This window comes from Podarcis cretensis (genome assembly GCF_951804945.1).
Source record: "Podarcis cretensis genome assembly, chromosome: 1".
In the NCBI taxonomy this organism is placed as follows: domain Eukaryota; kingdom Metazoa; phylum Chordata; class Lepidosauria; order Squamata; family Lacertidae; genus Podarcis; species Podarcis cretensis.
In genome coordinates, this window is record NC_137170.1 from 77,066,796 (window position 1) to 77,127,743 (window position 60,948).

At 43.6% G+C, this 60,948-nt stretch overlaps 2 protein-coding genes across 7 annotated transcripts; both read left to right on the forward strand.

The window, feature by feature from the left end:
- The first annotated feature begins 1,047 nt into the window (after nt 1–1,047).
- CTSD (cathepsin D) lies at nt 1,048–28,602 on the forward strand. 2 transcript variants are annotated; one of them, XM_079987444.1, is made up of 10 exons: nt 1,048–1,261; nt 4,850–5,006; nt 17,376–17,499; nt 19,931–20,049; nt 21,833–22,032; nt 22,974–23,096; nt 23,408–23,552; nt 24,780–24,878; nt 25,483–27,502; nt 27,641–28,602. In XM_079987444.1, exons 1-9 carry the CDS (start codon nt 1,200–1,202, stop codon nt 25,651–25,653), a joined length of 1,200 nt encoding a protein of 399 aa, XP_079843570.1. In that variant the 5' UTR covers nt 1,048–1,199; the 3' UTR covers nt 25,654–27,502; nt 27,641–28,602. The 2 variants fall into 2 exon arrangements, with proteins under 2 accessions (XP_079843570.1, XP_079843571.1); XM_079987445.1 differs by having other exon boundaries at nt 25,483–27,489.
- Nucleotides 28,603–33,068: 4,466 nt separating this feature from the next.
- IFITM10 (interferon induced transmembrane protein 10) lies at nt 33,069–60,073 on the forward strand. 5 transcript variants are annotated; one of them, XM_079988036.1, is made up of 3 exons: nt 33,069–33,537; nt 35,304–35,736; nt 58,981–60,073. In XM_079988036.1, the coding sequence occupies exons 2-3, from the start codon at nt 35,524–35,526 to the stop codon at nt 59,128–59,130; spliced, it is 363 nt and encodes a 120-aa protein (XP_079844162.1). In that variant the 5' UTR covers nt 33,069–33,537; nt 35,304–35,523; the 3' UTR covers nt 59,131–60,073. The 5 variants fall into 5 exon arrangements, with proteins under 5 accessions (XP_079844162.1, XP_079844161.1, XP_079844163.1 ...); XM_079988035.1 differs by lacking the exon at nt 33,069–33,537 and adding an exon at nt 33,726–33,962; XM_079988037.1 differs by lacking the exon at nt 33,069–33,537 and adding an exon at nt 34,004–34,251.
- The last annotated feature ends 875 nt before the right edge of the window (nt 60,074–60,948 follow it).

The following is a 60,948-nucleotide window of genomic DNA, read 5'->3' on the forward strand; positions in this document are numbered from 1 at the left end:
TGTGAATCGCCCTGGGATCTTTGGAAGAAGAGCGGTATACAAATTTAATAATAGTAATAATAAACAATAATGTTCCCTCACACCTCAGGACTGTTGTCACTTGTTACAAGGACTTACAATAAGGAGTGCCTCCTCCCACAACAGCCTGCCTGTGCATTAAAATCTTCAGATGTTGCTCTGCTCATAATACTGTCCATTTGTTAATTTTATATATGAATTTCTAGCATGCCCTGATCAATATGATCTCAGGGTAGGTTTAAGTACAGTAAAAGAACATTGCAATGAAACCAAATCTGAAAAGCTTACACAAGCAGAGCATATTCCTGAAAGCATTTCCGGTGTCACTTGAGTTTCTGAAGTGTGTTATGTATGTGAAAAGAAGGGGGCTTCCTGAAGGAAGTCAGACTGGAACTGGCACCACAATCTTTTCTGTGTCAGGTCAAGACTTTTCCTTAATTGCTGGCTTTATGGCCTCTGTCTACTTTTTAGTTTTCTTAATTTGGGCCTCTCCATTTCTGCTTGAAGGATATGGTTGTTTTTATTCTAACACCACTTTGGAATCAGGACAAAGGGTGATTTAGCTTTCCTTTTTTTAAAAAAATGAACAAGTTCTTTCTCTTCCCTGACATGCAGCAGTGCTGATGTCCAACAAGAATGAAAAAAACAAAAACAAAAAAGCAACCAAAAGTGCGGATCATCGTTTACTTTAGAACAAAATGCTAAGTTGTGAATCAGGTGCGTGACAAAAACAGGAACCCAACATTTGCTAATGTTAAGCAAAGCCGTGTGACTTTTGGGGGTGTCCGGGTGCAGCAGCACCAGCGCTTAACGCGGACTTCCTCCTCTGCAGCCAACCAACTCTCGCGGAAATCGCATGTGCGTAAACAGGCATGTGCTTTTTTTGGCTCAGCTTTTGCTGTAATGAGATCGGAGCATTTCTCCTGGTAGCTGACGGCACTTACAGGGTTAAAGACCTTCCCCTCCTCCTCCTCCGGGGACCACGTGACTCCGAGAGGTGCACATTTTGAGCGGTCAGCTGACCAAGCAGTCACGGGGTTGTATTGCTCAGTCATTCCCCTTAATAGCGGGAGGGCTGCGGGTGTGCAAAACAGACCGGACTCGGAGCAGCACAAGAAGCGCATCTGCTCCCCGTCGGTACCTGAGAGTTGCTACGATCCAGCCCAGCCGCCGCCGTCGTCATGGGCCTCCGCTCTTTAATCCTGCTCGCGTCCCTGGTGGTCGCTAGCTCGGCGCTCATCAGGTGAGGGTCGCCTTCCTCTCGCACAGTCGCCAAGCGCTCGGGGTTCCTTGGCTGGCGGAGGAGACTGGAAAGAAGAGGGGGCGGCGGAGGGAGATAAGGAAAGCTTTCTTTGCAACCTGGAGGAAACTGCAGGGTTGTTGTGTTTGGAGTAAAATGGAGCCCCGTGTCTGCTGATCAACGGCTTAGCTTCTCCCCCGGGAGGGCGTGTCCGGAAAGAGCGGACATCTCGAGGGCTCCGTCAAGTTCAGCTCGTGGCGTGCTGCCCTCGATTGCCTGGCGGGGCGGGGCGGCTCTGCTGTCATCTGCCCGGTTGCACGGGCTCTCAGACGAGCGAGCAGGATCCTTTCCTTGAAGGGGGGAGTGTTGAGAGTTCATTTAAAAGGAAGGTTGGGGCAGCCCCAAAGGAGGGTTAATGTGTGCTTCAGGGAGCTTGGATCCGTGTGTACATCTGCCCAAATATACTGGTAGGCCTCTCCCCTCCAAGGATGTTTTATCTTTTAAGAAAATATCACCAAATTGACTTCCTTGTAAGGGGTTAAGGTTGTAGGCTGATGTAGCAAAGAATGCAGGCTTTTGCTGTCGGGGTATAATTTCTGCCACCCCCTTGGTACCCAATTTTGTGATACTCCTGGCTCTCATTGTGCCAATTCCGTATAAAATGTAATGAAGGGGGGCCATCAAGATTTGAGGATAGGTAGAGGGAGGATTTTAGAGATCAAGCTGCTGTGCAAACCAAGATTTAGTTGATGTGTGGCAGGAAGTTAGTTATTGGAAGAAGTAACACCCTCAGGAGGTATTATGCTCTGTAGGCAAGTTGTCTTTGACAAGACGATTCTATGCAGGTTTACTGAGAGACCCAGTTAGTTTAGTGAGGGTTACTTCCATGTTAGTGTACCTAGGGTTGCAACTTGAGCATGAGAAGTAGTACTGAGTGGCCTGTGAATCTTCTCCTTTCTCAGATACTTATTAACAGGACTTATTTATTTCATACAGTTTATATACTGCTTGACTGTAAAAACAGCAACCTCAGAGTGGTTTACAAAAAGAATAAAGCAATAGAATTGGTTAAGAACAATAGATGTTACCAAATAACCCAGCCTGCTTAGTTTATTATACGTACTTTCAGAAAAACTGCAAGCACCAAGTGCTTGAGGTAAGGAGCTTTGAACATTGAGACAGTGCCCCACTGATGGATCACATAAGAAAAAGAGCTCCAAGAGTAGATTTTTATAGGCACAGGCATTGTAAAACTCTGCTCACTTGGTTTCTCACACCCAACCCACCCCTGCTTTCACACACACATGAGACAACACCTGTTTGAAGGGATGGCACTCGGATAAAGACTAACGCCATCACATGTTCATAGTAAGCAAACGAGTTTGATGGCTGATGTTCTGACATGTAGAAAGTGCCTCCTACGTGGTTGGCAGTGCTTTAAAACTTGGGTCTAGCTTGACCAAAGTTATAGCTTTCCCAGTCTTTGCTTTCTGTTAGTACTAAATGTTCCAGTCATGTTGAAACAGCTAAAAACCTGAGCCATAACCAGTTGCAGAGAAGACTGAATTATTTCAGAAAGGGCCATACCCATAGAAAGGGAGCGTTCCGAGAACCAGCCATAATTGAAATAGGTCACTTCATCTCCTGAGATCCACAAAAGTGTTTCAGCAGTGGTGACAAGTAACTCTTGTCCACCTGTCTCTAAATACCCAGCAGAATAAGACATGCTTACCTTCTCTGCCTCTGTTTTCCATGCATTGCAGAGAATCTGCAGTGGGAGTAGTCTCTTGCCTTTGTGCTGGGTTGGCCAACCTGCTGGTCAGTTATTGTTAGTAGACCATTGTTTCAAATATTCCACAAAACCAAGAATGCCAGGTGGTAGCTTATCTTTTTGCAAAAAGTTATAGTTAGTTTCTTTTGTATATAAGTGATTGTTAGCTATGAACCAGTGACATAAAACTAATATGCCATTAGCAATGTATCAAATCTTGCTGATTAGCATATATTTGTCCTAATCAAGTCAATACTCAGGTCAAGTGTATTTCACGCAGCTGATCAAAACTTTTTTTAAAAAACCCATTTCAAATGCCCATTATAATTTCCAGGGTGGGAAAGATAACTCCACTCCACCCCTTTCCCTTGTGTGTGCGTATGGAGATCTTGCTACTTCTTCCCTGGCATGGTGAGAAGCTGCCTGCTGACTCCCTCCCTCTCTATACATGCTCGAAGATGGTGGCAAAAGAAGAAGAAGAAAAGTTGGCCACTCCAGCCAGCCAAAAATTGTGTAGCTCTGCTTCTATGGCTACTGTAATCTGAAGGGATCATAAACTTGCAGATAGTTCCACTGACTCTTGGTAGTATCTAACACTGTGTATACCATACACACTTGACTGCAAATATATCCCATTGAACTCAAACCCCTAGGATATACCGGAAAACACCTAACCTAGATTTTCTGCAAATACCAGTTTGGGTTGAACTGCTTTGCTGGAATTGTGCATGTCTGTTACTTTATTAAAGTGTGAGTGACTCCTAGCCGAAAAGAAACTCTTGCTCTGATGTCTGTTCAGCATCTTGTGGCTTTGGGGTGATGCTGCTGTTCCAAAGCCTTTTCCCAGGCTGCTCAAGCAAACTGTCAGACAAGAAGCACTGATTCATTGGAGCTGGTGCTTTTATCCTCCTCAGCCATGAGCTTGCCAGGAGGCTGCATCTTGTTACACAAAGGCAAACCAGCTAAAAGTTGTGAAGTGTTAGGCAGGTTGTTGTTAATGCATTTGTTATTACTAAGAGCACCAGGTTATGGATGCATGACATGGAATAATAATTATAAGAGGAAGTATAGTTGTTGCTATACTCTGTTGGGGCACATACCGTATATGGCTCTTTGGGTGATAAAAGTGATCAGGCACAGGATGTGTTCAGTTGTTAATCTGCTATCTTTTGGTACTTTCGTTTGTCAGCTTTAAAAGCTGCTTGGTATCTGCAGATGAAAGGTGCCATTTAAGAGAATTGTAATCAAAAGCTAGTTGGCAAATTTCCCTGAGGATAGCCTCCCAGCATAATCTAACATATAAAAAAATGAAATCAAGTTTCAAAACTGGATCCAGAAGGGAGGTTCCCATAAATGCTGCCAAATTCCCTGTAGGGGTAGACTAGCAAGGATCCATGAACTTCACAGGAGCCATGTCAGTAAGCAAACCCCAATGGAGAACCTGGCTGCTTGTTCTTTTGATATGAAGACAAAAGAGAAAGTTGCTGTATTAGCTGCAAAGAGAGATGTATTTCTTTTGAACTTCTCTGAGATAATCTTTGGCTGTATACAGTGGCACCTCAGGTTACATATGCTTCAGGTTACATACGGTTCAGGTTACAGACTCCACTAACCGAGAAATAGTGCTTCAGGTTAAGAACTTTGCTTCAGGATGAGAACAGAAATCATGCTTCAGCGGCAGCAGGAGGCCCCATTAGCTAAAGTGGTGCTTCAAGTTAAGAACAGACCTCCGGAACGAATTAAGTACTTAACCAGAGGTACCACTGTAATTGAAACTAGATAATATTGATAATGGTCCCCAAATTGTTTCTGCTTGACAGAATTCCATTGAAGAAGTTCCCCTCCATGCGCAGCATCTACACAGAATATGGGACCAATGTCCAAGACCTGAATGAGTTGGGGGAAATGCTGAAATACAAATTTGGGGGCGCTGATGTGGGCGCACCAACCCCAGAAGCTTTGAAGAACTACATGGATGTAAGTATAGTAGTTGTAGTAGTTGATTGTCACTCCTCCTAATGCTTTGACTGTTTCTTCCTTCTTGGTGACTGGGATCTGTGTGGTAGAGCAATATCCTGGAACCCTGCTATTGTCCTTGCCTGTCTCAGTGAATAAAACCATTAGGGAGAAGGTCACATTTAAAACAGACCTTGAAAATTATCCATAGTGGTATCTGTAAACACCCAGCACTCAATGTTTCAGGGTCACAACTGCACATCCTCCTCTTCATTGGGCAGGCTTGGCATGCAGAGAACTTGTGCTGTCATCCCAGAAGCATTTCAGTGTATCAGCACCATGTGAATTCTCCTCCCACTGAAGCGCTGCACTCCTTGGGGCATGGACTCCTTTTCTAGAGAAGCCGTGTGTTTGTGGGAGATAGGGCAGGCTGATAATGACTGTTTGCCTTGTGCAAAGGTAATTGTTGAAGCAAATGGGAATGTGTAGGAGGGGTATGAGGAAATCAAGGAAGCTTAAGACTGGATAAGATATGGAGGATGCTCCTGAGGGCTTGACGTGTAGGATCATAGCCATTATGACTCGGATGATCTTGACATTGAAGAAAGAACGCTCGCAAATGAGCAAGCGAAGACTTGCTGTTCTTGGCATCCATTTGTTTCAAGAGACAGTGGAGAGCGCCTCCAGGGGTGATGTCAAACTGCTGCATTAGCATCACCAAAGTGACATCCCCCAGGGCCCAAGCCTGGGAAATGTGTATGGAAAAACCTGAAGGCAAGACCCCCACCCCGCCCCCCCGTCTCGGCCTCGCTGATGTGGTCCAAAGGAAACCAATATGTCTGGCACCAGCTTCACTGTAGGAGTTGCTGGAAGGAGGTGTTTAATGCCCCATCCAGCCGTCTTGGGGTCTCCACTCCAGATTTGCATGGTGTTTACTCCTTAGCCATATCTTCTCCCGAAGATATCTCACAAGGCAGCGGAGGTTTAGAATCTTCTCCTAGATGGGCTACCTTCCCAGGTTTATGAGCTCCACCTGCCCCTCACTCCCATCTACAGCACATGCAGAAGCACCTTCTTGACCATTGGATCCACTCTTGGTCTTGCCTGCTGAATCCACCACAGCCTGTCTTCACATGCAGGGGAAGTCCGAGCGTAGACTTAACCGTGTGATAACCATGGGCTACAGGACCAAGTATAAGGCTAGAACTAGAAGCTTCTGAGCAGAACTTAGTTTTCTGGCAATCCCACTGGCTTCACTTGCATTCCTCTTGGAAAACCCTTCTGCTCCCCACGTCACTTCCTGCACACTTTAAAAGGATGACTCATACCTGAACAGGCTGAAACTTAATCCAGTTAACAAAGATTCACAGTAGCTGTTGGTCCAGTCTTCTTCCCTAATAGGATTTTGATGCAGACCACCCATCAGTGCTAGGATGTCATAACTTGTCGCTGAATTCTTCTTGCCATTTTATAAATCGCAGAGAAAGTGCCACCATTGAACTCTGAAAAGAGGCCACTGTAGCTTGAAATGAAATTTGCTACAGTCTCTGCAAACCGTTTCCCTCTCTGAACTTTTTTTTTAAAGTGCTGTAACAGCCATCTCTCCTCTTTCCTGCTGATTTAATGATGCCATAATGTAATACTGGCTTGCAAGCCAAGGGATAAGTAAACAGGATACATTCAGAATCTGAATTGGTGAGATAATAGTGCTTTTTTGGAGCAGGGAAGTGTGTAAGGCCAACTTGCACTTCTCAGCAGATTTTCATGATTAGGTTGGTCTAGGTGATGTGCTATGATGCCATGTTGCATCAATAGAGAAGTAACAGAAAAGATTCCATATAAAAATGTGACGCTCAATCTTTTATTGGAATTTACATGTAAATATTTTGAGTAGTTCTTAGAACTACAGTTATACCTCATGTTGTGTCTGCTTCCTGTTGCATCTTTTCGTGTTACATCCCACAGCAACCTGGAAGTACCGGAACTGGTACTGGTGCATAGAAGGGCCAAATCACGCCTGCGCAGATGCAGTACTTCAAGTTACGGGCATTTCACGTTATGGATGGGCCTCCAGAATGGATCCCATCCATAACATGAGGTACCACTGTACAGGTGGTGAACCGTTGGGTCATTTTGGCAAATGTGAGAATAAGCCCAAATGGTGCTTGGCATGGATGGCTCTACTGAATGATCATCAGGTAGAATCTTAAAGTTGGAGGAAGGGGTCTTGTAGACCATCTAGTCCAGTTTTAACACCATGTTAAAAAAGCCTGACTGGCCTCGACTAGAAGTTGAGCACTTAGTGTCACTGGTCTCTTGTTGCGAAACCATTTCGGCAAGCATCCTCACTTCTGACTTTCAAGCATCTCTTGAAGACTTTTTAATGCCAGCAGGCATTAAATTCATGACCAGAAATATTTGATTTCTGATCATGCAGTCACCTTACTGATTATCTGTATTTTCAAAAGTTAATTTATTAAAATGACATTTTATATTTTCACAAGACGTGCTGTTAAAATTTTATGACAAGGTGGTATAAAAAGTTTTTATGATATGATGGCATAGAATTGCTTCTGTAAATAACTGTATTCTAATAACCCATCTGAATGTTGACTTCATAGTTCAAAGCTTCTGGTTGTCTTTGGGCAGAAAGGAGTGTACCTCCAATACCAACACACCCAGCATTTCTCCTTAAACCACAGAGCTTTGAAGTAGAAGCCCAGGATGTTTGCATGTTGCATTTGAAGGCATCTTCCCGTTCTCCCATCAGCTGATGGATGGGTAGGAGCACACCTTGCTTGACTGAAGGAACAACCTGGTTCCTCCTTTGAAGTGCTGCCTGGTACGAGGCTGTTTATAAAGGGCTGCTTGAAAGCCCTGTGATTTGCTTGCTTTGAAGTCCTGAGAATCAGGGCTTCGGGGGAAGCATCACCTGATGGCAGGTGATTGGCAGGTGAGCTGTCTCACATGCCTGTCGACTGGCCTGCTGGGCTGGGTGAGATGAAGATCTGCCCATCCTATCAGAAAAGCTTCCCTATCCTTGTCTTTGAAAGTGGGCCGCTGCTGACATGGGAAGGTAGTTGTATTGTGGCCTCTTTATTTAAAACCACAATACAATATACAGTAAAACCGATAAGCAGTAGGATCCAATTGTCTTATTAAAATCGTCAAATAAAAATCACAAGACCGTAAAGATCTTTCCATATGGTCTCTTGACTTTCCCTGTCCTCGTACACATTTTCCTGAATTGAAATTAACTACATAACTTCTGCCCATCACTCCACGCTTGCTACTCCCTTTCTCGTAATTCTTGCATTCACAGTTGGCCACAGTCAGTCACTTCCTTGACCCACTCATTGAGGCCTGTAGTAGGGTGGGGCATCGGTGTTCTGTTCATGATAGGCATTCTGAATATGGGAGGATGGCTTTTGTTTTTCCTTCAGAAGTACCAAACACCTTCAGTTAGACTTGCGGAGGGTTTTTGCCACAGTACCTGCAGAAATCCAGGCTGAACATCCTAAAGGGACATGCTTGTGTCTGGAGAGAGTTGTGACAGATGGGGAAGTTATGTGAGTGGCCAGTATAGCAGCTGAAGCCTGAGAGTTTGGGGGCTGCTTCTCCAGCTTGAGGTGCAGCCTGGGCTTGCTGTGCTCTGAATTGTGTGTGCCTTGTCTCTTGGGAAAGCAAGTATCTTGGCTTCTCTCCCCCCCCCCACTCCCTGCCCCAGGCTCTTGTCAGCCATCCAGTTTTCTCCTGTGACTTGTCCTCTTTGTTTGCCAATCCCAAGGGAGTTCTACAAGCAGGGGGACAGAAGTGTTTAATCAAGCTCTACCTCTGATGTTGAAATGTGCAAGGTGAAGGTTGTGCAATACGTGGCTGCTCCGAAACCATTTTTCCCCTTTTTGAAGAAAGCTTTGTCTCATGCCATTTTTTAAAAAAAACTGAATTTCCACATTTGGAGTTAATACAAATAGAACCTATCAGATTGCATCTATTTGCAGCAGACCAGAGAGAAACATAGACTGGAATCTTTTCCCATGACATACTTGACTTCAAGTGGCAGATGGTGCTGTTTAAACACTTGAGCCCATACCTGTGTCCTGAAATACTTGCAGTCTTAAGAGCACTGGATCATGTGCTTCTCTGAATGTGTAGATCAGCCCTTCAAACTAATGAGAGCTGAAGGCCATCTAGAATGTTTTTACCGGTTATTAGAAAAAGAAGAAAACAGTGCTGGACTGCATTGCCATTTTATTCTTGCCAGGTTGCAAATGGTAAACACATGCCCTGTGTTGTGTGTGGCAGCCCCTGTGTACTCCTTTTGTCAGGCTACTACTGCACTGACCTAGAGCAGGGTCAGTATTCTCTCTCAGCTGCTACAAGGCCACACTAAAACCTTCCATAACCCAGGGTACTAAAAGAAATTACCAAATATATGCCTTTCTTCCCCCCATCCTATAATTAACAGTTTACATAAAGCTTGTATCAGCATGCAGCTTGTAGTAATATACTTTTAATGTCGAGTTTTGTGCATGGAAATGGAACTGGCTGCTCTTCAGGGGTGTGAAACTACTTGAGACCCTCAAGCAGTCATACCTTTCCTCATTTCCATTGCCTGCCATGTAGAAATAACACATGGGTTTGGGGCAATGGTAGTGCATCACTATATGCCTCTATGCCTCAAGAGTAGGATCTGTAACTTCCTCCTGACTGCAGGTCACTGGAGCAGTTGAAGATATTGGAGGATGGACCAGAGAGGAGAGCAGGCATCACAAACCTGATTGTCCTTATTTCCCTTGGAGAAAGGCAATCGCAGATATTCTGCTTGCTTTGCTTCCTTTATACTTCACCCTTCCAAGAACATATACCAGGGACTTTCTCTGCTAAATTTCTCCCTGTATATTCAGAAAATGATAATTATCTAGAAACTTTCAAGGAATGTCCCAAGTTTTTTTTTAATGCTAGGCTTTTTGGTTTGTTACCATGCATGAGAAATGTATATTTTTTGCAGGAAATTACAAATGCCTTTATTAAAGTGTTTGTTACCAGAAGCACCCGAAATCTGTAGCAGCTGTAATTGGCAACCAATCATCAAACAATTCTATTTATATCCCCGCAACAGTAAGTGTTGCTGAATTTAACGGGTAGATGGTAGGCATTTTCCCAAACACTGGGTCTAAACTGCAAGCTTCAAAACCTAGTGGCTTGGAGAAAAGTGATGGGAGAGAATAGATTGCTCCCAGATATATCCCTTTCACTTTTGGGACAAGCAGAATATATTCAATGGTTCTTTTTTTTTTTTTTTGCCTTATCTCCTGTTTTGTGAAGAATGGCAAATGAGATCGTAAGCACTGTAAAAGTTTGATTGCGCTACCAGTGATTTTTTTTTTGTTACTTTTTTAAATGAACAAAAAGTGACAAGGCTTCACCCTCCTGCCTCTGATGTGTTCTGGGTATTTTGCATAGGCTGGATTGGGGCTAGCTTTGGAATAGTGCTACATCTAAGACTTGCTCCCCGCCCCCTTCCTACCACCCTGCAATGCTCCCCATTTGTCTTGTTCCATGAGGAGATAAGACTACGGGGGTTCATGGTTGTGGTACAAAAACCCAGCTAGTTTCAGTTAGCTTTATCTACAAAAGGGCTGTGTATCTATTTTGAAGTCTAGTCATGAGACAGATAAACTGTAACAGAGCTCCTGACATGATAATTGTGCAAATAATAGCTTACTGATGAGCTCTTTCTTGCGACACACACACATAGTCCAGAAGCTTATAAATCCTTTTGCCATGCGGCAATGTTTTCCCCATGTATACAACTGGATTTGCTAACTCATTTGCCCGGTTAAGTAGCCTTCCAATGGAACTGCAGACCTGAACAACTCTTTTTATCAAGAGAATCCCATGGAGGGACCCCAGAAAAATGCTTTGATGAAGCTTGAGCATGCTCAGTGGGCATGGAATGCTGACTGCCTGTTGGGAGGGGAAACAGGGTGGTTGGAATCCTGAACGGAATCGTTCTACACCACATTTTCTTGCAGGTCCCACTTGTGTTCTTAGGGAAAGCTTTAATTCTTCTGGGCACATTTCAGATCCTGTTGGAGCATACAGTTTTGGGTGTTGCTCTGCTAGAATTATGTATCTGGAAGATTCTCTCTCTCCTCCTCCCCCTTTTTTAAAATGAATGTTGCAAGCAAGGGGATTGTTTGCATAGGTTGATATTTGAGGTTAATATGGGAAGCAGTGTTGACTTCTCATTTGGGTACTGTAAAAGACTTCTTCAAAATTACAGCCCAGTCCTAATTTAGATTGCATTTAGCCTCTAGGGTGGGGCACACCCGTGGCTATGCTGATCCACCATTACAAAGTGAGGCTGCTTTCGACTAGTTGGCTGCTACACCAGAACAAGGCAGCACACTAATCCAATGTGGGACCTGCCAGATGTTTTGAACTACAACTCCCATCAGCCCTCGCACATTTGGAGTAGTCTAAAACATGTGGAAGGCAGCAGGTTGGGGAAGTCTGGTGGATAGAGATCTGGATGAATTCGACAAGTCCAATATAGAAGTGGTTGGCTTCAGCTAGTTCTTCTTTCTTTCTTCTACAACCCCCCCCCCAAACCTCAGCTTGATGCTGTTGTTTCCAACATCAGCTGGTCAGTCTTGTCCCTCTTTCACTGCATTGAATCTTTGTTATATCCTCCTATTTTGCAACACCTTTCCTTCTGAAAATGGCAAAAGTGGAAGGAAAAGTTGCTTCATGTCTGTTGTAAGCTTGTTACTGTCAGTTGTTTTTTTAAAAACTACTGCTGCTGTTGGCAAATAGCAAACTTGGGCAATCTTCTCGAAGTGGACTGGAAGCTCTCTGAAACACCCAGACCACTCCGCACTCATCCACACAGGCAAAAATATGTATTCCCGGTGCTTTTATAGCTATGCCTAGTCAAGCTTCTCACAATGGAGCATCCTGTAAAGGAAGCTGCTTTCCCTTGCACCAAACCATTGTCCATCTGCCTCACTATTGTCTGTACTGGCTAGTAGAGGCTCTCCAGAGTTTTCAGACCTACTACTTGGCTACATTGGAGCCTGAATCTGGATGCGCTCCCTTTATAAAACGTAAAGGTGCAAGGTTTTGCCTGGGATGTGAACCCAGCACCTCTTGCACACAAAGCAAAAGGAACCCAACACCACTAGACACATTCCGTGGATACAAAAAATGGCAGGTCCATGGGTGCTACTGTTGTTTACGGCCGATAGGATGTTCGCCCTTCCTTCCCTAAGGCTGCAAAGGTGGTCAGGGTTGTAATTGTGACAGCATTCTAAAGTGGTCAAAATTAAAGTTGGAAAAAGTGTAGGTGGAGATCATTCTTCTGTATATTTCCAAGAGGAACTCCCTGTTAGCCTAAGGCCTAGCCCTCCTAGCCAGGTTGCTGCCACTCCTCTAAACACCACCTCATTTGCAATTTGCAAGAACAAGACACTTCTGAGTCAGCTTTCCAATTAATATCACTTAGAGTAAGGCTGCCCCCCACCAACCCAATCTGTTTAGGTGTTGTAACAGCTTCATACCTGTCTTGGCTTTATTCCATCTTTCTTTAGAAGCAGTCCCGATGGTGGCTGTTACACAATGGCCTGTCTATATTAGGAAGGGAGAAGTGAAGTGAATTTCTTATCTTTAATTGCCAAACTCAAGTGAGCCACCCAAATATGAAATCCTTCACTTGATGTATGTCTTAACTCTTGCCCTTGCTGGCAAAGGGATAGCTCAGGCGGTAGAGCATGAGACTCTAAATCTCAGGGTTGTGGACACTGGACAAAAGAGAAGGTTGGGCTAGATGAGTCTTATGGTCCCTTCCAACTCTACAATTCTAGTTGTATAATGCATGGATGACCACACACACAAGCCTCGCAGGTGCAACTATTAAGGGTTGCAGTGCAGAACAGAGGCAGGATGGACTAGGTGCATATGTGGTGGTGGCATCAGGTAAATGCTCAGTAGAGACACCAATGCTAGGGAATTATATATAGCAGGTATGGTGTTTCTCTGTGCTTTTTATATATAGTGGCAGCCCTATGTCTGCAGCAGACAGCTTAGAAACGGCCTTAACAGACTGTGATCAATGCAGCTCATGGTCCCCTTTTTATAGTTTGCTTTCAAAAGTGGTAGAGAGAAGAGAAACTATGTTTTTGCCAGCCTTCAGTCAATTATTGCTCATCCCAGATTGAAGATCCCAATCCATATATTGCTGTGGATTGCAGCAGTCTCCTGGCAGGTATACCTGAAGAGGGGTATAAGCAACCAGTAGCTCCACATCAGCAGTTTTCAACACATTCAAATGTAAATGAAAATGCTTGTGGTTCTCAAGATGAAAAAATAAGTGCACTGTTCCTACTCATGCCAGGAAAACACTTGGCAAAGTTCACAAACCTGTTCTGGAGCCAAATATATATATATGTCATGTGTGTTGGGTTGCCACCCTTTCTTCTTTCTCCAGGCAGAACTTCTGTAATAGCTGTTGGATCAGCAAAAATGGGAAGAGGCGCAGCTTTCCCCACTGCTGAGGTGCAGCAATTGCCAGCGGATGGGAACAGCAAGCTGTACCTAAGCAGTTTAGCAGGAATCCTGCTCCAATAAGTTTTAATGTTTTTTTTTTAAAGTGAGGTTTGTTGTCTGTTGCATACTATGGCCGTGACAGCTGAGGAGGGAGGAAACATCCAAAGCATTCTTCCATTAAGTGCAAATTTCAGCAGGCTACAGGATATTGATTGTGGTAGATGAAGAGCTCTTTGCAACTGGAAAGTCCTCTCCTCCCCTCCCTTTCACCCCCTTTCTATGGTCAGTACATGTACTGGAAGCAAAAGGCGTAAAGACCTACTTAATCCTTGTTGGTTCAGCATGTACGCTACTTTTGCACTCACTGGTGCTTATGCTGGAGCAGAAAGGGAACATGTTTATGTCTCATTGAGCAACTGAGTCAAATGCTGACTTCATGGTTTGCTAGGATGTCTTTGGAAGCCTAAGAGAGTCTCCCTCCCTCCCTCTTGTTTAAAAGTTGGAGGAGTCTGGAATATATTCCCTGCCATAGTAGCTGCAGCCCTAGAGAGGGATGAGGAGCAAGTAACCTCCATTTACTCAGTGTGTTGGAGGAGAAAGGCTTAGCTAAGGCGGTGTGTGTGGACCTTTGTTACAAGTGTTCTCCCTTTAACACATCGCAAAAATGGGTGTGGGGAAACCTTGGGGAGGGGTAGTGTGCAAGTTCTGTGCCCTCTCATAGGATAGGTGCTATTTCATTTTTAGTTCTGCCCTGCCACTTGTTGGACTGTGTTAAACAGCAGGACCCATCTGGCTGCTGTTAGCACAAACCCATTGTGTCATTGCTCTAGTTGCTGCTTGCAGAATTCCCACTCATTGTTTCAGGGTAGGGAGGGAGGGAGCTACTGCTTGTCTTCTGGAGGCAGTGTCTCACTTCCAGAGTCCTTCCTGTGTCTCCCCCAAAAAGAGGTTTGTGTGTTTCACAACAGTGTAGGTCCTAATGGAGGAATCTGCAAAATGATGCTAGTAAATGGATATGTAGCAATTCCTTCCCATCACGTTCATGTCCTGGTAAGTGACCATCCTAAGCATGAGCAGCTTCACATGCTCCTTAGGCAGGATGGGGAATCTTTCTTGAGATGCTGGTGGACTTACACATTGCATCATCCTTGGCTAGGGCTGATGGGAGTTGGAGCCCAGCAGTGTCTCGAGGGTTGCAGGTTCCCCATGCCTGGATGGAATGCAATTCAGTTTTACTCAGAGTAAAACCATTGAAGTTAATTAAATGTGGCAAGTTAGGTCCATTAATTTCAATAGGTCTACTCTGACCAAAACTTAGTTGAACTCCGCTCCCTCTTTCTAGATGGCTTAATTCCTCCCATCTGGAATGTGAGCCTCTTCCTGGTTCAAACACTTAAACTACCCTTCTGATTTGAGTGCAAAGGCTGCCAGGCTCCTGCCTGAATGGTGGTTCATAGTATAGCAACTATTCCAGGAAGTGCAGGTGAGCAATACATAGGATTTATTGCATTGCAGCAAAGATTCTGCATACTTAAAAAAATATGTGTAGAGACCATGTGGCACCTCAACTTTAGCTTTAGGAGCATGGACAAGAATGGATTATAATGATTTCTAAAAACTGACCCAGGACTTTATTCCTCCGTGTGTGTGAGAGAGAATTCATACAGATAAATGTTGCATAAAACACTGGCCTTTGTGAACAAAAGTTGCTTAAGTACAAAATGAATATCAAGGCAGCAGTCCTGGTTAATTACAAGGTGATTTACAGCCTCTAATTCTCCACTATGCTTTAAGAGTAATAGCCAATATCTTTGGCTTATATGACGTGCTATATAGGTACTAGGTTAGAAAACACACCCTGCCCTAATACAATAATGGTTTTAATGTGAGATGCCAGGGAGGAGATGGCAGTATAATTTCCTTTAATCTCCATAGGCTGTAGGCACAGAATGCAGGTAACATTTTTGTACCCAAGTAGCTTGACCAGAGGAATGAAAAGCATCTCCCACGCTGAGTGGTGGAGCTGTTGGCCGTGTCATTAGCTGTTGCCTTGGGAGCTCCTCTCATCCACCAGTTTTTGCGCACTTGTGCCCAAGGAACTCTGAATAGGCAAGCACATGTGCTGGTAAGCAATATGAAGTTACTGGCTGAGCCAAGTGAAGTTTAAATATTGTCACCAAAACATGGACATTTGAATCTACCTTTGTAAGGCGGTAACCCCCAAACATTGAGGATGAAATTGGGTACACCTTCTGTCATTCTTATCCACCCACCCACACTAAAGGAAGTTAGACATTCTATTGCAATATATGACTGGAAGTTTTGCTGAGAGATTTGCATATACGTTTTGGGAATGTTTGGGATACAATACTCTGTTTTAAATTCAAGCACACTTTCCCAAGGGAACCAAGGAAGAGGAATGATGACATCCTGTTGTATCCATCACGGAGCCATTGCATATGAGCATTTGCTAGATTTTTGGATGTTGGGAATGAACTTGCAGTAAAGAGCTGGCTTAGCCCTTGTTCAAATAGAGCATTTTAGTACTTCCACATAAGTGAATGGTAGCAATTCATTCTTAGGGTTGGAGTGAAATCTCTTGGCTCTGAGTGGCTAAGGCCTTACTCTTGGGAATAATCGAGAGGCATAATGCATCTCTGTGCTCCGAACACACTGGCAATTAAACATTGCCATGTTTAAGCCAAGGATGAGCAGTCTGTGGCTCTCTTTATTCTGCTGGACTCTAACTCTTCCATCCAGCATGGCCAATGGTTGGGTATGATGGTGGAAATTGTAATCCAACAACCTCTGGAGGGCCACAGGTTCCTCATCTAAGCCCCACATGTGATATCAATCATAATGACAAAGTGTAGGCAAAGTGTAGTTTATAATAACTACAGTGGTACTTTGGTTCTCAAACTTAATCAGTTGCGGAAGTCTGTTCCAAAACCAAAGCATTCCAAAACCAAGGTGCGCTTTACCACAGAAAGGAATGCAAAATGGATTAATTTGTTCCAGACTTTTAAAAACAACCCCCAAAACAGCAATTTAACATGAATTTTACTATCTAATGAGACAACTGATCCATAAAATGAAAACAATAAACAATGTACTGCAGTCACACAATCCATCAATCAGTAGCTGAACTGGGTTCCACACAGTCACGGAAACGAAACAAAACAAAAAAGCCACGAAAACGCAAAAAATATACAGCAAAAACATGCAAGCTGGTGACCCTTGCAACATCTTTTGGAAGCAAATGAGACTTGCATCTAGAGTCTCCTCATCTTGATACAGCCAACTCCCCCTTCTTTTTATTTATTTACTTTGCATCTTCTTCCTTTCCTCTAAGGGTCTAAACGCAACCTTCATTGCCTCCATCCCTCCTGCCCCATTTTTTTCCTCACAAGAAAACCTGTAAGGTAGTTCAGGCTGAGAGAGAATGACTCGCTCACAAGACACCCAAGGAAGCTTCATATCTTAGTGGGAATTTGTACCTGGGTCTCCTTACTCCTGGTCTGACACTCTGATCATTATTCCTCCCTGGTGCACACTCTTGCTCCCTCTCTCTATATGCAGTTTGATATGGGCGTGGGGTAGTTACGTAAGTTTGTTGGCTTCTTTTGCAGTAGCCACTGACTTCTCTCAATCCTATAAATAACACTGTGGTAAGAATGATCCCTTAGTAGTAATCCTCCGTACTGTGGGGTAATGAGCGTTGTATTTGGCAATCCAGTACCATGAAAGTGATGCTTATTTTATTTCTTTGCAAACCTGGTGTTAGCCTGGAATGATCAGCTTCTTATCTTTTGTCTTCTCATCTCAACTTTCATTTTACAGGCTCAGTATTATGGAGAGATTGGCATTGGGACACCCCCACAGAAGTTTACTGTGGTCTTCGACACTGGCTCTTCCAACCTCTGGGTGCCTTCTGTCAAGTGCCACTTAATGGACATTGCTTGCTGTAAGTATCTCTTCAGTTGACTGACTTAAGTAGCACCATCCATTAATCCTCTAGAGTGTATTTATGTGATAAAGCCTAAGCCAAGCTCTTACTTTGCATGAAAATGACTAACTTTTAAAAAAGAATTTTATTTGACATATCACTGATTGTGTCCTGTGCTTCATTTTGAGAAGCCTGGTACTTCCTGTCCACTATTTTTTAATATTGCTTCCAACTTGACTCCCCACTCCTTGCTGCTTTTTATGAATACTTTGATTCAACTGACCATTGCTTGAGAGGCAAAGAAGTGTACCTCTCTCTCCTGGGATGCATGCTCCTCAGCACACTGGAAACTGGTCAGCCAGTTCTATCTGTCACTGTTCTTATATTATTGAGGCATATAACCTTGCACAAGGAATATGAAGCAATTTGAAATTTAAATATAACCTTTAGTTCTGAATAACATTTTGCCATTTAGAACAGGAGTGGATAACCTGCTCCTGGGCTCCAGCTCCCGTTGGCCCCAGCCAACTTGGACCCTGTGGTCAGGGACAATGGGACTTGTAGTCCAGCAGCATCTGGAGAGCCAGCACTGATTTACAACTTATGCTGTCAACTGTGTTTCACTCTCTTTCCCAGAGGATCTGTCAGAGCACTTAAACTAGCGGTTCTCAACCTGTGGTTCCCAGATGTTGTTGGACTACAACTCCCATCATCCCTGAGCTCTGGCCTTTCTAGCTAGGGGTGATGGGAGTTGTAGTTCAACAACATCTGGGGACCCACAGGTTGAGAAAGGCTGACTTAAACAGAGTTGGTGGCTGATCATTCCACCTTTTTTACCTCTGAGCGCCTAAAGTGATGATAAAATATACTCCATCTTTTAACTAATTTAAAGAGTCTCCCCTGACTATTGAATTAAATGCAGCTGTTTCTGCTTGTGATGAGACCCTTGTGCACATTGGTAGAGATCACGGGGACCACATCTTCTGAACGTACCTGTGCGCAGCAACTCCGCTGGCTGAAACTGATGGGAGTTTTAAAGCATCCCTGACCACTGGCCATGCTGGTGAGGGCTGGTGGGAGTTTTATTCCAGCAGTAGTTGCAGGGCTGCTTGTTAGCCACCCTTGCTTTAGGTGGAAAACGGATAATGACTTTATTAAAGGTGGTTTGAAAGAGGGTGTTCTACTCTTGTTATGTACACCCAGCTGGTTTTGCAAGCTTTTATTCTGTAAAGCCTGTTTGACTAGAAATGCATAGGACAAAAAAAGAAGAAGCCTGCCTCATAGGAAATGAAGCCCCTCAAACTACTTTCAGCCCTCTTGAAAAGTGTGTGAGCTCAGCACGTGTACCCGGGTTTTTCATGTCTTGGGAATCCTCAAGAAATAAACCTGCCAGGTATACTTGAATCCCAAAATATACTTTCCAAATCCAATTTAGCAGCCAGATTGGATCTCTCCACTTAATTCTCCATGTGTTCGAAGAGCTTTAGAAAGCACTTTGTGCTAATGCTTTCAGGTAAAGAGATGCATGTTGGCAGTCGTTCTACCCTATTCTGGAAGTCCCTTTAGTTCAAGAGGAATGAAAAAGTATTCTCTCCAGCAGATGGGACTTGAAACAGGCAGAGTTAGTTGTGCTACAACCATGCCAGATCTAGCTAAGATTTGGTAAAGACCACCTTTCTCCGGAAGCCCCGGTGGACTACAATTTAACTGTAGTTGCTTTCCTAAACATCCCTGATACCATTGTGGGCATGGCATAAAAAGTTCAATTTATAGAGGAAGACTAGGTTCATATGCCATCTAGATGTCTTCACTGCTTCTCCACTTAAGATGTTCAGGAGGCGATATAGCTGTGATTATTAAGTAACCATGGCCTCCATTTATAAAATGAGTCCAGTCCATCAGTCCCTAAGCTTGCACATAATCAGGGTTAGCAGTAACCTTGCTATTTGCTATTATTCAGTATTTCACTCTAGCCCTTCAGAACAATTTGGCTGGCTTAGAAATTTGTTGTTTTGAAATGAAACCTATAATTGTCCATATTATGGGTTGTTGGCTGATAAGTGACGCTACAGGGTGGGTACTGTCCATGTCTGTCCTGGTTTTTTTTTTCTTCCAGAATAAATACTACATCAAGTGCATCTCTTAGGTCAGGTCTGCATCAAAGCACATTTGCCTTTTGCTTGTTTCTTGAGTGTATTTACATACAGGAATCAAGAAAACTGAACATAATGAAAAAAAATTGTTGTTTTCTCTCCATTTAATTAAATGCTGCAAAACTGGTTCCTAACACTAATTAAAAAGCTGTGAGAAAGGAGTTATGGATTGGCTTATAGTTTCTGTTTGATCTGGAACACGGGGTTGGTGTCTCCTCAAATATTTGTCAAGTGTTCCAAGTTGGTAGACTGTGTGTGGATTTATGTGTGTGTGTTGTGTTATTTCCCCCCTGCAGTGCTGCATCACAAATACGATTCTTCCAAGTCCAGCTCGTATGTGAAAAATGGTACAGACTTTGCCATCCATTATGGTACTGGGAGCCTGTCAGGATTTCTCAGCCAAGATCATGTAACGGTAAGTACATCACCAATAATTCACTTCTCCAAGCTGTTAAAGCTTTGAGACTTTAGCAAAACAACAACAGCCTACCACCACTACCACCATATGAGAGTACTAAAATATTGTAGTGTGATAGGAACTCCTGGGGATAGTACCAAAAGTTTGTGAGGCATATGGGATGTGCTTTTCGCAAAACATAGATTGCCTAGCCAGTGATCAGCTTTGATGTAGAGCACTGTGGGTTTGTTTTGCTGCTTAGAAAGTAAATGACAGCATTGTGGTAATTTATTATTATTATTATTTTTTAAAAGACAAGGTAGGAGAAGTTAGTTTCAAATTTATTGTCCTGTGGCTGCACATTAAAACAGCTTTTCTCGTGGTGTGCCTTGAAAGGCCCCAGAAGCTCTCTTTGCCAGTCCTTTCTATGAGCCTGCCATCTTCAGTGGCCAGTTTTAAAGCCACATGTGTATGGAAAGAATTGCCATGGTTTGTTCGTAATCCTCCTCAAATAAACTACAGCTACTGTGGCCTTAAGGGAGCCTGTACTTGTCCAGGTTAAGTTGATGGAAGTTGCTAGACTAGGGTGATACAATTATTTTAAGCAGCATTTAGCACCAAGCACTGAAACTTAGTTTCTGAAAAAGCTTCAGCCATTGTGTCTCGTTGTAAGGAAAGGGGAGCAAGGGAGACTTAACTATGATATGCATGTAATCACTGGCTGATGAAGCAACTTTTACAGGGCAAAGTTGTCTTGTCCCTTTTTATTCTTAGGAGCGTTTGCTAACAGAGCAGAAAAAATCAGAATAATCATATACTAAGTTTTTGTCCTGCCCTGCCCCCCAAAGACAATTAGGGTGGCAAACCATAAAGCAATATAACAGCACAATTAAAAAATAAAGCAAGGAAAAACTTCGAAAGCATCTAAAACCATATTAAAATAGCCACATGTTCTCACATCTAATAATTTCAAGGTTGCTAGGAACAGTATCTTTCAACCATCAAATGCCTGGGTGAGCAGGGATGTTTTTAAAATACCTCCTGAATGTAAATAGTGAGGAAGACAAGCAAGAGATTAGAAAGAACAATTCTGACATACCAAACAAAATCTTTGCCAAGTCTCACAATTTCATCATATCTGGTCATAAATTGAGTGGCGAAGAAACAGTCTAGATGAATTCATGTGAAGCCCTGGATGGTATTTCTTTCTCCTTCCCACACCCTGTGCCGCCTTTGGTCAGATTCACCTGGCATTGCTCACTTTTGTGGCTCTGCAGCAAGGAAGGGCAGGAGCAGAAAAAAGCAGAGCTGTTGCCACAGTGACTCCCAAGGTTTGAAAATTGTTGCCTGGGGGAAGTTCAGAGCTTAACATCTCTGCGATTTCAGAGAGGTGATAAAACTTCCTCTTTTCAGCAAGCATTTGGTTCTGTGTCTAGTTCCTGTATTCTTTGTTTGAGGGTTTTTGTTACACTCGCCTTTGTTGTTGCTCACAGCCTTGAGCTTTAGAAAAGCAGTTTAATCGCTTAAAAATTACAAAATGAATACAATAGCAAGATGATAATGGAAGTTGCATGGCTTCTAAGAAGGCAACTGCATGCTCCTTATCAGCTTTTATGTTTTTCAAGATTTCTCTGTTTGTTCCATGTGCCTTTATATGGCATGTATTGAGAAGGGAGGGATCCTGGCACCACTTGAGCATGTTTTTATCTTACTACCAGAAGAATGATACCATATTTGTTCCAATAATGGTGTAAATGTGTATGTTTTGGGTTCTCCCAACCTTCTTTTCTCTTTCTCCCAGATTGGTGACCTGATTGTCCAGAATCAGTTGTTTGGTGAAGCTGTCAAGCAGCCTGGTATCACTTTCATTGCTGCAAAGTTTGATGGCATCCTTGGCCTGGCATACCCTAAGATCTCCGTGGATAAAGTGTTGCCTTTCTTTGACAATGCAATGCAACAGGCACTAATGGAGAAGAACCTGTTTTCCTTTTATCTGAACAGGTGAGAATGTCACCTTGCTTTAACTTGTGTGCCAAGGACCAAAGGGAAAGGCATTTCCATCCCCAAAGGAAACGTCTTAATTATTTCATATGTGTGGTGGTGGTGCCTATATTTGCTGCGTAAAGATAAAGCCCTTTTAAGAAGATGGAAAGATTATGTGTGGCATCCATTAGGAGAAGAGGGAATAGCAGGTTGTGATGGACAGGGGAAGAAGTTCCTGTTTGTCATTTAGAAATGTCCTGATATCCTTTGACTCATTTCTGTCTTGTGACACACCCAATTCTTTATTCTTTTTTTTAAAAAACACAATACAATATATGCACAAAAAAATCAGTGCATAACATTGATTACTATATGGTGCAAATCACCTGATCATGAATAAAGAGTCCTGCAGCATCATATATGAAATGCCCCATTGTTACTGGGTATGGGCCAAGGGTTTCCCCAGCAGAGTATGCCCACAACTGTGAAAGGGCTCAGGGAACCAGCAAATGAGCACGACACAGGTGCAGGCTCAGAATGGTCTGAAGGCTTGCAGTGCAGCCCTATGGGAAACCATACACAGACCAGTCTTGAGCTCTTTAGATAGACCACCATGGTGTGCATGATAAAGGATTGCCACCCAATCTGGTGCACATGTTACTTGGGAAGATATCTGTTGAGTTCGGTTTGGGCTTTCTCACTGGTAGGACTGCTTAGGGTAGCAGAGCTGTTGAAAGCCAGACTTAAAGAAATATGCCAAGTACACAAAGGATGGCATTGCTTCCCTTGGATTCTGGGGGCCTTTTCCCTGCCCTGCATCACTTCTGTATCCTTGTCCTTACGTGTTTTTTCCACTTTACATTTCCACAGTTCATTGAGTGTATTGCTCTGAAGCTATGGATCTCCCTCCGTTTTTGTACTAACATTTCCCTTCTCCACTTGTGTGCTGCCTCTTCTAGGGATCCGAAAGCAGCCACTGGAGGTGAATTGCTTTTCGGTGGGGTGGACCCACAATATTATACTGGGGACTTCACCTGGGTGAACGTCACTCGCAAAGCTTACTGGCAGATCCACATGGACAAGTGAGTTGCTTCTCTCATTTGTTTCACAGGTGCACAAGGGGGTCCATAGTTTATTAGCATATAGATTACCTGCAATAAAGCATTGTTCTATATCCCCAATGGGAGCTGTGTAACACCATGTAGGGCTTGCAGTAAGCAAAGACTCCGGGGGGGAAACCCCACTCTCCTAAAATCTTCCATGCTGTGCCATGTAGCACAGAAGGAGTTCAGTCCCCAATGCTGAGGATATTGCTACACCCAACTGCACAAAGGTGGGTAAAATTGAATTCTTTAAAAAAAAAAAAAATCATCTGGGAATTGTCTTCTTCCAGGGTTGACGTTGGCAATGGCCTGACTGTGTGCAAAGATGGCTGTGAAGCTATTGTAGACACAGGGACCTCCCTCATTACAGGCCCAACAGATGAAATTAAGCAACTGCAGAAAGCCATTGGAGCTAAGCCAATCATTAAAGGACAGGTAATGTGGGAATGGGGTGAGGTGGTGGGTCTAATGTTGGGACATCCATATGTGCAGCCTGACTGTTTCTCTCAGGGCTGGCTAGCCTGGGACCCTGCAGATGTTGTTAGGCTCCAGCTCTACTCTACTCCACACATTGAGCACACTGGCTGGGGCTGATGAGATTTGGGAATCCAACATCTGAAGGGTCACAGGTTCTCTAGCACTGCTTTCTATATATTGGTTTTGGTCTCAACTGGGTTCAGATACAGCCAATAGCTTGGATTGCTACCTCAAAAGCAGCTTGGTTACTAGTTCAAAGCGGTTCAAATGTTGGGTAACCTTTATGTTACAGTACTGCAGCTTTCCCCCCACAACCAGACCTGCTTAGGAAGAATTGGCCATAATAAGTTCTATACACCCTTCCTTCCACCTCAGAGGATTTTCAGGTCCATACTCCAGTCTGGCTTATACAGCATGCAGGACTTCTTACAGTGTCAACATCCCACATGTTGCGCTTCGCATTGGCGCTTGTGCGTAATGTTAGCATGCCTGTGATCAGCAGCCTCTGCAGGTGTGCCATCGACATCCTGTCATTACATGCAAACAGACCAGTGGCTGAGGGAAGAATGCTTAAAATGTGGCTCAATTGAGGGCTGAACCTCTTACACTCAAAGGGCCTATTTGTAGCCTGCATGCTGTGTAAGCTGGGTCTAAGAGAACTCCTTCAGCCAATAGTATAGGAGGAGAAATTCTGCTACGTTCAGCTTCAGCTGCTGCTTCAGCACTTTGAGAATTGCTGTATAATGATAAATTTCCTGTCTGTGTAGTTCTTAAAAGGTACAGCAAGGGAGGTCCACTCAAGATATGGATCTTCCATCTCTTTAACTGCCCAGATATATGGCTTTTTTGTGGGAAAGGCATCAGAATGTGGCACTAATGAAGTGTAAGAGGTAGTAGTAGTAGTAATGTTTGGGATTTTTATAGAGAACTTAATGTTCACTGTAATCCTAGCAATGAGCAGTGGCTCAGTGCTGCCCCTGTACTGCAGCTGAGGACAAGATGTTTGTTGCCAGCAGGAAAAATCCAAGGGGTTCCCCTGTTCCAGGAAGAAGAATAGCCTAAACAAGTCCCTTTTAGGGAGAAGGGTGGAGTCACTAGCTAGTTCTTGTCTACACACCTTCAGGAGTCAAAATTCATAGCTCTACAACAAGGTTCTTATACTTCCAATTTATTTTTATTTTTCAGTACATGCTTCCGTGTGATAAGCTGTCTTCCCTTCCCACTGTGAACTTGGTTCTGGGAGGGAAATCCTATGCCCTCACTCCAGATCTATATGCCTTGAAGGTAAGTTCAAAACTATTTATGAGATCATCCTAAGAATGCTCACCAACCTATCCTAGAAGCAGCAGTTTTGGGTCCCCCGGATGCTTTTATTGATGTTCATCCAGCATCTAGTAATAGATTTGTTATATCTGCACTGGATCCTGTGCACTTCAGGGAAATAGCTAGGACTCTTAAAAGCACAATGGACTCTGCCTTTGTGTCTTTTTACATGATAGTTAAACCTTAAGACTGAGTTCTCTCATTGCATACCAATTACTTAAGTGAAGGATTAGTGAGCAAATTCTTTTGGGGGAGGAGCAGGAAGAGGACTGAAAACTAATAAATATTGTGGGGGCCAATAAATGCTGCTTAAGTGGTCAATGCACATCTATAAAACATTGTTTGACCACGGTTTTTCTACAAGGATATGTTTGGGCTTATATATATATATATTGAAGAGGGATTGTATGCATGATCTTCAACAACTGGTGGCTCTTTAGGTGCTCCTGAACACTAAACTGCAAAAGGAAGCAAACAAGGTGCAACTATAGAGAAGACTAATATGCTCTCGCTCGTTCACTCTCTTGTTTTTAAAAAACCCACACCTTCTTTTCTCTCCCTGTAGGTTACTGTTCAAGGAGAAACTCTTTGCTTGAGTGGATTTTCAGCCTTGGATGTCCCACCACCTGGTGGACCTCTTTGGATCCTGGGTGATGTCTTCATCGGTGGTTATTACACCGTGTTTGATCGAGATAATGATGCCGTTGGTTTTGCAAAAAGCACTGGCAGTGTGTAAATGCAACTGACAACCACCTCCCACTCTCTCTCCAAATTCACCCACAAACACACTGGAGTTTTCTACTGTGTCTTGTAGGCATTAGGAACAAAATCAGGAAAGTTAAAAGGAAAAAAAATATGACACTTTAAAATTTAAATAAGAAGGAGCAGAGATCTTTTAAAAAAAAAAAATCTGAAAAGCTACTAGTGACCATTGAACAAACACTTGTCCTTCCTCGAATGATACAGGCCATAGAAAAGTTATAATAAAAACATACCTAAGGAGCCCCAGCATTGTATGAGCTCTTCAAACATCTGGTTACTTGACATGCTATTCCTTTTTAAGCATAAGAACTATAAATGCCATATTTAAATTAACACAATTGCAGGGGGTTGGACTAGATGAACCCTTTGGTGTTCCTTCCAATCCTACAATTTTATTATTTATCCGCTCCAAAAAAGAACCCTTTATACATGCTTTTAGATTCACTTGCCTAGCTGTTCCCCATTTTTAATTTATTGATATATATATAAAGGCAACATAGAGAACAGAATCTTTCACAGTTGTTTATGGGGGAAGTGCTAGGTAGTTGGGAAGTTACCACGGAATTTGCATTGGGCTAATGATCCCCGTAGTATTTCTTGCATTGTGGGGATGTGGGAATATAGCAAAATTGTCCTGATTTGCATTTTTAAAAGAAACATAGCAGGTCCACATCACTTTGGGTTAGATGGGCTCCAATGAGTAGAGAGTCCTTGGGAAGTTATAACTGTGGAAATGGGTATTTCTATAAGGTATGATTGGGTTCTCCATCTCATATTTTATAAACGGCCACAGTTTTGATTTTGGTCTGAGCAACCCCATTCAGGTACTGTAGTTTCGCGATACATTGTTACAAGTTCTTTCTCTTGGTTTCCCACACCTTACATAATTCCCAGCTTCTTTTGCGGGTGTAAGGAAAGTGACCATGATATTTGTGAGATCTTTCCTGCTCAAGGTTGCTTTGGAGATTCAACAACTTGTCAAATATGGCCTCTCCCCACACCCCACTATTAAATCAAGTCACAGCTACTCTGACTCTCGTTTCTCAGTACAGAAAAATCCTGTAGATCTCTTGATAAAACAGGGAACCTTGGGTGTGGGGCAAGTTCAACCTGCCCTTGCAGAAAGCACAACTGATCTTCCTGCTCAACAGCTGACAGGCAGGGGTTTGAATCCTGCTTGGTCACTCTCTCCCTCCAACCCCATGGGCCAACTTTGGCAGGTGGCCAGGATCATCCACCTGTCAAGAGTTGACCTGTGGGTTGTGGGGAGATCTGGCATGCCGAGCCAAAAAGGTTCCCCACTATTGTTACGAAACTTACTCTGCTACGAGAAGCTTGGTCTCTGCACAGATTGATTCTGGTTACCTAGACTTTTATGGAAAGTGTTTTATAAAAAGAGCTGCCTCTGCATTGGCGTCTATTTTGGCCTGGCAAGCAGAAGTCTGGGAGCAGCCCTTCGGGACAGGAAGGTGGAGGTAAGCTAGGTAGATGTTAGTTAAACAAACTGGAACGTCATTGTTTAGTTGGTAAATGAAGTCTTCCAGTATCTTTTTAGATAAATCTGAAATGTTCCATTGATATTTTGGAGCCCAGCCCTAAGGTTGCGAGACAGCACGGATAACACAGAACACAACTTTTAGATTAAACAAAGAGCTGTTCTGATGCAGAGCCAAGCACACTTCGCTGAAGATGCTTTATTTTAAACTAGATGAAATCTGGTTCATGAAGAGCAACACAATAGAAAAGCTGGTGAACACGGGGGAGTAAAAGGCACCAGGAATTTGAACATACATTTGTGGATAGGCTGCATGTCCTAGACCAGTGTTTCCCAACCTTGGGTCTTCAACTGTTTCTGGACTACAATTCCCATCACCCCTGACCACTGATTTTGCTAGCTAGGGATGATGGGAGTTGGAGTCCAGAAATAGGTGGAGACCCAAGGTTGGGAAACACTGTCCTAGACTACAACCCCACCCCCAACCCCACCCTCCTGGTTGGGTTGAATACTTTGGAATGCAGATAAGCATCAGGATATCTAGAGAAGGCTACACCTGCTTGGGATTGCTAACAAGATGCTGCCATTCAAAAACCATGGTGTGTCTGTAAGCTTGTGAAAGATACAGAAGTATATTGGAGATGTCATTAAAACTGTAGCATCCTTCCCCAACCTGGTGCCCACCATGTTGACTGGGGCTGGTTGGAGTTGCAGTCCAAAACATCTAAAACTACCAGGTTGGGGAAGGGAGTTGTAGCATGTCCTGAGTTACGATGGGTATATTGAAATACACTTCTTTAAAATCCTTGCTTAGTTCCTCCTAACAGTCTTCAACCCTGAACTAGTAATTCAAGGTCACTGAATAGCTTCTCACTGAGTAATATCAAGTACAAATACTCTAGGAACTTTCATTTCAAACTTAAGTGCCCAAAGCTCTTCTTAAGAGAAGCTGTATAGAAAGTGTCTTAAATTTTCTTTAGGTGGTCATTCAAATCAGGATAAGATTGAACACAAGTCTTTTGTCTTGAAGAGATTTTATCATGAATGCCGTATATTATATATCAAAAAGTATCTCTCGCTCATTAGCACTGAGTGGACTGGTAATGGTATATGTTTCAGTCTCTTGGAGGCAACTGCTAACAGCAGCCTAACCACCACCACCACCACCCCTTTAAAAGGCATGTGGCATAGTCTATAAAGGAGGAGAGCGTTCTCTGCAGACCTTTGGAAGGTTCAGTAGAGGAATCCGCTTGTTTGGAATACATTTAGAGCTGCTTGCCACTCCCCCCCTTGTTTTTTGCTTGCTTTTTCTAAATGTGTAAGATGCTCTTGTGGCTCTCCTGTTGGGCAGATGCAAGTTGTAGCTGATCTCTCCACTCAATTTGTCATAGAAAAATTGTAATGAAAAAATAAATTTTGTCTCCTCTACATTCCATCTTGCGTCATCATTTGAGTGGTTTGGGTGGTATTTTCCAAGGAACCAGAGGATCCATTCAGTACAAGCAATGTCCAAACTGGCTGAGAAACCAAGGCTAATCCAGAATGGAAAAGAAGGCACAGATCATTATGTTTACAGCACAATCCTATGCATCTTTACTTTGAAAAAAGCTCAAGGGTGATTGCATCCCCATCCCCCTCTTAATGGAATGTCCCTGTAGTTTCCAGAGCTGCTCTACCAATAGGTTTTTCAATAGAATTGTTGGGTTTCATGTAATTCTGTTTAGGCAACAAACTAATCTTTTCCAGGCCCTCAATGCTACTGCTGGCAACACACTATGCAATGGCTGTACATCCCAGGAATTGGCATATCCTTTTAAAAGAACACGATTGACATTGCAGTTGGTTTTACATTTTGTTTATTGAAACTACACCTTCCTTGAGAAGTGCATTGCTTCTTGAAAGCTGAGGTTGCTGCTGCTGCTGTGCTAGGGTCTGCAAAATGTTCCTAGTTGCTTCTTAAGATGGGGAGAGCTAGCAGCAAAAGACACTGACTGGAGAAGACTGAGGGAGGGGCGTGGGCAGAGGTGCTTTCTGCTCTGAGTAATTTGATTTACGATGCCTAATTCCCATATGGAGCAAGCAAATCAATTGCCTTTCCAAATACACTCTTGGTTCTTAATCTAAATTTCATTAAGCCACACACGTATAGCGCCACCACAGGCCCCAAACAGAATTGTTGCTTATGTCTGTGCTACAGAAGCAACTTCAAAGTTTTGCTAATGATAGGCTATATCTGACTTAAGTCAGATCTGTGAACTAGACAAACTTTCAAATTCATTGATTTCAGTGGGTCTACCCTGACGTAATTGAATACAACCCGGTCATTTGCTAAATATATGCAAGATACAAATGTTTAATTGTTACACAGAGGCTATGCTTGTCTTTAAAAAACACAGGTCTCCCTACCAGAATGCAGTCACATGACCTATTTCTTCTGTGCCATGCATGGCTTTTTGTGCCTGTCTGAAATAAATAAACATTTGACAGCCTCAGCAGGAGTACTGCTTGCTGCCATATATGCTATATCAAATCAGTGCAGTGAAATGGATTCTATTATTATTTTCTTTCTTACTTTGAATACCTTGTTGACAAATTTGCTGAACATTAGCATATGTGATAGGCACACAAAAGAAAGTAGGCAAGCAATTCTCAGTATGGAAAGAGCAATTCCAAGGAGCGTTGCAAAATACAGAAGAGAGCAGACCCTATGCATTTAATTGCTGTAGAGAATAGTTATGCTGTCGTTGCTTAAAAGTCTACTACTTGCCATATGATGAACTTAAAAGTAAATAGGTGAACTTGGTGAGAAGTGGAGTAACCTGAGGTTATTGACTTGCTCTACATAAGACAAGGATGGGTATCATGTGGAACTCCAGATGTTGGACTAAAATGTCAATCCTTGTTCATTGCCGAGGCTGATGGGAGCTGTATTTTGGCACTGACTAGAGCACGGGCAAGGAACTCTTTCAGCCTTCTAGAGGACACATGCCAGTGGTGAATGGGGCCAGAAGCAAACGTGGGTGTAGCAACGAGTTAATTTTACCTTTTGTACAAAAACCTCTTTCTACACACAGTCGCACATCCCTCTCCCAGGCAAGGAAAGGCAAAAAAACACGAGGGTATAAAACAGAGCTGCTGGTGAGGGTTGTGACCTAGCGAGAGTGGGTATGGCTTGGGAGAGTCCTGAGGATCCAAGAATGAGGACCTCATTTGGCCTCCAAGCCTTAAGTTCACTATCCTTGCTAAGCAAGAGGACCACCAGTTCCCCCACCTCTGATAAAAGCAATGGCAACAGCCTCAAACTGAATGTTTCACCTCCTAGTAAAGACATTTTATTGTTTGGGAAACTATTTTTACTTGCAAAACTTCCGTAAGTGCTTTCCGTTTCTTCTACTCCTTTGGTTTATTTATTATCAGTTTCCTTTGGGATGGGAAACAAAAATGAAGTGTAGTTTAAAAGGCTCTATCTAGAGAGGAGGGGTGGGGCAACACAGAGATACTTCATGGAGGCAGCAGGCACAAGCATACCCACCTACTGATGCACAGTACAGCATTTTGAGGAGGTGGCAGAAAGGAGAGATGGATTGCTGCTGTTCTGTATTGCTTACCTCTCCGTATCTGAAGGTTCTTTGAAGCTGCCCTCGCGATCCCATCCTGTGACTTCTTAGAAGACAGCTGGATACTTCATATCAACCAGCATCTTTCAATATTTCATCCTGCCTTTCCTTAAAGGCACTAAGGTTGGCATAGATGGGGTTACTGGTATCCTCAGACAATAACTTTATGTGGTGAGAATTGGGCTGATTTAAACAGAGATACAGTGGCTTGCCCAAGGTCTCTATAGCTGAAAGTGGATTTCAACCAAGATCTACATGGTCAGAAATATATCACTATATGCTCACTAGCATACATATGTCTACACATCTTTCTTTCTCTCTCTCTCTTGGTAGTACTATCTTGGCTACATAATTCTACAAATCCTTCATGGAAGCCATCCACAAACCCCATGGGAAAAGTAACTGATATATAAAAAATGAACCTCTTGGCATTTATTATAAGCATTTTTTAAAGGAGACAGACTACAATGAAACTCAGCCTGCCTATTAAATGGAACAAATCACAGGCCCAAGGCTATCAGCTGAGAGGAAATACAGTATCTCAGGAAGTCATATTGGAACTGAAGATATTTCCTGACTATCCTCCCACCCCCAGATAAGTGGTAACTAGAGACATGGCCTTCCCTTGGTACAATAGAACTTACTCTTTGAGGCCTGCCTTACAGAGCTGTTGCAAGGGTTACTGATGTATGTGACGTGCTTTGAACTCTTTAAATATGCTATATAAATGCAAAGTATTGTTATCTATTTAGAAGCAGATGAGTATGCCATGCAACAAGGGCATACTGAGAGAGCTTCCAAAGCAGCATTTTTATTTTATTTTTTGAGATGCTCCTTATTCTATGCACAGGCTACCCAGTCAGAGCTTTTAGAATCTCAGTGTGCAGCTGAGATGATGATTCCTGGAGGAAATATTGTTAGGCATTGGACAACAGTTTCTTCCAAGAGATGCTGGTCATTGCACACTTAAAATCAAAAGGCAATGTAGTGCATAGTTAAGCAACGGAATCTGTTATCAGAAAATATGAGAATGGCTACCAATTTAGCTTTAAATGGAGATTAGACAAATTCACGGAATATAAGATTACTAATGGTCATGTTGTTGTTGCTTAGTCGTTTAGCTGTGTCCGACTCTTCGTGACCCCATGGACCAGAGCGCGCCAGGCACTCCTGCCTTCCACTGCCTCCTGCAGCTTGTTAGCTACATGCTATCTTCAGATCTGGAGGAAGCATATTTCTCAATACCAATCACTGATGAATAACCCCAGGAGAGGGCTGTTGCCACCATGTCCCCATTGTAGGCTTCCTGTCCGTGTCTGGCCAGCTATTGTAAGAAAACATACTGAAATGAAACGAATCTCAAAGTTACATAAGGACATAAGAAGCCCTGCTGGATCAGGCCAAAGGTCCATCTAGTTCAGTATCTTGTTCTCACAATGACCAACTAGATGCCTATAGAGGTTCATAAGGAGGACCTGCATCTGCGTGCAACAATATTCTCCCCACTTGCGATTCCCAGCAAGTGGTATTCAATTCAGAGGAAAGCTGCCCTCTGACACAACCAATGTAGCTCCGATAGTCTTATCCGCAAATGGAGTACAAAGAATCTGGTGAACAGTGAAAATCAGTCAAAATACTCTATCATGGATCTATTAAAATATATAGAAAGGTCAAACTGAAAGTGGCGTACTTCAGACAATAAAGGGATTCTTATAGGAAACGCATTTTACAGAATTACTCTGGATAGAAATCCCAGCCTGAAAAGAGCAAACCAATAGAAGGACCACAGTACATTATCTGACCAAAACCTTGACAAGCAGGGCAAGAATTCAGGAAAGTACCCGAAACAGAGGCTGTTAAAAAAGAAAAAAAAAACAGGAATGACTGTCACTACCCCCAGACCGTTTGGATATAAAAAGTGATGCTTTTGTTTTATTTTTTAAAAAGAAACCCAGAATGGAGATAGCAAAAGATACTCCTGCTTTTTGTTTACATTTAACCCAGACTATTAGTTTCAGTTCAAAATATGATGAACTTTTCATGCTAGTAATTGTTAGCAATATATGTATTCTCCTATACAGTATTCTCTCCAGTTGGGATGTCGGCTGGGTTTGCTTTGTGTTAGGCGGGTACGGAGAGTGCGCCACCCTCAAATCCACTGAGGCCTCAACTTTTTTGTTCTCGTTTAGCCTTAACTCTTTGACCTCCCTCATCTTTCCACAGGAAACGAGTCCCAGCTCCTATTTCCCCTTCTCTTGCCAGACTTCTCTCTTGGTTCCCCAGCTCTGTGGGCCAGCGGGGCGCTTCTGACACGACTGTACAGATACGTGTCTGCGTGTGTCCGCCGCCCGCCCGCGCAGGCGACATTCGATCTTTATCCAATTTCGATCTCTTCCCCATGACTGGAGCGCACAGAGCGCCCCTTGCCCCTCGGCGCTCGCGTCAGCAGGACAACACCCTCCTCCCCACAGGAGACTGAAGAAGGGGACGGGGCGGGGGTGGCCAGGAGTCCCTCAGTGCTGCTGGCCACGCACCTCCATGTTGGACGGCGTGCCCCTGTCTGCATGCGCGTCGGTCACGGAGGCCCGGGCCGGGCCTGCTGCCTGAGGGACTTTGTGCACGCCTCGGACACAAGTGGCCCCTCAGCTTCCCCGCTGCTTCTGAAACACCGCTGTGGACCTACTGGAAGGCATTCAACTGGCGATGCCTGCGCCTGGATGCGGGGGGCGGCCCGCGTTTCCACAAGGTAGGTGGGAGTTGAGTAGGTTTGAGATTTGATTATTATTATTATTATTATTGGGCTCCCGTGTAGAAGGTCGCCGCGTGCGCGCCCGCGTGCCCGCGAATACACACACAGACACACACACCCCGCGCGCTTGGGGCCAGAAGGGCGACAGCAGGGGAGGAGAGCGCGCGAGCGCACACCAACGAGCGCGCCTGGCCGAGGTGAAGTGGAGCTGGGCAGCCTCAAGGCTCTAATGAGCGTGTGCGCGCGCCTTGCCCTGATTGGGAATTGAGGGGAGAGAGATGCCGCTTGACCTCTTCCCCGCTCCCCTCCCCTGCTGTCCCCGCTCCCCTCTCCCCTCCTCCACCAACTCCAGTTGTGGGAAAAGAAGAAGAGCCGGAGGCAGTGCTGAGCTGGAGACGCAGCAACTCCCCGAGTCCCTCCTTGTGAGTAGTCTCGCCTCCTCCTCCTCCTCCTCCTCTGTTCCGGAGATGGATGGATGGGCGGCTAGATGGGCAGGCAGGCAGGCAGGCAGGCAGGCAAGCAAGCGTGGGGCTATCAGCAGGCTGCTTTTCCCAATTGGAAAGCGTGTGGGATAGGGAGGGAGGGAGAGAGGGGGGGGTTCTTTGAGGCTGACACCCCCCTGCTCCTCCTCTTCTCCCCCCCCTTTCTCCTCCTCTTCCCACAGCCACCCCTGACCGCGCGACATTGTCCAAACGGGAAAACTGCTGACAGGTGAAAGGGGGGTGGGAGGGAAAGTCAATTACATCAGGAATCCAGCAAAGATGAGGACTCAGCAAAATCGAGAGAGAGAGACCAAAAGACAGACGAGGCAGGGCTGATCTGTCGCAGCTGTGCAGCCTCTTCCCGCGACAGACTCGCTTTCCTCGCCCGCCCGGCTCCCAGCACCCGGCTTCGATCCTGGCACGGGACAGGAGAGCTCGGATGACGAGATGGACGGAGGGGAGGAGGAGAAGGGTCGCCGCGGGAGGGAGGGAGGGTGGGGGGAGGCAGCGAGGGGGACGCCGGCAGCGGATCGGTTTGAGGAACTGCCTGCTAGTCCCAGCCCAGGCTCCTCTCTTTGGAATTCTTTCTCTCTCTCTCTCTTTTTAAAAAAATCCATCCTCATCTTCATTGATAGTGTCTAGGAAGCTGATGCTGAGTTGAGTGAGTGAGGAGGGGCAAGAGAGAGGGAATGACAGAGAGGAGTTGTTGTTGTCAGACAATACCGCAAAGGACTTTGGCAGGGATCAACAGAAGACAGTGGGGAATGGGGTTGAGGGGGAGAAGAAGAAGAAGAAGAAAGAGAAAGAGAGAGGGAGAAAGCAGGAGACGGATGGGTCAAGCTCCCCTGCCTTTCCCGGGGTGTTGATGAACTCTGGGGCTGCTCTGTGTGGGAGGCGAGGGAGGGGAAGCGGAGCAGACTGCGGGAGGGAGCTGGGACACCCAGCTGCAGGGAGACCAGGAACTGTTACACTGCTGCATACATTAATGACTGCTCAGTGTGCCGGAGAAATACTCCTTGGCGGTTGGTACATGTGTGTAAACAGTCTTCTCTCTCTTCCCTCCCTGCCTGGATACGCTATCCTCCCTCTCCTCTGCTCCTCTTTTCCTCCCCAATTGTGTACTGCCCTATCCTCTGCCTTAATCCTCTTCTTCCCCCTCTTCTTCTTCTTCCCTTCTGATTCCTGCATCCTTGCACTCTCTGTTTTTCTCCCACCTCTTTCTCCTTCCTGATCCTCCCTGCCTGCCTGCCTGCCTGCCTCCTTCTTCCCCGTCTTTCTCAGGGGATCACACTTTGCTGGGATATAGTTGTGTAAACTGGGGGCTGCCACCACGGAGAGACCACAGGAACCCCCCTTGGGCCCTCCATGTCCCTTTGACGGGGCCTTTTGGACTCGAAGACCCCCCCACGCCCCCCAGCAGGGGTGCTTTGCTTGCATCTCCAAGACGCCCCCTGCACAGCAAGGATCGCCGGTCCTGTCTCCTTCTTCTGCCGTTTGCCTCATGGAGAACAAGAGCTGCAAAGGGGACAGCCTGCGGCCACCTGTCCAATGCAAACACTCTGTAGAGAAGAAGACGATGACTAACCCCACCACGGTGATTGAAATCTACCCAGACACCACCGAGGTGAATGATTACTATCTCTGGTCCATCTTCAACTTTGTATACCTCAATTTCTGCTGTCTGGGATTCATTGCCTTGGCATATTCTCTGAAAGTAAGTACCGATCTCAGCCCTTTTTAGTGAGGCTCTCTGGGGCCATAGCTGGAGAAAGTCTGTGCCCTCCACCTGGGCTCGTTATAGTGAAGCTGATTTACTGCAGCTCTCTGATGAGAACTGCTCTTTCTTGCATGTTATCAGGCGTAATGTGTTGGGTTCAGGAGAAGTACTTTCTCTCCAGGGGGGAATGAATATTTTGGTTTGTGGGGCACGAATGTTTTCGCTGTGGAGCATGAATATTTTGGTTTGTGAATGGCATCCAACAGAATAAAGAAAAGGAGCATTCTAATAACCTGCAGGCATTCTTATATGAAAATAATATAGGAATCCGGATGGGTAAGATGAAAAGAATCAGCCATTATAGATCTGAATTGGCTTTGGCTGTTGCTGAAGATTTGTGATTATCTCTCTTCCGATTTCATGGTTAATAAGGTTGGCAAATGAGTTTTACAACTGGCAGACAAAGAGCTAGCCAGGGGGAGAAATGTAATTAAAAGTATTTTGGTGAGTTAGGGATTCTTTCGTGCCATCGCCATCCCTACCATCACCATCCATCATTGTGTCATTTTCTACATTACTTGTAATGCCCTTCATGAATAGTATTGGATTATTCTTTACAACAGTCCTATGAGGTAGGTTATTAATATCCCTCCTTTTTTTGCAGATGATAATCTGAGATTGAGAAATTGTGGCTTTCTCTGGCTTTCCAGTGAATCTATGACTGACTAGGGATTTTAACTTCGTGCTAACAGGACTGTACTAACACTCACATTCCATGAAGCATTATCTGTTCATGCAGGACTTTTAAAACTTTAATACAGCTTTTACTGAATTGTTTCCCAGTTTAACAGGCTAGAATATTTTGGCACAGCTAGGTTTTAGAATGTTTGCCCCTCATGAAAGCTAGAAATGTGGTTTGGATTCTCCAAGTAGAAGTTCTCCAAGTAGATGCATACTTGAATTTGTTGCATCACTGTTGTGTGAACATCTGGAGTCCAACTGATGTAGAAGCATGTAATAATACTGTTGCCTGCAGTGGAGGGACGGTGAATATTTCTGCAAGCTGAGAATGTGGCTTAGTTTCAGCAAAGGGTAATCTTTGAAAACAATATTTTAAGAGCTCCACGGAAGAATGCTTCATAAGAATCTAATCAGAATCAGCGGGAGTCCTTTTTATGAACTTGTGGCATTGGCATCTGACCCTTAGTGATTCGAAGCCTTTTTGTTTTGGGGATCTGATTGGCTCTCGATGGAAAGGAATCATTTGATGAATGCAGCAGCTGCAAACCGGAAGACCTGAGAAACCCTTGGGAAGCAGCCTTAAGCAGAGATGAATCGCTTGTCAGCTCCTTAATCTGCTCTTTGGGGGACCTCTAGGTCTCTTATAACCCCTGCTGCGTTAGGCCAGCTTCTTCCTTTGGCAAGTGGGAGCAAGAAGGGGGTGAAAGAAACAGCTGCTGTTCTGCTGCTGTTTAGAATACCCAGGCAAGGAGGAGGAAAGCAACTCAAGCTTCACTCTCCCTTGGGCCTTGTAAATTACAAGGTCAGCAATGGAGACCTTCTAGGAGAGCAAGATTGCTGGCTGGAGTGGTGGAAGACAGAGGGGATGGTACATGTCATATGGGCAAGGAAGGTGGCTCTAGAAATGGGAGCTTTGATTTAAAAATAAAAAAGGGAAATCAGCAAACATGTAGGAGATGATGCACTCAGGCAATTGAGTTAAAGGGAACCTACAGCCAGTTAAAAGGCTATAAAAGCCTTTTGGCTTGCTTGGTCAAAACAGGAATGGAGATGGCAGGGATGGGAGATGAAATTCTGGCCATGTAGCTTCTCTAGCTTGTGTAACCTTTTCTAAGGTAACACTACCCTCTGAGCACACCAGACCTGCTGTAATTATTCCTCATAACTGCAGGGTGAATATGAGCCAGCTGGGCTCCAGGATTTCACTGCTCGGTGCAGCCAACAAGCAAATTGTGATCATCTATCAAGGAAGAATGGATGGCGACTTCCCCCTTTTACATGGGGGGGGGGGGAAATAGCTCTCTGGATGTGGGGATAAAGAAGGCCCAGGGGCTGTTGTGTAGCCTCTAATATATCTGAGGTCCAGAGGGGAATATAACGGATGTGTTTTGGCAGACAGCATTTACACTATTCAGAGGGATTTCATCACAGAAATAGATCAATTAATTGCATATAACTCCAGCGACCGTGAATTCCACAAGAGAGCAATAGGGTTGTTTCCAAGCTAGCTGCACCCTCAGTCTCTTTGGTATTACAAGCTGGCCACCAAATACCTGACTTTGCTCTAACAAACCCCTCTGAAAAAAATATTATTTGGGGGCTGAATAACTTGCCTCCTTTGCTTGTGTTATTGTATTTCTCCATTTCACTACATGTGAAATAGGGTTGTAGATGCCTCCCTCAGTCTCATGAAAGAGATTTTGGGAGGTCGGATGCAGTTAATAGGCTGTTGTGTGCCAACAGCTCTACAAGGGCTTAGCAATTTTTTGGCAGGCGGCTCAAAAGTTATATGGCTCACCCCACCCCCACCCCATTCAAAACATGGCTTCAAAACTTTGAGAGCAGAGTCTCCTTTAGAAATGGGAAGGTCATTCTGCTCACAAAGTCCCCCTTGTTGCAAGTTTAATCCTCCAGCTGGGTTGCTGGTGGGTTGCTGGGGGTTTTTGGTACCATTATCTGCCTTCCTCACAAACGTCTTGCAAGATGGGAAAGAATGTCAGAGCAAACAGGCCGTGGCTGTTCTGTGTTAACTTTGGGCAAAGGCAAGACAATGTAGCACAACAGGCTGGCCTTCTGTGTATCTCAGTGTGGCATTTTTTTGTGGGGGGGTGTGTCATATTTCAAGCTCTCATTGTAAAAGACAAAAGTTTGAAAAATGTGCAGATCAAAATGCACTAAAATTTTTGTAGCCATGGGAGTAGAGAGGTGAAGATTGAATTTGACCTCAGTTTGGTGTGCCAAGCTTCTGGGCCATACTCGGACTTCCTTATTCTCAGGCTATTATTCTCTATCCTTCCTTCAATCACCATGGCTCAAGCCTTAGTTTCTTCCTTGTCCTGTCCTGCCATGGCCCTTATCAAAGTATCCCATATTCTGTTGAAACCCAAATTGCATATATCCTACTAATTTTCAAACAATAGGGCATATCTCCACAGGTGACATCTTGGTTTTTCACTTTCTAGCTCTTGTGTATTTGACCTTCTCATTTCTCATTGGACCTTATTTAGTCCTCATTGGTTTTCTGCCCATCCAGCATGTCTTTGGTTCAGTGCTTCAGGAGTAATCTGCCTGCAAACAGGACTAACATGCCAGGGCCGTCAGAGGGCCAGCTGACCAGACCTGGAGCAAAAGGAATGTTCTCTGCTCCAAGGTGCCCAATGTCATTTGCTGAGGTTGGAAGCTGAAGCCTGAAGTGCAGCACACAGAGGATATTTTGCTTACCAGGCAAGAGTCAATTAAGTCCAAGCTCCCATTGTTTATGCCAGACCTGGCCATTCCCAGATGTGTCATGCTGCCCACTACTTCCAGGGGCTGATGTTGCAGATCACCACTCTCTTCCTTGATCTGAGGTCTGAGCGCACACAGTTGCAGCCACCTGACCAAGCCAGGCTGCAGGTAGAGACCAGGCCAGGTGATAAGGTGGGGAATCAGGCCCTGGGGTCCCTGACACAGCACTGGCAAATGGTCCTCCTATGGCTTTTGGTAAAACTTCTGTGAACACTTCTGCTTTTAAGCAAATTTCCAAGTGAGCAAGAACGGGGAAAATACAAGACTAAATAAGAACAAGCAATATGAATGATAGGGAGAGTGGTATAAAGTATGCCGGGCATTAGTTATGCGTGAAGTTCCTCGGTGACAATCTTTGCAGCAAATTCTTATTGCTGGCAGTCTACCATGTAGTTGCATTAGCAATACATGCTGCCTTTTTTTTTTTTTTAAAAAAAAGGATCAGAATCTATGGGGTGCTTCTGAAGAGGTTGCAGAACAGTGTGTGCTACCCTGGTTGTCTATGTTTCCTTCCCTTTCCCCCAGTGCCAGCCCAAACAAAATTGTTATACAACAGCATTCAAGGGAAAGGGGGAAGCCACTGAGAATGCCTTTTTATGTGCCCTTGTTGGTCCACCTTGGAGCATGGATAGTAGTGAGATGGCAGCATGTGGCAGCTTCTGAAGCACCTGTTGCCTATTTTTTATATGGCACCATTGCTAGGAAACCTGACCTTCACTTGTCACGGTGATATTAAAGAGCTGAAATTTGACAAATCTTCACACCCTTGCCCCAAAGGACAAGAAAAATGAGGAAAATCCTGATATTAAATTGATTAAGGGGAGAGGAATCAGAGTTGCAGCTGGCACCTTCAGTAGACAGCTCTTGTTGTATGCTGAAGATGCATCTCTTGCCTTGGCCTTTGACACCTGAGATGTGTGTTGTTGGGTGGAATTAATAACAATAATACAATGGAAAAATACAATGCTGTGCATGACTATCAGCACAGGGAGAGGTTCAGCAGAGGGCACTTTGCAGCTGACCACCTTAAACCTAGAGCTCACTGTGCCCTAGATGGCATCTTGTGTTTATGCAATGGGTTGGAGACAAAGAACAGAGAACTTAACTGTGGAGGGCAAAGGGTCAAGGTTTGGGTTTTGACAGAAATGTTGGAAAAGGTTTCTAAGGGAGAAACCCAGAAATGGGTTATTGTGGAGATGAGTTTCTTATTCTCTCATTATGTGTTTTGTTGGGGGGGGAAGTGTGGACATTTCCAAAAAAGACTAGTTCTGGAACTCATCTGTGTGAATGTAATGCCAGGCATATGATCTGTAAACCTTCGTTCTAAGTATTTTGTGGGGCAGGGGGCTGCCGATATGCTACAGCTGTTCACTGGCAAAGGAAATGCATTGTGCTCATGGTTAGAGGCAGTTTCTTTGCAAATTCAGGGACAGCCCAAACACATTTTAGGTTTTATTGGGATGGCTTTTCTGTGCCCAAGAGAAATGTGTGTGTGCAGTTCCCTTACCTCGTGGGAAGAAGAGGCCTCGGGAGAGCACGTAGCTTGAAGGAAAGAAAACACACATAGGCAAAGTTAAGACGGCCTATGGGATTTTGGGGTTAAAAAAACCCCTCTCGCACAAACCCTGCCTTAAAGTCACAGTAGTCTTGGCACCAACAGAAGGGGCTAGGCAGCAAGAGGAATTTGGAGACTGTGAGCCACAAAACCCAAGAAGTGGGAAGGAACCTGAGGTGGAGATGCACAATTTTATGTACGGAATGAAACTTTGGTGGTGAATCATACCATTATTTATTAAGATTTTTCATTATTAATAACAATAAATAATAATAAAGAATGAAGAAGAATTAGAAATAAAATTAGAACAACTTAGAAGTCATTTGAAATGTTAACATAGCTATCAAGAAGAAAATAGGCTTATTAAATTGAATGATACATCCCTAGCTCAAATTCTCCACACAAGTTCTCTACACAAAAGTGTGTCTTTTCAGCAGTTGCTCCACAGGCATGGTGATTCTCTCCCCAAATAGGTCTTTCTATCTTTTTTTTCTTTGCCAGTTTTTCTAGAGGAATGTAAAGGCCTTTTCTTTATTATAACCCCCCTAAGCATTTTGGGAATAGAGTATTTTAGCTGCCTGTTGTTTGACACTGCTGCTTTTGTAGTTAATCTGCTGGTACTCATTGTTTTAAGTTATTTTGCTGCTAGCTTCTTTTTGCAGTTCTTCTGCTTGTGGTTTATTGCTAATTTTATGTTGTATTTCATATGTTTTTATTATTGCCTAATTAACAGGAAAAAAAGGTAGATAGATGATGACGACAGTGGCAACAGCATTAATGATAAACTATTTTAACTAATTAAAAAGGTGGGACTTGAGTCTGACGTACACTTGAGAGGTTGCAAAGCCTGCACCATGCACTGGGATGAGCAGTTTTTGAGGTAAGGCGAGGTAGGGGGCTCCGTGTTTGCATACTTTCTCCCATAGAAGTCAGTGGCAGCTATTGACTTTTACGTGGAAGAAAAGAAACAAATTCTGGTCAATAAAACTGGGGTCAGGTGACATAGAATCCACTCTTGAAAGCAGAGAGTGAAGGTAATGGGGGAACTTAATAGAACTGTTGCCCAGCCTCTCTGCAGATAGTACAGTGCATCTCTGTGCAGAGGGTGCTGAGATGGACTGTCCCTCATACTGGCCAGTAAACATGTACTTTCGCTTCAGAATAAAGCCTCCCTCACACATTAAGTCACGTTAAGGGAATCCACCCATTGAGGTGCCTCTGACCCAACCCCAACATAGAGCAGCTGCTAATCTCCATGTACCCCAGCAATTATTACATATGGCCTTTTGTTATAAATCTGTATACATCTATGTCCCTTGAGAGATAGCTCAGCCGGTAGAGCATGAGACTCTTAATCACAGGGTCGTGGGTTCAAGCCCCACATTGGGCAAAAGATTCCTGTGTTTCAGGGGTTTGGACTTAGATGGCCCTCACGGTCCCTTCCAACTCTGCAATTCTATGATGATTCGATGATCTTTAAAAATGTCAGTATTCTCGAAGCATTTGATTAGGGAAATGTAAAAGTACTTTTCATTTCTGTTATTTTCAGAATGGTATAATGCATCTTAAATTGAGTTGGCAGTCATTGGGTTGGTTTGCATTTGATGCCAAATCATGGTCTGGCTACCTTCAGGTTGCACACGCCCTCTGATTCTCCCCCCACCCATGCTCCTCTCATCTGTACCAATTCCCCCACCCCTGGATCCAACTGGGCTGACTGTGGTTGATCTGCAAGTCAGAATTAGAAACTACAGTTGTCATCAGGACTGCAGATGGGATGATAGTAGATACTTTAAGCGTATCTGCAGTGCCCCCACCCCCAAGAATTACTGCTCCTTTTTGCAGATCATGAGCTGCGAAATTGGAGATACCATTTTGGTTTCAGACCTAGCGAAACATAGATTTGGATAAACAATAGTGTTCCTTTAAAGCAGACATGTCAATTAGAAGTCCTAAGAGGTGGTAGTAAAAATAGTGAAGGGTAATTTATTACTCTGTGTAGACAAGCATTAAATGAGCCTTGAGTCCAATTCAATCATCTCTGGAGCCTCTTATATTTCACAAAGTTTTCTGCTTTGTGTTATGGCAAGGTGCTTTAGAAACAATTATTTTGTTTTGCTGATGTATCCTTTTAAGGATAATTGCATACAAGATTTAAAAGACCTTTGACAGAAGTTGGGAATCTTCTAATAATATCACCAAATTCAATAGGCTGGATTCAACTTACAAGTGGAAACCTGTGCAGGAACTTCTGCTATGGCAATGGGGCTTTCCTGCCCTTGACCCCACTCCCCAATTGGCTCTGGGACATCTTGGAGAGAGGAAAAGGCTAAGGAGTAAACCCTACACAAATCTGGAGTGGAGTCCCTAGGACTGTTGGATGGTGCCTTGTACGCCTCCTTCCGGAAACTCCTGCAGCCAAGCTGGTGCCAAATGTATTGCTCTGCTTTCCTTTGGACCACATCACCGAGGCCTGGACAGCCCAGGACCTCCATATACACTGCTCAGGCTTTTGCCCCAGGAAGGACACCAGTTCTTCTAACACAGCAAAAACAATGCAGGAGGCAGCATTTACCAGTCTCTGCAGCTACAGCAGGCATTGTGATTCTCCACTGGTTTGATTTCACCCCTGGAAGTGCACTCCATTGTCAACTGGTGTGTCTCAGTGGGAGCTAAGATGACCAAGAAAGGCATAGGCGACGGGCAGAAATTACCGGTACTTAGTCTTCTTCCTCTGACTATGGCAGGAAGAGAAGTGAGTAAACTAGTGTCTGATAAAAATAAAATAAAATTATGAGACTTAAAGTTTTGAGCCAGGCAGATCAGAAGACAGAAAATTGAACTGGAGATCTGGAACATCTCAGGATGCAGCCTGCTCCACTGAAGCTGATGTGGAGACAGATGAATGTTGAGTGTCTGTTGGAGTTGTTAAGCAGAACTCTTCCATCTATGCTCACCATGTATAGCTGAAAATGAATACAAACATTACAAAATGTCTTAAGCCCCAGTGACTTCATGCCAAAGAAACACAAAAATGGGTAACTGCTCGCACCTGAAATTTCACATCGCTCAGAGAACTGGAACATTTGGGCAAGTGCAGCAATTTAATCTGAAGTCAATGAAAAAGTTGCATGCTGAATACACAGTGCAAATAATGTATTGGCAATTTGTTCATCTTAACCCATGATTTAAATGCCTGGTTAATTAAAGGAATAAGTCTGTACATTGAAACAGGCAGCAAAGGGTTGACGTTGGGTTAGAAAGGAAAGTTTTCTTTAGAAGATTCTTGTAGCATAGGTCTTGGAATAGCTTGTTTTCATCCTTCACCCCAATTTATTTATTGTTTTAATAAAATGGACTCTTGTGCACCATAACAGTAGTTTGAAGAATGCTTTCATCTATGGGCAAAGAGTTAAGCCAGATATTCTGAAATCTACAGCCCAATAACTACAAATGTCAGCATGAGCTAGACTTGTTCATTTAGGAGAGAGAGAAAATCCTTAACAGGTGTCTTGGATGATATGTAGTTTTCCAATTCTTACAGTCCTTATAACCTCTCATTTCCTCAGGTTTATAATCTAGGCTTTGAAGAAGAGCTAGCCAGTCAAAAGCTCCATAAAAATTTCATGCAGAAGATGCAGAAGTGCTTAGTGCAGGCTTCAGTAAAGATGGAAGGTTGAAGGAGGTACTCCATACTCCATACTCCATACTCCATGCAGGATCAGAGCTATGCTTACTGCATGTAAATGTCATTTGGATGTAAACCTTAGTGGTAAAATAAATGTTTGGAATCCTCCAGAGGGATATAGATAGAAGTCTGTTTACCAAAAGCACTCAAAATCTATAGCGCCCATTGACTCTTTCAGAACAGAGCAATTCTAAAGATCCAAGAAAATGGCTAAAATTAAGGCAAGAGAAACAAGCTGATCATTAAGGTAGTGTTGATGTCTGTCAGTTCATGGAACCGCTGGTGTTTGTTATAACAGAGAAATAAATGAAACAACCTGCCTTGTGCACTGATAAGAGCAATATAAGGAATGTCAGCAGGAGCATGTGGTGGGCTAGACAGTTTCTGTATCTTCATAGCTCTCACTGCCAGAAGGGACTATTATGGTCAATTATTTTGACCTTCTGCATGGCACAGGTCAGAAGATTTTCTGTCAGTAATTCCTGCAGCAAGCCCATAGGGCTCTTCTCTCTCTTGCGGCTCTGATTTTATAGCAGGGAAGAGATGGAGAGAAATGGAAAAAATGCAAGCACAACATTTTTCAAAGGCACAGGAAGAGAGTGACAAAGGAGGCAGTGCCCATTGCATTTGTGGCTTATGCACAGGGTCTGTGGAATAGATAGAGGCAGAGTGTATAGCAAAATGAGCACTTTGGTGAGTGATGAACGTGTTTCAGATTTCTGCTCCATCCTTTTCTCTCATGGAGGGCAGCCTGAAAAACTAAAGTAAGTGTCTGTTTATATATTTGTTGGAATGTATCCACTCCCTCCTTTTCTACTGTGCTAGAGTACAGTCCAGTTTTTCAAGTCTTGCAATCCTCCCACTGCCCTAATCCTATTCAGGCACTTGCTTCCTATGTTAAATCAACATGTGATGGGAGAGAATGGGGATAAAGTGCACCAACTCTGTCCTGCGGTAGTTATTGGCAGCACTGTGCTGCTTACCTGACCCCCTATCACTGTCATCACTGTGATGTACCAGGAAGGGTGAGGAGCAAGGTAGTGATGAGGTCAGCATGGTGCAAGCACACCAACAGCAGCACCAGATAGATTCCGTAAGTGCATACGCATAATGCCCATCTCAAAGCCACCTTACTCCTTCCCTTCCTGAAATGCCGCAGTGACAGCAGTGATCAGGGGTCAGGCAAGCATCTCTCCCTTGCCCTGATGCACTGCTGCCCTGGTCACCCTCCAGAAGCTGGAAGGTGATTGTCTGCAACAGGGAGCCTGGTGTGCTCATGTAAGTGCCACACACAATGTTAAACCCTGACAGTCTCCTTCTAATTCATAGAGGATAATGGGGATGGGGACAGAGAAAGCAGATCCTGACTGTGCACAATACTCACTGGACTTGCTTGCAGAATAAGTTGCAATAGATAGTAAGTTAAATGGTGACTGAGGTGTGCACTGTTTGCATTGAAATGCCCTTAGGCATCCTAATGATAAGACAGGATGAGAAGTACAGAATGGATACATAGCTAAATTGCCCCCTAGCTGTTAAGTATTTCATAAATCAAAGCCAGCCGCCTGAATTGTGTCTGGGATCCCATAGAGAAACAGTGCAAGTTCTCACTGGTTTAATATGCTCCTGCTGCCTAGTTTCATCAAGGGATGGCTTCGCTCTGCAGCAGTTAGCGCTCTCTGACGATTATCAAGGGCAGCAGTGTGCTGAGTGTATTACATTGTACCGTGACAAAGAGAAGGTGTGAACCATGCCACCAGATCTATAGCCAGCTTTCTGACCAGGTGGACCTGGTGAAAAGCATGTCTGACCAATGCTATAGGTTAACCCTCCAGACTGAGCAACAGGCCTAGGAGCACCCCAGCACTACAGCCTTGAATGACAATATGAAATCTTCACTACTGTCTCTTTTCCCCCTACATTGGGGGGAGAGAAGCTTGCATACTTCTAGGCCAGTAGAAGGTTATCTAAATCAAAAACAACAGCTACGACTACATCTTATTTTTTATCTTTTGGGAAACCTGACAGTGGTATTGAAAAGTGGAAGCATTGTCCCAATTTACTATAGACCATCCTAAGACTGATTTAACTAAACTTCAAGTGACAGCTTGTGTGTGGGAATCACAGATTGATCACTACAGATAACAGCTTTTCATTTCGTGTGATTTCATCTCAAACACAATACGTTTCAATGACCACAGATTAATCAAAAGTTGATTAAAGTGGAATAAAGTGATAAGAAACTGCATAAGTGGAGATCAAGTGCTGTGCATGGCTATTTACTTGACATAGCCCCTGGTGCTGTGTAAGCTCGGGCAGTGTATATTAATTGAGAAGTACCTTAGTTTACTCCAGGCAGTACTCAGACCACAACAGCAATTTCTGTGAAGAACTTTGGCCTACTAACATCACTGGGGCTACATGTTTGCTCAAGCAAAATTAATTGGGGCCTCAGTTGCAAATACAACTAGAGGCTGTCTCTTGAAGAAGAAAAAACCTGTTTTGTGTTAACGTAAGTTCAGAGTATTGTAGCTGAGAGGTAGCCAACATGCTGAAGGCTATAAGATCCCCAGAGTTTGCTCTTGGAACTTAAAATAATTTAAGAACTTAAAATAATTTTTTAAAAAATAAATATGATGTTGAATAGCTAAAATATTGTCATAAATAGGCCATAAAGTATAGGACATTAAGTTCAACAGGTTCCTAAAACCCTAAGTGCTGTGAGCTGCCTTTGCATCAGCACAGCAGCAACATATGGGATGAGGTTTAAGAGTGCCGGGGCCAGAGAAATGTTGTATGATGGCAGCCTTTACCTTCATATCCTGAGCATCTCCAGGCTGAATTTTTGTCCTAAACCTGCAGTTTTATAAGATTTTTGGACGGGGTGGTTGTGGTGGTATGTGGTACAAAAGCACAGAGCTCCCCTGTTGTTTGTCGGACCTCAACACTAAGAGGTTAGATATATTTTTAAAGCCCCAATCCTGGCTTTTTTAGGAAGAAGGTTCTTACCTAGCTTTCTCCCAAAGTGATATAATTCCATGTAACATGATGCTGATGGTCATGTATTTCAGCTTTCAGTGAAAGTGTTTTGCTGATGGTCGGGATCTGCCTCTTGAAGACCAGAAAGTAGTTTCCCCCCCAGGTCTGCTTGAGTTGCAGCTCTATGGGAGGGTATTGGTGGAGCATGGAGTAGTGCTTTTCCCTGCAGTATTTTTTTGCCTTGCTTGTGCAAGCCATATGAAGCTGCTTGCTTAAACATGCACCTTTCTTCATGCATCTGGTTCTGACTGCATGATGATAGATAATTTCATGGGTTACATAGTTTGATATATGTGGGACAGTTGGGTTCTCCTATGGGTTTTTTGGTTGCTTCCACTATTATAGGTCCATTCAGGGCCAAAGTAAACTTGGCATTAAACTCATTAAATTTCAAGTGCAAATAATAGCTTCTGAACAGAGAGATTTTCTTTACGACTGCAAGAAAGAATGAGATGGTTCAGTTCCTCCTCACTGCCTGCTACAATCTTGATAATAAGGTTTAGGGGAGCTTTTAATGTTTGATGTATTTCAGTATTTTAATACAGTGGTACTTCGGGTTAAGTACTTAATTCGTTCCGGAGGTCCGTTCTTAACCTGAAACTGTTCTTAACCTGAAGACCACTTTAGCTAATGGGCCTCCTGCTGCTGCTGTGCCGCTGGAGCACAATTTATGTTCTCATCCTGAAGCAAAGTTCTTAACCCGAGGTACTATGGTACTATTTCTGGGTTAGCGGAGTCTGTAACCTGAAGCGTATGTAACCTGAAGCATATTATTATTATTATTATTATTATTATTATTATTATTATCATCATCATCATCATCATCATCATCATCATCACACACACCATTGATGCTTAAAAACAACAACCCTGCATGTTAAATGCAGAAACACAATTAACATGAGGTTTGGCTGCCACACTCATGTGCTTCCAATTGTTTCTCAACTCATAACATCCCATTCTCAAAGTCACTGAGGTCTAGTGAACATGGAACAATAATGCTGTGAATGCCATTCTGAATCATTCCATGTGGCAGTTCTTGCCATGTGTCAAGCTTTTTGAGTGCAGCAGCTCCACAATGATGTGGACAAATTCCTCTCTCCACCACCTGGTAATGATCCACATGGTAATTTGCAGCACACACAACTTGCCACATAAATTGGCAGCGTGGAGAGCAATTTAAAACAGCCCCCATGTCTCAGCCCCCAGCAGAGACTGGGGTCTGAGTGCTATGCCTTATGCCATTGGGATCTCAGAAGAACCCTTAAGTGATCTAATGCCAGAGGCATTGACTAGGCAAATCACAAACTCCTTGATCTAACTGACAGTCCTGCAATCACCCTATCCTTTTGACCTCTAGTGCCGCTGTCCATGGTAGTGGCTGCAAATCTTTTGACTCTGATCATCACTGATCCGCCAACACTCTTCAGGGACAATCACAAAAATCAAGGAGTCAGTGTGGGTACCATGTAGCAGGAAAATGCACAGAACCTTGTGAAATATAAGCCCCCTTCATGTCTACGAAAACCCCACGTGTCCCAAACTGGAAGAAAATTAGGAGAAAGGGCTGAGGAGTCTATCATCAGCTGATGGGCAGAGATATAAGTCACAACGGGCCTTGAAACTGGTAGTTGGAGAGTAATGAATTATGAGAGCAAGCCAAGAGAGGATTTTGAAAGAGTAAACGAGTAAGCAGTCTACGTGTATTCATCTTGAAGAGCAGGAGAAACAAATTAGTTTTAACACATAATTTCTGGGTATATTTCAGAAAAGAGGGAAGTTTGGTTATTTGCACAGCAAGCTAGCATTTAGAACACTAATTGCAACAGAGCTCTAAGATCTATTCTGTGTACAGTGGGGAAGCTATTTCCACCTGGTGTTTCTTATGTTGGTGAATTTCAGTAAATACATATGTGGTTATTGCCATGCCTGTAATAAACAGAAGCAATGGTGTATTCCTACCATTTCAGACTAGTACTCTGTGTAACACAGAACTAGCCCATGGCATTCATTTGCACAGTATGTAGCAATGAGGACAACTACAGATAACGTTAAAAGTGCATTGGGTGAATTTATGGAGCATAAGCCCTATCAGTAGTTTCTAAGCTAACACTAAAAGCAGAAGCTCCACATTTAGAGGTCGTTCACCTCTGATCAGATCAACAGATGAGAGATAAATGGAGATGACTATCTTTATCATGTCCTGCTTGTGAGCTTTTCATAGGTATCTTGAGCAATCACCCTTGAAGACAAAATGCTGGAAAATAGGCTTGTCCTGACCCAGCAAGGTCATTCTTATGTGTTTTCTACCCTTTCCTTACCTGCATGTATATGCAGATTGGGGTTCTAACACATTGTTTGTACAAGTCATGGAAACAGGGAGATATGGGGAGGGGCTTGGCTTGGCTTCTATAACATTTGTCTCTTCTTTTTCAGCAGACTAGTTTTAAACTTCCTTTTTGGCACTAAAGCATTGAACTGGAAGCGAGTGAGGCTCTCATACAGATGTGCCTTTGCATTTTAAGTAGGATGTAAATTCATCAAATGAGATTTGATCGTTTTATTCTGCTTGCTGATCTCTTGAAAACCCAAAGGCTGCATAATGGAAACTGGATCCCCAGAGGTTTTACTTTAATTTATTTAATAAATGGCACCTTTTCAGAAAGTCTGGGTCTAGTTTTGAATTCTGTGCACTTACCACAATCACGTTACAAGCTCTGGGAAACATTTGGCCTTAGGAATCTGTGTCTCAGCTCTCCATTCCATTTTCATTGCCTTATTACAAGGACAAATATATTGGGGGTTTTTGAGGTTTGATAAGAGTTCACCCTTAGAAGCATAACGTTATTTGAAGTCATTTTGGGAAAAGGGGTGATTAAAAGAAAACATGTATCTGCACTACTCTTTTCAGCACCTGCAAATAATATGAGAGAGATCAGGGATCATAGGAATGCTTGTCTCCAAACAGCAACCTCATCGTGAATTCAGTGTTTCAAGATATTTCAGGCTGCAATCCTATATACACAAACTTACCTGGGAGTAAGCCCCATTGAAAGCAATGGTACTTAACTCTGAATAGACCCATGCAGGATTGCACTATCATTATCAAGTCAGGATGGAAGCCTGGAATCTCGTGCAAATGTTGGTTGCCATCTAATTGTTCTAGGTTGGACAGGCAATGATATCTCAGAGGCTTTAGTTTACATGCATTGCCACAGTCCACTTTCTTGCTGGGTTAGGTAGGTGGGAGTCTAATATTCAACTACCATATTGGCCCGAATATGAGCCGCACCCAAATATAAGCTGCACCTTTAAAATTCAAGGGCAAAAAAGAAAAAAAAATACAATACCCAAATATAAGCCGCTCCCTTAAAATTCCACAGGCACTCACACCCGTTCTGTTTTACTGTATGCCTGTTTCAGCAGCAATATTGTAAAATCCAATTTAAGCCGCACTGTAACTTTTCACAGTCAGAATCTGAAAAAAAAAAGTGAGACTTATATTCAGGCCAATGCAGTAATTGTGCAGCAGAGGTACTGACTACCTATTACCTTGAATTAGAGATGCTGGTTTTAATTTACAAAGTCCTTCATGACCTGGACTTGGTATATCTCAGATAATCTCTGCCCTTAGGAATCTCTTTACCTTTTAAGATCATCTAGGTGCCTCTTTATGAGAGCAGTAAGTGGTCCTACCTTCTTGGCAGTGGCCCCTTAATTCTGGATCACGCTGAGATCTGCCACTGTGCATCCCTGCTAGGGTGTTGCATGAGAGTGTTTTTGTTTTTGTTTTTTTTGTTTAGGCAGACTTTCCCAAATAGGATTTTGACTTGTGTTGCGTTGGCTAATATTGTGTGTGTGCGTTGACGTATCGATTGGTTATGACTGTTGCTTTAATTATTTTTATGGTGTGATCTTATGGTTATTTATATTGTTTGAAAACAACTTGAATGTGGCGAGATAAGGATGGAGATTGGGTGGGTGGGTGGGTGGGTGGGTGGGGGTGTATAATTAAGTTTGCGTGGAACAAACCCTTGGTTTGTGCTGCATTTATGTCTGGGTGGATAGGGTTATATCAGGTAGACAGAGTCAGTGGACAGAAGTAGTTCACTAGAGATAATTGAGAATCTGTCAACAGCCTACCCTGTGCCCAGTTGTGGCAGCTATTCTACTAGTAAATGCTGCAGAAACATTATGTGTGCATAACTCTCGGGACAGGATGTCTACACTGTGCCAGGAAAACCATGAATCTTCCTGGTGAGAGCACAATGCCAAGATCTCCTTTATCGATCCTTATGCAACAGCAGCTAACGGAGAGGGAAAGAACAGCAACACAAGGCTAAATGAGAACAGGAAAAGAAGATAGTTGCACCTTGAGAAATGCTGCTGACCAGGAGTTCTGCATAATAAAAGGCACAGCTGTGAATCTATTAACCCCCACATAATCACAAACTGGCACATCAGCAGAACCACATGGAAACCAGGGGGGGGGGATTTTCCTAAATGCCTAGAATGCCACTTAATAGCAAGATGTGCATGATTAAAAATGCATTCTCTCAATATATATTTACCCCCCCCCCCCAAAAAAAAAAAACAACCACAAAATGATCATAACAATAATATGAAGACAGGACATCTTGGAGTGGCCAAAGGTTAAGGAAGCTTCAAAGAGGGATTTTCACAAGGGCAGCTTTTCTCATCTCTGCAGAACCACCTGAACTTCCAGGAATTCCCTTTTCTATCTAAGCAGCTATTAAACTCACAGGAGCCTCTTCCTCCTTTGAATCTGGTCCCCTGAGGCTGTCATTTGCAACACCTGTCTGGAAGCATAGATTAGCATGCATGAGGCCATGGCTAGTTAAATAGGAATCACAAGAGGTAGCAGTGTAATAGCAATAGTGCAGTGCTCTGGTTTCGTGTCAGACAAAACTCAGCAGCAGATGTTGGTGCCAGAATTGTACTCCTAATATGCTTGGGGGTTGAGGAAGAAAAGAGGATGAGAGAGACCTGTGTGAACAGCTTTGCTGTGACAGGAGGCAGCATATAGTTCTTTAACATGGGTTGCCAGAAGGGCATGTAAAAGTACGCAAGGTATTGTCAGCTTGATTAAAGAGTGCCTGCTTTCTCTGTTATAATCCCTGCTGATACCCTGCACTATTTCACCTAAAAGCATTCAGCGTGGTAGATAATCCATATTAATCTTCAAAATAATAGGAAGTGGGGAAAGGGAGCAATGTGAGAAAAGTGGGGGAAAGGAGGACAGGAGGGAATGACAAAGATACAGATCAAAAGGAGGGAGAAAGTTCATTCTGGTGCTCCTGGGAGATGTACATTCCTAGAACACTTTCATTTAAATGCTCCTAATTATCATGAGCATCTGCAAGTCCTAAATGAGCTGCTCTTTTCATTTGTTCTTTTCAGTTATTTCATCAAAAGTGTTGTACCCCTGCAGCTCCTAGAGACTTGTGCTGAGATTTTGTCTGTATTTCACTGTAAAAATCAGGCTGCCTACAGTTTTGGAATAGCTTCAGGCCTGGCCCCCACCCACTGCCTTGACATAGCAGTCTGACAACAGAGAAGCAGATGTTAAAGGAAAGGTATAGATAGAGAATGTGGGAGAAAGAAGAACAGCAATAGGAAGAAGAGGTGTAGAAGATTCAGACAGAGAATGAGGCAAAGGACCTTTTCAAACAATGTGTGGCAGCAATCCTAGGCTTGCCACAAAGTATAAACTGAGGGATGCAGGTGACGCTGTGGGTTAAACCACAGAGCCTAGGACTTGCCGATCAGAAGGTCGGTGGTTCGAATCCCCGCGACGGGGTGAGCTCCTGTTGCTCAGTCCCTGCTCCTGCCAACCTAGCAGTTCGAAAGCACCTCAAAGTGCAAGTAGATAAATAGGTACCGCTCTGGCAGGAAGCATTTCCGTGTGCTTCTCTGGTTCGTCAGAAGCGGCTTAATCATGCTGGCCACATGACCCGGAAGCTGTACGCCGGCTCCCTTGGCCAATAAAGCGAGATAAGCGCCGCAACCCCAGAGTCGGTCATGACTGGACCTAATGGTCAGGGGTCCCTTTACCTTTACCTTATAAACTGGATGGTAAGCTGCAACCAGTTCTAGATTTCAGATAAGTGAATCTCTATGACACATATGTTTCCAAACACACATATACATTTTTAGATGCACATTTTTTTAAAAAGGAGTTTTGTTAGATCTAAAAGAATAAATAAAGTGCAAAGAAGCACATAGTGCTAGAATGTATTAATCAGACAGAGGCAACTCTGTGCAAACATCTTCACTACACATGCAAATCCATTACTCAAATGATTGCTTGAATAGGTGGAATAGCCATCACAAATGGAACACCACAGACAGAGCTTTTATTTTACCTGAATCATTACACTTTTCAATGGAAGGAAATTAGCATGTTCACCTGGAAATCATGTAGGTCCCCTCCAGACTAGTGTGTGTGTGTGTTTGTTTGTGGGTGAATTCTGCAACCTACCAGTGCTGCAATAGCGGTCTATTAGGTGCCCACCACTTTTATTAGTTGTTGTGTGATGCATCCCCAGTGTTACCACATCATTGTCATCTGGAGGGGGCACAAAAGTGGGACCAAAAATCCTTGGGACTTTGTAGTATAAAAAGTTTGGGGGTTTCAGCAGAAAACTGTGGAACATGCACCAGTTGGAAACAATGGCGTACGTCTGACTCAAAACTTTTGCGGAACTGAAAGCAAGATCATAGATAACTGTCCCAATGGCAACCTGAACACAAATCATGATGGATGTGCAATGAAAAGGACACCTGGAGGGGCCCTCAGTGATGGTGTAGTCATGATTATAGGATTGGGTGTGGATGTGGGAAGCCCTGTCCAAACCAGCACTCAGTTATGAAGCTCTTTTTGGTAGCCTTGACCAAGTGCCTACCTTGGCCTCACAATCTCACCTATCTCAGTTTCTGAGGAGGAACAGATATTGTTTGGAGCTCCTTGGGGAAAGGGGCAGGATACAAATGTAACTAATAATAATTGACACTAATGCTAGCTAATACATTATTTAGGGTGTTTTAAAAACGTTTTTGCAGAGATGTCTGCTGCTACTGTGTAGCGGCTGTGAGCTACGCACAAGAGATCTGTCTTCACCACAAACTTAAAAGGATTTAAACTCTTAGGAATTGCCCCCCAATGAATTGATTTATAACTCACCAAATGTAGGATACGATGCCATGCATTACGCTGCTATGGTTCTCCAGCAGAATTCACACTACAATTACAATTCCCAGAGCTCTTTTCGAAGTCATATGATGCCCTCCATGGAGCTCCCCCCTCCAGGCATGATGCTACATTGGAAGGGGGAGAGAATTGGCTGCCCTCCAAAAAAAAATTGGGGCTCCACCTCCTACCAGCCTCAGCCACTCAGGGATGAAAGCAGTGGTGGTCTGACACCATCCTGAAGGCCACAGGTTCCCCACTTCTGATTTAGGGATAAGTAAAAGTTATGTGCTGTTTGTATTTGCGCAACAAGTACTAGTCAACAAGTGGCTCTTTCCCCATTATTGCTATCTCCATGGCAAGAAAACTTGACCTCAAAGATTGCTTTGAGACTCTTGAAAGGATGCTCATCAAAGGTGGTGAATCTAAGGAAGACCATGGGCCAAAGCTAGAGGCAGATGAAATGGCTGGGTTTCCACAATACAATTTCGTTAAATAAATCCAGACCCATCCAAAGCAATGTAGTGGGACTATCTTTGAAGTTTTCAGTGAGTTGTAGTAGTGTTTGCTTTACACTGGGGAGACCCACCCACAGCCACAGAGTTTATTAGGTGGCCTTGAATCAGTCATTGTGGCTCAGTCTAACCTACCTCACAGGGTTGTTGTGAATGTAAAAAGGAGGAGGTATGTATGTTGCTGCAAGCTGTTCGGAGGAAGGGCAGGGTAAATAATAAATAATCATTGATGTCTTGGTGATTAGAACCAAATTCATGTAGCCTCTTCAATAAAAGAATATGATTACAGTTCAGGATAGAAGGGCTTGCATTTGTAAAATCTCTGTGACTCTGTTGAAGTTTATCTGCAAACAAACAAAATCCCTTCACTTCTGCAGTCTTGGTCACTGTAAATACATTTTGCAAGAAAATGAGACACTGCAAGTAGAATAAACTAAATAATGAAAACAAATGATATGCTGTTATTCTTAATATAGTCAGAATGCATATTATTCATTTTCTGATTGTCAATTTTCAAAATTTAATGCAGAAACAGAAATATACTCCCCCACCTGCAGTGATACCACCGTCCACACCATAGATTTAAAGCATATGGTTTTTCAAAAGAATCCCAGGAATGTGTGCAGCAAACACACATCTGGATCCCCAACGAGGAGATACTGAGAAAGAGCACTGGGTGGGGAAAGGGTTAAACATCCATCTATTTCTCTGCTGAAAGCCAATCCTTTCTGGAGCTGCATTTTTTTCTTAAAAGAAGTTGATTTAGGGAGTTAATATATGCATTTGCATAACAGGCAGTTTCTCCCTACCGCCTTTTACAGTTCAGTCAACATTAGCAATTTCCTTCAATAGCAACTGTGCCAGCAAGCAGGCAGCAGGCAGAGTCTGTGATAAGCAAGGAGTATATTTGTAAAAGAACGGCCTTGCAAGGGGAGCAAAATGGAAGATCCCATGTATTTAGAATGCACGGGATGTTGCTGCGTGGCCTGAAATAAGCTGCAGGCTTTGGAAATTGGCAAGCTGGAATCACAGACCGAATATTTGAACTTGTGGCTTTTGTCACAAGTTGCCATCACTTCATTGAGCAATGTCAAGTTCACAAGGCAGTAAACACTCAGGGATTTATAAAGGAAATCACTTTTTAAAATGACTTACATGAATTCATGGAAGATTTCTGGAGACACTTGGTCAATTAAAACATTTTGCTCTTTCTAGGCAGCTCTGCTGCACTACAGCTTGGTAGGTTTGCCATACATAGTTCACCACTGACACCTGGTGTTTAGCTTGGTTCATTGCAAGTGGCTTCAGTTTCTTACTGCAATCTTATGACCTGATGCGAGTCAGTAAGGCAGAGGTACCTAATGTAGTGTCTTCTATGTGTTGAAGGCTCTAACCATCAACAGTCCAGGTTGATGGGAGTTGTAGACCACAACATCTGAAGGGCATCACATGGCCTTCCCTGTGCACTAAAGCAGTAACTCACTGCAGTATGAATTAGCCATGTTCATGTGTTGCAACAAAAGCAATAGTCTTGTGGCCCCTGAATGACTAACACAGTTACTATGGCATAAGCTTTCGTGGACCAGAGTCCACTTCACTATATACACTTGGAAATAATGAGATCTAATGGCATCGAAGTGCCAATAGTACACTCTGTGAAAACTCAACTGAAGCTTAAAACTGTATGCAAAATAAACCCAGTGACTATTCACAACAGCAGTAATTGGTGATACCCTAATCATTCTTAAATTTATTAATGTCTGTAGTGGGACAAGAACCCATAGTCTCTACTTATGCTCAGAACTGATATAATCAAACTTCTTATTCAGTTCTAATTCAGTAGTTTCATACCGGCGTCTTCTTTGATGATGATGATGATCACATATCTGACATCAGGAATGGCAACGTTCAGAAACTCGTGAGAGAACATTTCAGTCTCCCAGGACTCTCTCCTAATGCTGACTTGAACATTGCTATTCTCCAACAAAGGAATGATGATTAAGTTATCACAAATTACTGCTGTTACAACTGATTCCATTGTTTTTTGTGCATATATTTAAACTTTAATTGTACTGTCACAAGCTGTACGTTTGGCATTTCATGGTCATGGGACTCCATTGGTTCCCCCCCCCCCATCCTTCCTCTACACCAGTGGTTCTCAAAGGCATGGCAGGAGAGGGGGGCAAGTGTGGCGGGAAGATTCAAGGACAAAGAAACATTTCAATATTTCAGTGTAGTATAGTGTCAAAACATTTTTAAAAATATTTGCTGGAAATGGATAGGTATCGTTTCAAAATGAGAGCAGGAACATCAAATGATACTGAGGACAATCCTGGTTGTGTTTTCCAATCTATTTCTTATCTGTAAAACAAAAGAAAAATCAGTGTAGCACAAGCAATTTTTTATTCTGTAAGTGTGGCCCAGAGAAAAAAGTTTGAGAGACACTGCTCTACAACCATGTGTGACAAATCAAAGAAATGCACCTGATGAAGGGTACTCTAATAACCCATGAAAGTACTATAGAAGAATACCTTTAGCATATAGAATGTAACTATAGTCATGTCAAGCTTGAGCCATATGTCTACAGCTTCTGCACACCTGAAAGAATTGCTTAGTGACACTGCTTTTGGATTCTCTCTGTAGAGGCCACCTTCTCTCAATCACCTATTCCAGAATACAGAGGCACCAGCAGGGCTGCTCCAGAGCATGCTGCTTTATTTTTGCAATGTTACTGGTACTAGTGATGTGCAGGATCTATTCTGTAGTAATGAAACCTGAAGTCTAGCTGCAGTGGCTATAGGTTAAACTGCGTGGGATCTGCATAAGACCTCCATTAGCCTAACCCTATTAATATTAATCTACTTACAGCTTCTTGCTGCAGTGGAATCCTCTGCCAGATTTCACTAGGAGGGATGGGACGCACACACACATATACAATTGACTACTGACAGCTCCCATAAATACCCATGATCCAGTTGAAATAGGAGTGCATGACAGGGTTACCACCCCTACTCTGAACTGTATATTGCCCTTCCCATAATGTGCTTTGCTCAGAAGGAGCGTTGGAAATTAACCTGGCTGCAGTCACAAAGGAAGCACATAACAGTGCTGAACCTGGTGAAGTCTTAACTTAGAAGGCCATAGATTTTTGCCATCAGCTGTTAAAGAAATGAAATGTCTTAACTATGCACAAATTGTTTCCTCCAGTGCATGACACACAGCCCATGTCAACGGTTAATGCCCCAGTCATCTCCACTCCATCTTCCCCTCCCCATTATTTGCATCTCAAATTTTGCGACCAATGGACATAGTTTCCTAGAGGAAGCAGCTATACACATAATGCTATACTGCTCTGTGCTCGCAAGGAAAAGCCAATTAGCACCTACCTGTCATATCCACCCCCACCCCACCCCGCTGCTGACTCACCTGCGCCCATCATCACATTTGCAGTGCTATTGTTCACCCTGCTGGAAGAAGTATATCAGTAGTACTGTCCCGATCCTTTAAAGGTAAAGGAGATAGTTAGGAGTCCCAGGCAGAGGAAATAAATGCATATGATGCAGTAGGAACAAATACTAGATGTTTCCACTCACATTCTTTGAAGCACCAGAAATCACTGGGCAGGCTGTGGCTCTTGCTGTAGCCCGATTACTTGGCTTCCATTTTGGACATGTCGCTCAATGGTTGTTGTTGTTCTTTTTTCCAGGTTCGGGATAAAAAACTCCTCAATGACCTGAATGGTGCTGTCGAAGACGCCAAGACTGCCCGTCTTTTTAACATTACCAGCTCGGCACTGGCCACTTTCTGCATCATCCTTGTCTTCATCTTTCTGCGATACCCACTCACCAACTACTAGACCGTGGCCAGTAGTTGCTGCCCAAATTCCCATGCCAGAAGCTGCCATTGAGTTTCTAACAGAAGGGACGCAAACAAATAAGACGACACCCATGCAACTCCCTCCGAATGGCAAACGCCACCCCAAACAGATCGAAGAAACAATCAGGACTCCCCTTGACACTCCTCTCTCCCCCCCCCCGCCCCCCAAATAGCCTGACTGGTATGTGAACTTACGTAGCAGAGAGTTTTACTTTTACATTTTGTACACAAAGTATTTATTTTCATGATAAAGAAATAGGATTTGATGGTGAGATGGAAACGACACGGCTTAATCGGAGGGGACGGCGGACTGCGGTGGAGGAGAAATGGAAGGAGTACACCAGTGATCCCAAGATGAAGGCAACATAACCGACCTGAGAGTGCTGAACTGAGAGGATGGGGCAGATTGCCCTGTTAGGCATGGTGAAATGCAGACCTCTTTCGGGATATACCCCTAAGTCTGTACACAGTTTCAGAAGCTCAAGAGAGGGAATGGAATAATTAAAAAAAAAAAGCTTGCTGCTAAGAGTTAGGCATGGCCTTTGCAGAACATATCAGTTGCATTCAGACTGCTTCCAAGTTCTTTCCCTCTCCGCTCCCCACTCTGCGTCCCCCAACACACACACACACACACACACACACCTTTGCCGTCTACATTTTTACCTGTTTTCATATTTATTTGATTGAAGCCCATAATAGCTTGCAAAAATGTTTATAAATCAGGAAATTTGGGTTCTAGACAGGTTACACAAGCCTCTCCTGATGAATCCTGGAGCCTTCCAGGGTAAATCCCAGAGGGGAGGGAAAAAGTAATGGCCCTCTTTGGAACCTCATGGAAACACTGAGAATGTAGACAACTTATGGAAAATTTGCATAGATCCTGTATCTCTGTCAACTTTCAATAAAAATACCTCTAACCATCAGACACTGTATACTACAGGTTGCATGTTTCTGCCTCATAATGCCATCCACAGCAGGAGAAAGCTGGGCTTTGTTGACCAATTTAAAGATGGTAGGATTTCATTTAATATAGCTTTTGAAACAAGCCGAACCATTCTTTTTAAATTTTACAATATCTAGGTCAGTGTCACAGTGCAAAAGTAAATATTTTTTTCCCAATTGCCCCAAGATAGCATTGTCATTCAGCAGTTTAGTAAGCCTGCAAATAATTTGTATTGTTCACTTGATAAATACTTTCATTCCACAGGGGCCAGGGGCTGGAGTACTCTAATGGGCAACAGAATTCGCCTCTTTCCCCATAGTGGAATTGTGTCCTTCCACCAAACTAGCTTCAATAGGGCACTTAAAGAGAAATACAAAATTGCAGCTGCTCCACTATTGTTAGTATAGCCCAAACTATTTGGCTGTACTTTGGAGAAGTCAGCGGTTCTGCATCCTGAGCCCAGCCTCGCCCTCTTCTTTATAACTATGGCTTTCCTAAGGTCCTTTTGCTTCAGTTTAAAGGTACCTTTGATTCATGGGTAGTTCATTTGTTTGCCTCCATGGAAGCTTTCACAAGGCACTTAGCAACTGCCAGAAAATGGTCTATTCCAGCTGTGGTCTGGCAAGGGGGCACGGTTTAGGAGCTCAGCATGATGCAGGCTGCTGCTGTGCCCCCACACCATGCTGAGCTCCCTGCTGCCTTGCCCCCTTCCTATTCCAGTAACCAGCAGCAATGCCTGATGTTAGAAAGCCAGCTTGGCAACACAGACCCCCCCATACCACCAGCTGCTACTGTCTCTTTTCCAAGGGTCTGGAATTAGTCAGGGTCATGCTCTGCGGACATATGCATAGCCAA

What these genes read in the sequence shown, in the direction of transcription:
- CTSD (XM_079987444.1), top strand. Translation starts at nt 1,200, where the DNA reads ATGGGCCTCCGCTCTTTAATCCTGCTCGCGTCCCTGGTGGTCGCTAGC. An exon ending in CTTTGAAGAACTACATGGAT is followed by an intron (nt 5,007 to 17,375) that starts GTAAGTATAGTA and finishes TTCATTTTACAG; the next exon opens with GCTCAGTATTATGGAGAGAT. An exon ending in TCAGCCAAGATCATGTAACG is followed by an intron (nt 20,050 to 21,832) that starts GTAAGTACATCA and finishes TCTTTCTCCCAG; the next exon opens with ATTGGTGACCTGATTGTCCA.
- IFITM10 (XM_079988036.1), top strand. Translation starts at nt 35,524, where the DNA reads ATGGAGAACAAGAGCTGCAAAGGGGACAGCCTGCGGCCACCTGTCCAA. An exon ending in CCTTGGCATATTCTCTGAAA is followed by an intron (nt 35,737 to 58,980) that starts GTAAGTACCGAT and finishes TCTTTTTTCCAG; the next exon opens with GTTCGGGATAAAAAACTCCT.